The sequence below is a fragment of the Mangifera indica genome, chromosome 15 (assembly GCF_011075055.1).
Source record: "Mangifera indica cultivar Alphonso chromosome 15, CATAS_Mindica_2.1, whole genome shotgun sequence".
NCBI lineage: Eukaryota > Viridiplantae > Streptophyta > Magnoliopsida > Sapindales > Anacardiaceae > Mangifera > Mangifera indica.
The window spans coordinates 9,254,784-9,316,351 of NC_058151.1; the positions used below are offsets into that span (position 1 = coordinate 9,254,784).

A 61,568-nucleotide genomic window follows, 5' to 3' on the forward strand; every position below is an offset into this window, starting at 1 on the left:
ATTCTTTCTAATTCTATCTAGCTTGTTTTCTTTACTAAATCTCTTATCTTTTTCTATTTATTTCATTTCCTTTTTATTGTGCTTGAACTAGGGGGAAAATAGTTTTTTTACTGATTACACGGGTGTGTATATAAGGTGCACCCCTATATGCTTATTTTGAAGCTTGGTGTCCACTTTTAGGAAGTCGCACATAGATGTGTATCCCATACCATATGGTCTTACATGACTTTCCCTAAAACAAGTGCACGAAGGATGTGAAATTTCCTATTTTAAACTAAGTACACACAGACATGTATGAGGTCATACACTGTTGATTGAAACCCTACTTATTCTAAGCAATTTTGATCTTCTTCCTGCAACTTAGGCACATCACAATATTTATAGGATATTTCTAAGCATCCTGGGCAACCTTTCATCAACAAAATGTATAAAAATATAGTCTAATCATCATGAATCATAACTTATTTCTTCTCAACATCAATTAACACATAACCAAGCTAATCACCAAAACTACAACCTAATTCAACATAAGGAAAACTCATGCATTCAATCAATCATCATAATATCATCATAAAATCACCAACTTACTTGTTCTTCGAAAAACATGCTTGATTAACCAAGAGGGAGAGACCAACTTACTTGTTCTTCGAAGTACAAGCAATTCTTTGCATGGCTACAATGATTTTCCATGACCGGTGACTTTTTTTTTATGATTGAAATGCTCTCCTCTCACTGCTCCCTCATTTGAGGGTGGCTAGGTTAAAAAGAATGAATGAAATTAGGTTAAATGCATTTTCATTGAATTTAAATTAAGAGAAAAAACTAAAATGCCTTTAGACTTACCTATGGGTGTTACATGAAACATATTGAGCATGTTAAAAATTTAAAGTGGTATGTGAAGCACATTAAAAACATGTGATAGAATGTGGGAAAGCATAAGTAACTCATCTTAGCTCAAAAAAGCATATGAGTGACACATGATGCGTGTGAAAGTCTATGGTAAAACATGAAAGGTAAGTGACAACACATGGTGATTCATGGAGGGCTTGTGGTGGTATACAATGGCAGAACCAAGATTTTTATTAAGAAGGGCCTTCACATAGTGGTGGATACAAATTGAATTATGCTCGAACATCCTTTGGTTCGAGTTTGACTTAAATAAAAAATAGTTTGACTCAAGTTTATCATGCTGATTTTATTGTGGCTCTAGTTTGCTCCTATAAAAAATGGTTTAGCTCAATTCAACTCGAGTTTAACTCAAATTCATGGCTTAAATTGATAGTTTGAATTCATGACTCATTGGCAAAATAACATTGTTTTACCCAAATAAAAGACAAAACCATTGATTCAAACCATGGATTTGAGCCAAACTGACTCATGAATTCGAACTATTGACTTAAGTTATAAATTAAAACTAAACCAAGTTACAAATTTAAATCACTAATTCGAGCCATAAATTTGAATGGAACTCGAATTGAGTCAAGTTGAACTTTTCTTGCTTGAGTTTGGCTCGGTTTAAAAAACGAGCCAAACCTTTTGATTTGACTTTAAATTAAAAAAAAATAAAACCGAGTTGAGTTAGCTTTCAAGACAAAGCTGACTTGATTTAGATCCAACCCTACCTTCACGACTTTGCCATTGTTTTTCAATAATTATTGAAAACTTAAATAAAAACCACTAATCATTGAGTAAAGATAATAATATAAAAGAAAGAATACAATAGCACAAATAATTTTTGGGTGGAAAAGACTTTTCATTGCAATAAGAGTGAAAAAGACAATAGAGATATAAATGACCAACTGAAATCTAATATAATCATAAGTATTTATATCAGTTACAATTTGTGAAAAATATTCCACACAAACTAATAGTTCAATTATAATTCTAATACAAGTAAATACACAAATGTTTACAGGATTAATTAAATTGACTAAATAAGCATTCAATCTCTAGGGTTTATAATAATAAATCTAGTTGATAAATTAAAACTTAATTATCCAGAATTAAACACACTTCTTGTTGTGCACTGATAAAAAAAATTAAGTTAGAATAGTATATTTAAAAATTTGAAAATTTGAAAATCAATTATTTAATTTAACACTATTTTTTGAAAGGTTGAAACCTCGTCTTTTGAAACAAAATCATGAGGTATGTTGCCGAAATTAAGTAGAAGATCTAGAGGAAGGAATCCTATTTCTGAAATTGGCTTTCTTGATTTCAATTGATGTGGGCTTTAGTTTTTTATATAGATGAGGTGTTTGTGTGATGATTTACTTCAATTTTACATTAGGTTTAGAGTATTATTTTGCATCAATACAAGTACATCATTTAATTCTTATTTCAGACCCATTTGAGTGTGGGCCTAGTAACATATCTTTCAATTTTTTTTTCCCAATCTTGTTTACAATTAGCGGTGGGCTTAGGTAGTTATCTTTAATTTTTTCTAGGATGAGACCAAATAATTTCTCTTTAAGTTTTTCTAATTTGAGGGTGGGCTTAGGCCTACACTTGCATAGGCCCAAGTCTGTCCCTAATAGTATGTAAAGGCGTATGAGATGCTTGTGAGACTTCGTTTAGAGTCAAATTGAATTTTGGATGGAATATTGTGGTAAAGTACTATTCTTATAATGTAACTGATGAATATATACTATTATGATATCAAATATGTAATATATAACTTAGTTAGCATGTTAGGCTAAAATTATTGTTCACTGGTTAAGATACAATAATTTTTGAGTCAACATTGTTAGAGATAATGTAGTATCATATCTTCTGATATCTTGATTAAAAAATAATATTTAGTATCATTGAAACAATATTATGAGTCATCAGAATGTTTAATCTCCAAAGCGGTGTATTCATTTAAGCTCGTAAAGTTTTTCGTCTAACAATTATACATGCTTTAACTTTTGAAGCACAAGGTTAATTTTATGAAATTACACTAGTCGTGGATATATTCAATATACCTAAAGGTGATTGGGTTTATTCAATTGACTTGAGTTTTTTTATCTTATGAAGGATGAATAGTAATTTAAAGAGTTTATCTGTCTAAAAGTGATATTTCTTTTGAAAATCATATGTTTGAAGGTCTTAATTTTGTTTTTGATGATCTTTTGCTTGAGATCTTAATAGCATGTCATTTCTCTACCCAACTGAGAGTTAATGATAATGCACTAGCATTCCTTATAAGATGTAGCTTATAAGCTTCTAAAGCTACTTTAATTATTTACTGTTTAATAAAACTATTTTGTTATAATATTTAAGATTGTTAGAGGTAAATGTGTTGTATCTTATGAAGTCTTAATTTTGGCAATAACGTTTAGTCTCAAATAAAAATGATTGCAAGTTGTTAAATTGTTTAATCACCAAAATAATGCATTCATTTAAGCTCACAAAATTTTTATATAATGGTATAAACTTGCTATATTCAATGATAACTTATGCTAACAATCATTCCAACAATCACGTGCAAAATATCTCCAAGGGATATTACTCATGTTAACTTGATGTGTTAGCCTTAAATTATGCCACTCATAATTGTCATGTAGACTAGGAACTCATGTCAAAGTGTTGGATATTCAAAGAAGTAAACAGAGCTCCAATATATCTAGTCCACAACCCATAATAGCAATTAAGTTCCGCTAGTCGCTCCTATTTATTTAAACACATATAACTCTATAAGAACTTTGCCTAAAGTGAGAAAAATGCTAGCCTTGTCACTACCTATGTGACCACAAGCTTTTTAAAGCTTAGTTGTCACATTGGTGACTGCAAGGGTTTCTAAGCCTTATTGTTGCCCTAACGATCATAAGCATAGTGAAAGAACAAGAGAAAGCTTTTATCTTTAAGAAATTGAAAAAACTGTACACAATGTATTGCAATGAAATCATTAACTAACTAAAGGGCATCATAACGTCCTCGAACTCACTATATGAATTCAATCATCATAGACAATCAGGTCTTATGTTTTGAAAGTACTTGTTCTCTCTTCTCAATGTTTGCTAATAAAAAAATGTTGTATTTTACGATTCTTTTACAGGCTTGGAACCAATAAATGAATTTGCAATGAAAAATACTTATAATTAGGATGTTATCAATTGTATGAGTTTACAATTACAAGATGAAAGTATGAAAAGAGGAAATAGGCATGAAATCGAATCTAATGCAAGTTGGTATGTGATCAAAATATGTGAACATAATTCATAAAGAACTAAATCGATCTTGAATTTAAAAATCTTCTTTAACACAAAAATATTAAATAGACACAACAAAAGCAAATAAACAACTATCAAGAAAAGAGGATAGAAATTTTTTTACATGATTCAACTACAACTGTAGCTTATATTTGTGGGGCCTATTTTAGACATTTAAAATCCACTAAGCTTAAATAGACATCAATTATAAAAAATTAGCTTAAACAACCAAGCTCACAAGTTCAAGTATACTTTGGGGGCCTTATTATCCTTTCTATAGGTTTAGATTTGAATTTAGGTTGAATCAAGCCAAAATTGGGAATTGGATACCCAAATTGGCTTGACTTACGGTTGTGCTTATCTAAAGGTCAGATCCTTACATCTATAAGAAAGTGTACATTTGTACCTTATGAGAGGTATGATTGCCTGTATACGAATTTTAGGACTGTCGCATGTTGTAAGAGTTTTGAATAAAATAGGAAAGCCAATGTATTTATAAAAAGGGTTTTTCATTTAGATTCAAACCCTAATTTTGTTGTCTTCATATTAGAAAAAAAAAAAAGAAAGAGTAGAATCCAAAAGGAAAAGAAGCTTTTGACTATCTTAGAGGGATTTTTGGCTACCAAGAATGTTTAAAGAGGAGAAAGAAACTAATAGCTTGCTTGTATAAACTAGGTAAGTTTGATTGCCTATCCTTTTGGATGCTTGATGCGTTGATTTTTCATGATGAACTAATATAGATTAATGATTGATATTGTTATACTTGTTTGTTGATGAATTTAGAATAAAGAATTCTTACCCAACTTTAATAACGTGTTTAAGATTGAGAACTTAATATGTATGATCTTGCATGATACTAAGTGATTGCTAGGACTCTTAGAGCTTACTGTATGCGTGTTTTATGCATAAGACATAGAAAGATCACTATGAATTGATTGCATGATGAAAATTTGGCCAAAAATCTATTTCTAGGTCGTTATGTATAGTTATGCCTTGTAAGGTCACGTGCATACATAGGATAGAAATTGCAAGAAGAAACAAGGGTGTACACCTTTACATGAAATCATGCACGCTTATATGTCCCTTTGTGAATTTAGAATGAATTTTGAATAAGATGAAAAATAGAACATAGGTGACATACGCCTGTATATCAAATGAAGTACACTCGTACTCCTTCCATTAATTTGTACTTTGACTGATAGTTGTTTACTTTTGCACAAAAGAGACTATATGCAAGATTTTTTTTTTTTTGCTTGAACTACCAAAAGTTACCTCTGGTACAAAGCTTTGTTCAGTCTATTCATATTTTTGTTTATAAATACTATACATTTCAAGTAAAAAATCTCGAACATATTCAACAAAATTAACATTGCTATTAATTGAAAATTTTTTATTAATAACATTAAATAAACTTTTTAGTCTATTAGTTTTTGCCCTAAAATCTAAAATAATAACTGCAGAATAAAGTAAAAGAATTTTACTCAAATATTTTTTAAATTTTTATTCTATTTGCCTAGATATATTTCGGAAAGTATGATGAGAGCTATGAGACCCATGTTCTTTAAAAATATCACTTATTTCTACTATATTATATATTATTGAACAAATTGTTAGATAATACATATCTGAACAATGAACTATGACTATCTTCAATGGCTCTAATATGTTCATTAGAGTCATAGTTATCTCTCAATCTTTATCTGTAAAAAAAAAAAGGATTCGCCATATCTTTTGATAAAGTATTGAAGCATTGTATTATAAAAACTTCATATGCTTCACATGCTTACAACATGAGATATGTTGAATTTCATCTAGTTTTAGTATCTACTTTTAATTTTTTTCTCAACCCCATTGATTTACATAATTGATGATATGTTTGTATCCATGATGGGGATGATGAAATGTATGCAATGACATGTCTAATTACTTGTACATGTTTTTTAGCCAAGCTCAAGTTTTGTTGAACTATTAAATTAATAACATGACATGCACATCTAATATAAAATAGTTTTCCATTAAATGGAGGAGATGTTTTATTATACATATATTCAATAACTTTATTATTATTTTTGGCATTATCAAAAGAAATTGAAAAAAATAAAATTATTAATTTTATATTCATAAAAAATATTTGTTAATGCACAATAAATTGTAAGACCATTATGTATAACTGCCAATCAGAATTAATATAATAGATAGTTGCATAAAGATACGCTATATCTTGATTTGTAATAGTCCATAAATTAGAAGTTGTTAAAATAATACCATTAAAATTACTTAATTTTTCAATAAGTTTTAATTTCACTAATTAATAATTTCTCAGAATGTCTACTCTAAGAATTCTTCTAAATATTAGTTGAATACTACTTTGAATAATCTATTCTAAAATTTCATCTTTTCCATAACTAAAAAGTTTATAAAAAACAACTACATACCTAGCCACGTAGTCTCACATCTTCATTTGATCGTATGTGAAAGTTGACATTTCTCCTATATATTTGGAATTGCTTGACCTCTTATTAAACTAGCATCGGGACTAACGGAACCCGATCAGGTGAATGCAATTTTTTTTTTGTCCTTTGAGCTCACGTGAAATTGTTTTACAATAATTAGTAATGTGTCAATGAAGATGTCCTGTGTCACTCATACTTGCACATGTCAAACAAGAACTACAATGTTTAAATACTTCTCGACGAATTAATTTCTCTTCTATCATTTCCTCTATTCAATCAAAATGCTCTTACACCATTGATGTTTATTTTCATTTTTTCTCTATTGAATGTAAACCTGTATCTATACCACTTTCACCTATTAGTGTTTCACCTATTCCACCTTATACATTATCAATAATATCATTAGCGTCAATATGATAATATTCAAATGGATTGAATTAATTTGAAATTGGATCCATTTGTAATATTTTATAAAGATAAAATTAAAATAAAAAAAAATTATAAACACAAAGAATTATTATGTACAAATTCAAACAGTTTTTAAAAGAGAGTTGATGAGAGAAAATAAGATTGAGAATATAATGAAAGAATTGAGATTGAGAGATTAATAGATTTGTAAATAAAATTTCAAATGAAGAAGAGTTAGATTAGCTTATATAGAGAAAAAAATTTAAAAAAAAAAATTAAACAACGCTTACAGCCATTGAAGGGCTCTACCACAAGTAAAAGCAAATGTGAGCATCTTTTTCCTTTTTTTTTTTTAAACAGTGTTAGCCCAGGTCGCCCTATAGGCTTAATATTAAAGCCTATAGTCTAGCCTAGAAGGCCATAGGTCAGGCCCAACATACTATAATCTCAGGTCGTGCCAAAATTTTGTGATTTAGGTTAAGCCTTCATTTGGCCTGGCCTAATTCACGTGTCTAATATTGCCATTATAAAAAGTGCTCAAGATGATGTTCTGCAATTGAAAAAACACTTGTTTAGCCACTTTCAAACTAAAGATTTGGGATTGCTAACGTATTTCCTTAGTATAGAGGTTGCTCAATCCAACTCTGGTATTATTATCTCTCAAAGAAAGTATGGATATTTTGGAAGAAATAGAGATATTAGACTACAAACTGATAAACTCTCCTATGGATCCTAATTCCAAGTTCTTACTTAGACAATGGTGAATCTTACAGACTTTAGAAGATATTGAAGATTTGTTGATAAACTTAATTATCTTACCATTACACGACCTAATATCTCTTTCTTTATAAGTGTCATTAGTCAAATCGTACAGTCTCCAAGTAATAGCCATTGGGATGTAGTTGTTTGGATTTTGAGGTATGTCAAGGGTGCACCAAACAAAAGTTTATTATATGAAAATAGAGCCATAAACAAATTATCGAATATTCTGATGTTGATTAGGCAAACACTCTATTTGATAAACATTATACTGTAAGTTTTTGTGTTCTTGTGGGAGGAAACCTATTATCTTGGAAAAGCAAAAAGCAAGATGTTATTGCAACATCGAGTGTAGAGGCAAAATATCATGCAATGACTTTAGTAACTTATGAGCTTATTTGGTTGAAGCAATTGATCCAAGAGTTGAAATATGCAAAAATATCAGAGATGAAGTTATTTTGTGCTTCATAGAAATTGATTGTCATTTTATTCAAGAAAAAGTTTAGTCTAGTTGTATTACTATTAGACTTCAACTCAAATGACCAACTAACAGATATTCTCACTAAATCTCTTAAGGGTCTTCGTATTGATTTTATATGTAGCAAGTTTTGTGCATATGATTAGTACGCTCTAGTTTAAGGGGAGTGTCGAGTTGTATAAACATATTAGGATGAGAATCAACCTATATTAAGATTAGAATTCGTAAAATAGGAAATTAGGATATTGCATTTCTAATTATAGTTTATTATAACAACATATATAGATGTATTTTGGAGACTATCAATATATAAGAAATTTAATTCATTCATATTTTCACAAAGCATATTCTTGTTGAGCTTTGTAATCATTCAAACATAGACTAAGATTGACCTCTAGCAAAACATCACAGTCACCTAACTTACAGAGTGTTAACAATTGACCTTTTAACTTATCAGTGATACAATTATTCATACGATTTAATCCTTTCATCATATGATATCTCTTTGAGATTAAGGTATAGATTAAGTGTTCCCCTCAAGGAACTATCAACACATATGAATTGACTTTTGTTAATGACTATAGGATATTGGATTGAACACCAACTCAACTCCACTATGGTCATATGTTTAAGTGGTCATTGTCATCTATTAATCGGCTTAGATGAGATAATCTTTAGTGTTTGAAAGTGAAGAATATTTTGTTAATCTGTCATGTCCTTTGTACATATCTAAATATAGCCAATCACTACCTTTCTAGCAATCCTCTATAAGGATTATATTAGGCTAATGTCAAACCATATCAATCCTTATACAAGACTGTCTAGTGACTTCAAGTCTACAAATCATACATACTTCTGTTCACTAAAAGAATATATTTCATAAACACTGGGGCAACCATCCATAAACACATGAAATCTATCACCATCTTTTGATGAGGTTATTTAATACTATGATAATTTTATTATTAAGTTACAGACATTTTAATAACAGTCACCTAATGTGAACATAAGGATGTCTGATTAATTGTCATGCATTGAGTCCTTCATCAGGTTCAACTATTCTAATGATATTTATCTAATTGTATAAACAATTTATGATAAAGAATACAATGTTGAACATAGGAGGAAGTCTACAAGCCTAAGATTGAGAGCGGGTTAGGTCTTGTGCTAAGCAAAGAATGGAATAAGACAACCATGCCTAAACATGTTTAGGATTTAGTAAGTTATGACAACCCTTCACTTTTGGTTAAATAGGTCAAAGATTACAAACTTAAGGGCAAATTGTTTTGGATGTAAAGTCAAACAACTCTTGGTGGTGGTGGTGGAAAAAAATTATTGAAGATCAGAAAGGACATGAGAAATAAGATAAAATATAAAATTGGGGATAAGAGATAATTGGCACCTCTTAGGCCTTCTGGGTAGGAGATATGAAGATTGAGTTATCAATAAGTCGAGATTGAATAGGAATGTAAGAGTAAGTGATATAATTGACAATGGACAATAGATTTGGTCCCTTGCAAGCTCGTTTATCTTTATGGATATTGTGATGGTGCTTGATAACAACCGTAGATATGGTAGAGACAAGATTTTATGGGCTCCAAAAGCAAATGGGATGTTTTCCATTAGATTAGTTTAGAATGAATTTAGAGAAAGAAGAGAAGAGGTTATGTGGGCCCTACTAATTTGGCATAAAAATATCATCCCACGCCATGTTATCATCCTTTGGCTCGCCATAAAAAAAAAAAGGAAATTAAAATAATTACCCCTTTTTTTGGGGCAATATAAAATTTACCCCAAATTTTGGGGTTTAAGCAAAAATATCCTTATATTAAAGTATTTAAATGAAAATACCCCAAATATCCTCTTAAATACCAAAACTATCCTTCTTAATTAAATTATTATTTTTTTAAAGGTAATAAACAAATTTACCCCTAATGTTGGGGTTTAAACCAAAATACCCTTAATTTAAGGCATTTAAACAAAAATGCCTCAAAATAATACCAAAACTATCATTCCTTTATTTCTATATAAACCACATATCTTCCTTCATTTTTAACATATCTAAGAGAGATTTCTAAAAAGAGAAAAGAAGTTCGTGTTTAGGATTTTGGGCAAGAAGAGAAAAGTTCGTCATTTCGAGGTATTTATCCCTGCTATTATTTCAATCGTTATTATTTTATTAATAATGCAATTATATGTCATATTTTATATAATAAATTTTAGTTATGTGTAATAAGTAAAATAATAAAAATTAGATAGACTATATTGTAAATATTATAGTAGTATAGGATAAAATGATATTTGTTAATAAAGGGTGTTAGTGGATAGTTTTGAATAGATAATATTAGAAGCTAAAATGATATTTTACAATGAAAGGTGTTAGAGATATTTTAGATAATATTTAGGAAAATATGATATTATACAATGTAAAGGTAAAGTGATATTTCCACAAATTAGTATAACATTAATTAAAATATTTAAATAGTCACAATATATAATTGAATTTTGGAATAGGTATAATTGTGCAATAAACATTTATAAATAGTATTTTCAGTCATATTATTTATGTTGATTATATATTTTATTGTAAGATTAATCTAAATGGTTGGATATGCTTCAATTAGATATTGGGGGAAATAGATAGAAAAAGATAACAATATTATAAAATATGTTAGAAGTAATAGGAAATTGATTAAAATTCTAGAACACACATCATTCGAAAAATTAATCCAAATAGTGAGTGAAAAGTGTAATATAGATCGAAAGATATTTAACATTCAGTTAAGCATGAAACCAAAGCATCTCGACGACGACATTCCCGTAGAAATTTTGAATGATGAAGATGTTGAGGTTCTTAACGGTCTATCTAATCTCTTCAAAGAATGTGTTCCAGTTTTTGTTATAACTACAATTAACGATGATAATTATGAGGCTCAACAAGCAGATGAAGATTTACAAGGTGGTGAGCCAAGTAGTTATCCAGAAAATCAAACTATTAGTGTAGAAGAAATTCAAAATATCGAGATCAATTCGAAACAAGAATTTTTAGAGGAAGATTTTATGTATATAAATGAAGTTGATGTTGATGCATTGTATCGTGCAGAAGAATTTCTTAATGGTTACGAGGAAACTTTTCCAAAGTGGAATGAATTTGACAGAAAGGTTGTACATGATATTCCAATCGAGGAATCGGAGGTTGAAGAGAAGACCTACGTTAATAATGATAACAAAGGTACAAGTAGTTTTCTAGAAACAAATCAGATGTTACCATCTTTTCCTGATTAACCATCTACATCCAAAAGCTCAAAAGTATCGATCAATAGTGATTCTCCAAAAGTTGGTACATTATTTCTAAGTAAACAACATGTCATTGATGCTATATGTCAAGATGCGCTTTGAAAGGGATATCAATTTTTGGTGAACAAATCAGACCCGCTTAGATGGGTGGTTAAATATTGTAACAAATAATGTAAATGACGTGCACGGGTAGTTAGGGTAAGAGAAAGTGATAGTTTTGAATTATGTTGTTTGGATAGTCGTCACACATATTGCAAAGATCAAATATTATTTCATCATAGGCAAGCAGGTGCCCGAGCTTTAGGACAAATTTTGAGGACCAAATTCATATTAGTTGATTGTGTTTATCAACCAAAAGAGATCATTGTTGATATCGCTGACCGATATAAAATTGATATATCATACGCACAAGCATGGCGGACGAGAAATTGGGTGTTTCAATCGTTGAAGGGGACACTAGAAGAGTCGTTTATGTTGCTGCCAGAGTATTGCTTCAATTTAGTACGTTGTAATTCGGGAACTGTGACACATACACTAACGGATGAGCAGGATCGATTTAAATACTTTTACATGGCATTCGGTTGTAGTATCTGTGCATTCCAACAACATATTCGACCAGTTATTTGTATTGATGTTGCCTTCTTAAAAGGTAGATATCTAGGTCAACTATTTATTACTATTGCATTGGATGCGAATAATCAGATATATCCATTTACTTTTTGGATTGGTCCTAGGGAAGATCATGACACATGATATTGGTTTTTAACAAAAGTAAGGGATTGTGTTGGTGAGATACATCATTTATCCATCATTTCAGATCGACATGTCAATATATTTTTTGCAATGGTTGAAGTATTCCCTAGTGTGCACTACAGTAATTGTTGTCATCACCTCCATTGTAACATACGGTCCAAGTATAAAAAGAATGTCAAAGTTACATGGATGTATTGGAAAATAGCTAAGGCATACACAGAGTATGAATTCCAATAGGTAATGAAGTCATTGGCCTGTATACACCCTGATGTAGTTGCATACATGTGTGAGGTGGGTTTCGATCAATAGGTATGGGCATATTTTCTAGGGCATAGGTATAATATAATGACTATCAATATTGCTGAGTCATTTAATGCATTGGTCAGACACGCTCGAGGCTTACCTATTATGATGCTAATTGAGTTCATCAAAGGTACATTGTAGTAATGGTTTTATGAAAGAAGAAATCATGCCAGTAAGTTCATATTCAATGTTATAATATGTTATACATGTGTGTTAGTAAATTTATACTTGATTACTTATCAGATCTGTTTATATTTATATGATTTACAGATGCTTGTACCAACCTAGTCACACCTTGGGTTGAAGATAAGATCGCCAAACGTGTGCACAAGTCTTCAAACTTAGAGGTGCGTCCTATAACATCTGAACGATACCAGACCCTTGGTAATGGCCAATATGATGCCCTGGTCGACCTGACGGAACGAACATGTACCTATAGAAAATTTCAATTATCACAGATTCCCTACATGCATGTTATTATTGTAGCTAGATATATAAAGCTCACCACCTGTATTCAATGGGTGCATCCATACTACAGCACAACTTTTTATCATATAGTATACGTAGAGGCAGTCAATCTATTAGGAGATCAATCAGAGTGGATTCATCTAGAAGAGGCAAGTGTTATCCATCCACCGTTTGTATATCATCGTCATGCGGACCGTCCAGCAAATAAAAACAAATGTCCTTCGCAATGAGAGATTGTTGAACAACTTATCTATAACCGATGTCATAAACCTAGACATAAAAAACAGAATTGTAAGAGTCCTATTCCAATACCTAGTTCTGTACCATCAAGTTCAAGAAGAAAAAAGAAAGATGGAAAATAACTGCACTTGTTAATTATACTTGTTAATTTTAATATAGATATTGTCTTTGTACTTGTTTCTATAACTTTAATGTTTGTGATTGTAAATTTTAATATAGATGTTGTCTTTGTACTTATTTCTGTAACTCTAATGTTTGTGATTGTTATAGTGGACAGTTTCTAATTATAAAATGTTATTTTTTTATATCATTTTTTTTAATTATATTTGTCGCTTATGGTAACTATATAAAAGACAAATTCATATAAATGAATCAATATATGGATAAACATATATACATATGAATAAATAAACATATATACAAATACAAATAAGATATAATGTAATCGTCAATCAATATCCTGAAAAAATAGTTGCTTGTCTAAACGTGTACGCAGGTGTACTGAGTCCTCCCCCTTAAAAGATAACAATCGACGAAGTGCTAAATACTCGATGTATCGTAACATGAACACACCACAATCACCTGATAAGGGTATCTGTTGCGGTATATCTACCACCTTATGCAATGCAAATAGACCGTCCCGTGGACTCCGACCCGTGTGAGACCAAAATGATGTCGTAGCTAGCAAATATGGTATCATCGACATATATCTCAACATCTTTCACCTAAATAGCCTCGGGTCAGTAGTGAAACTCTGTAAGAAGTCATAAACTATAATCTTCCACTCTTTCAAATCCAACACCCTTGCTATCTAATGCGCATTATTGAAGTTTATTAGGATATAAACCTGCACATATTGATATATTACATATATTAGATCTTAATTCAGTATTCTTCGAAAGGTATTTGAGATTCGAATACTAACCTCATCGATCACACCCCAAGGTTGCAAATGCAACTCAAGTGGATAATCTGTATCCACCATACGTGTAAAGAGCGGAGGGAACTGGTAGTTATACTGATCTCTTATCCAGACGACATACTCACGAGGGATGTATCCAACAAAGTAACTCAAAACTATCATCCAGTTCTGTCGAACATTCGTAGTATCGGCATGCTGTCGTCGATGTAATAATCCCAAAAACGAATCTACATGTTGAAAAAACAGGAAATATAATGTTATAACACTGCGGAATGATTATCTAAGCAAAAAACGAAATTAATTTGTTAATGTAAACTCACCTTGTCAGATAACCATCTGGATATGTCCATGAGTGTATCCCAAAACACAATTTTTCTCCTTTCACCAATGTCATATACATGACGTTTCTCGAATAGGTTCGGCTCTGCATACCATTTCTTGAAAATTTCCTCACACTCAGTGCTCGATAATTGCACAAACAGTCTGGTCCGTTAGCTCTATGGTTTCAAAGAATTCGTGTATAGGTTACAAATTAGCGGTTCCTTCTTGACAATCTTATCATGAAACGTACAAAAATACTGCACCAAAATAAATAATACGTCAGTTAAAATGAATAATAAATTATTTCAATCGAACTTATTAAATTTTTGGAAAATTTAAACTTTTTAATAGCTTCTGTAATGCTAGAGTCATAGTCGGAGAATCCATAAGTGAAGTTATATCGACTATATTTTCTTTCGAGACCGGCTGTAGTCAAATACACAAATTTATTAAATGAATAATAAATTATTTCAATCGTACTTATTAAATTTCCTAAAAATTCAATTACTTGCTCCTGGTCCTCATATGGTTGGAGCTCAACAACATCATCGGTGGCCTCGTCATCCTGAGAGACAATATCGATCACTTGTTTTCCTTTGCTTGAAGTGTTGAGATAAACCAAACGGAGATCCTATTGTAACAATAGAGCAAGGGTAAATGAATGTTGATATTAACAAAAGTAACAATTAACGGTGGGTATTCTGACAGTTCACCTCAACCTCCTCCCAAAGCGATACTAGAACATCCTCATGTGGTGATCCATCGACGTTGCCAATATCCTATGACAACATTAACATTTCATATTAGTAAATCAAACTATTTAAGAAAAAATAACAAAATATACATTATACAATATACATACCTCTAATGTCGAAACAAACGTCATAGTGGGATTCGCTATCGGTGTAGCCGCAGAAACGTCAGGCCACCATCACAATATTGGTAGTAACAAGTTTAGAGAAAACTGAAAATCGAGTGTGTGAATGAGATATAATATTGTATATAAATGTTATACTTATCGGAATCATCACCGAAGGTGTCGATAGAGAAGTTGTGTAAGGTGATCCATCGTCGCTGACATCTTGTAACAGTATTAGCAATTAATATTGATTCATCAAGGAGTTATATTTATCAGGACTAATAGATGTACAATCGATGGTGTACATACATCTACTCAAGTCGTCAATGTCATCTCTAGATCTTCCATCGATAAAGCCTCAGAAACGTCAGACCTTTGTGATAATATCGATGAAAACTCATTAATAGGTATTCAATCAACAATTAATGAATTTGGATATAATATTTATAAAAGACATTATAATTACCTGAATTATCATAGAAGGTGTCATCGGAAAGACCTCATGGGATGATATGTCATCGCCGATATCAAAAGTCAATATAAGATCTTCTCGAGATGGTTTCTCATCAAACAACTGATGCTGAAATAATTTCAACATTCACAAGTTAACAGAGGAGTAAAATTTATTTCAAAAGTATTATTTTTAATATACTCGAAACAGTTAGCACTCACATCGACAATAGGTGAGGACAAGAATGTCATACCCCCTGCCGATAGTCTGTCACCATCGTCACGAGAAGATTGTAACAACATATACAATTATTATAAGGTTTATATGATTGCGTATATAAATAGTTAAAATATCTAGTAAATTATTAACTTTTTTACCTATCGGACAATATCTGTATAGTGATGAGATCGTCTATCCTTTATACGAGTTATCGTATCCACTATATGACTCCATCTATCCTCCATAAGAGTCATCCTACCCTAAATGCGACTAAACCTATCCTCCATTTTAGCCTCCAAACCAGTAAGTTAATCTAAGATAAGATTTTCCCATCGAGCCAATGCGGCATCGAAGTAATGAATGGAGAAATCTGGTCCAATAACAGGAGGATCATCTTATATGTGCTCAATGGTAGGGGGTATAGGCACCGGATCCAGTGATATGTGCTTCTTGATAGGGGTCATAACAGGGTTATTGATCGGACAAGACTCGATGGGAGAAGGTTAAACATGAGTGTCAATAAGAGGAGGAGCATCGATCAGAGAACTAACGTCACGAGGACTTGATGATGCATCCCCTGAAGATGCCAAGGGTGATGTCGACGAAGAAGATTGACTATCCGACACCCCTGTGTATTAGACGATATCCTCATACCAATCTGTATCTCTCTCAACTGGAGATAAAACTAGAGGAAAATTAACATCATCCTGCAAAATATTTATTTTCATGGCATTTTATTGTTATACCTTATACATATGTTAATGCTTAACAAATTAGTACTTATTGCATCTCCAGTGAAGATAATTGAGATAGAATCTCATCCCGAAATGTCTTTCGTGTGCCATCTCAACATTCGAGCGGCTCCTACAATCGGCAACATATCCACCCATCGATATAACGAGTCCAGCGTCTCATATATCTAAAACTGCAATATCAATATAAATCGGTTATTGTATATATTTACAATCTTATTAAACTAATTTTATTTTAAACACAAATTTTTTGTTTAAATTAATCAATACCATAACTACCTGAAACGCTAATGGAAATCCTATGATACCATACTGCTTAAGCTGGTTTTTCTTTTTCTTTTTTCCTTTTCGGGCCGAAATCTATAGAAATTCGAGAGATATTATCACATATAGAGCGATATGTCATCTGTCACACTCGTACTCCCCATGGGTATACATTAAACCCATCAAGATGGTCAGCTAATTGTAATATCTTCTGAGAAATTGTTTTTCTCAAATCACTCCCTAATAACCCCATGTGAAGATAAAACAACAAGACTAACTTCACTGCATCAGTGTCATTCTCCCCCCACGGTCTCTGTTGGAAAACATGGCTCAGATCAGCATATTTAACTGACTTACACCCATGAAAATATGTCTGGAGGATCCGATTTGTGGCCTTCAATGGAATATAAACATCAATATCTACCATATGATTGAATCGAAGGCTTGTCATAATAGTAAACTCATACGGACTGAATCTGACATCCACATCATTAACTCAAAACCATAACTCTTCTCACAAGGTCACCTTATTTATCGCTCGAAGGATGAAAGAATGCATTAGAACCACACTAAATTGACTATCCTTCAAGTCTAGGAAGTGTCTGAAACAGGTACGTCGAAAAATTTGTAATTGCCTCTCTGTTAATAATTTTTTTATCACAGCTCCCACATCTCTATATCCATGTGTAGTAACTTGAGCCTTGAACTATTTTTCGAGAGGAAATTGCATTTCATCCCTGCCTTCGTCCCTTTTCCTCTTTTGTCCAGCTCCCTATATGAAAATTAAATTACAATTATATTAAATTTATATCAATTTTATATTATAAATTATTCATTTCTATACATAGAGGCCTTATTCAAAAAAACAGATATCAAATTCGAATTTTACAAGTTAAAAAGCCTTAATATGGATAAATTATAATTTGCCCCTCATATGAAAAATATAAAAAAAAGCCCTAAAATTGTATATGATCGTATTCTGCCCCCATAGTTCTAACCACCCGAATTCGTATGGTGGATAACTCTGGAAAAGAGCATTTTTCCCCCACCACGCTAATTTGCATGTCAACCACACGAATTCGTGTGTCAACCGCACGAATTCGAGGGGTTAACCGTAATTTTATATGTCAACGAACTTTTCCAATTTATATTTTGTCCCACCACACGATGAAAACTTGCATTTTCACCTCCAACCACACGATATCATGTAGTCCACGAAGTTTGAAAAATGCAAAAAACCACCCTGTCTTCAACAAATCTCACCACACAAATTCGTGTGGTCACTGCGCCATTCGTGTGGCTACATTTCACCTCCCAAACTTTGTTTTTCAAACTTCATTTCAACAACAATCAACTCTACACCTAAGAAGATTTATCAAAATCACCAATAAGTCAAGCATTTTCATCAAAAATTTCAAATTGGAACCCTAATGCTAAACACCCAAATTTCGCATCAAATTGCTCAAATCGTGAACCGAAATGCATAAAGAGATAACAAAGGTTGTTTTACTAACCTTTTTGTCCATCTTCGTGGCCGGAAACGTCGCGAAAATCATCGGAGAAAATCGAAGTTGCCAAGTACGCGAAAACGTGTATTTGAAATTTCTGGTTTCATGTGTTTGGCAGAGATGCGCGTGGTTATCATCGATTTTGATATGAGGCGCATTTTCGTCTCTTCACAATTTTGGGGCATTTTCGTTTAACAGTAAAATACAGGGATAATTTCGTTTTGCCCCCTCATCTTTGGGGCAATTAAGCACTAAGGACAAACTCATTAAGTCGGGTCTAGTATCAAAAGCAAATTGTGTATTTTGTAATCATCACAAAGTAAAATACCAATCACCTCTTCTTCCAATGTAAGTTCAGTGGGTTTGTGTGGGACAGGTCCCTAAGTTTATTACGTTATAAACGCCATGACTGGGACAACTACATTGAACAGATATCCTCGGCATGAAAAGGGAACAATTTGCAATTCATTATGGGGAAATTTTGCCTGGGGGCTGTTGTGTATGCAATTTGGAGAGAAAGAAATAATAAAAATTTCACTGATAAAGCACAGCAAAAAGAAAGAATTGTCGAAAACATTAGGCAGCTAGTTAGGGTTAAGAGCTTAGGGCTTTCCAGAATCACTCTTTCATAGTCAAACTTAGCTTTAGTTGGGCCCTCCACTGTAGTATTTTTAGCAAATGAGTCCTATTAAGCAAAATTGGCTTTTTCTATAACAGTGTTTGTGTTGCTGGCTCTTTGGTTTTCTTCTTGAAGATTTTCTTGTTTAAGTCTCTTGCGGTTGGAGCTGTTTGTCGTTGTTCCTTCGGGAGCCCCAACCCGTGGTTGGCCTGGTTTTATCATTTTCTGACCGCCTGTGGATCTGCTGTGTATTATTGGAAATTCAACTGCTGCATGCCATACAAGTGATGTTTTGCTAGCTGGGCTTAGTTTGGTTCTCTGCAGTCGGTTTGGAGATACATTTTTTGGTTTGGCTATGCTTGTGGTTAGTTGTTTACAGTTGAGCTGCAGGTACTGGAAGCTTTGGTGTGGTCCGGCGCTGGGGTGCTTTTGCTGAAGGATTTTGTTCTGACCTTCTGGAGCTATATCCTCCATTCATGCCGCTTCTTCTCCAGTCTGGTCCTTCTTCGCTCCTCTGCCATCCCTTTTGCTTATTCTACCGCGATCCTCTTCCGTTCTGCCTTGTGTTGTGCAATGGTATGTTGGTTCCACAGCTGTGCTGCCTTAGGAAACTTATAAACATACAAAATATAAAAGTTACCAAATTTTTCACAACAAAAATGCATAAGGTTATATAATATAAAATAAATAATAAAAAAAAATGAAGTGGAACAATACCATAAAATGAAATTTTAAAATCTATTATAAATTGTTATTGTATATACATATATAGATATTTAAGAAGAAAACAATAATATACATCAATCTATATAACATATTAGAGAGGAGATGAGTAATACATCAAAGAGTGAAAAAAAAAAATGAATTCAATATGAGATTAACAGATATTTCAGGCTTAAAAATATAGAATACGTGTATTTAATTGATTTCACGATTTCTCCTTAAAAAAAACATATTTCAAAATTTTTCAAAAATTTTAAAATGCCCTCGAAACATTTCATATAGGTTTCAAAAATAGAAACATTTCGGAAATATGAAAATACACCCCATTGTGAGTTTCCATGCGTTCTAGTTTGGAGGTGCTGTTGATCTTTAGTTGTGCCTCCGATTTTTTTTTTTTCCTGGTTTTGGGTGCTATGTTTTGCTGCTCGGCTGCATTCATGGATGTTTGTCTCCGAGTCAGATCCAGCTTTTTCTCGGGAAATTACTGCCTGCTTCAATCAAAGTCTTCTGCAGTTTTTGCCAGTGGGAGTTGCTATGTAGTCTTAGGATGTTTTATGGGCTGCTTTGTAGAATGTAATTTGGTGAACTCTCTCTCCTTATTATTGTTAAATACCGTTCGTGGCTTGTGTTGTCGGCCATTTAGTCTATTACTGGAAATTATACTAGTTTGCTTTGCTATCCGTCTCCAGATCGTATGAGCGTAGGTGTTTTTGTCGTCCTTGGATGGCTCATTTTTTGTGTAACGTATATGTTTAATTACCCAGAAAAAAAGAATGCAATGCTGAGAGGTAAAACAAAATTATTACCCATTAAGGATTTTCATATTTTCAATGTATATATATCATAAGCAATTTTGATATGTCATTTATTCACCATTACAAATTTAAACAAAATACAATGCACAATGATGATGTCATAAATAGTAAACTATAAACCTTGAATGGTAAATCATAAATTGTAAATCCTAAACAACAAACCTATAATCATTCTCCTTAAATCATGATATATAAGCTCTAATTTGTAATTCTATCATATAACCACAATTTTTTTCGTCATAATTGAGATTTTTTAAATAAAATTTCAGATGAATTGTTTTCGTCTAAAATAAAAAAGATTACTTGTTAATTTAAAAAATTGAAAAATTAAATACATAAACTGATAAATCGACTCATGCAAGATATATGGAAATACAATCTAAAATCCCCAAATCATGGCTCAAGCCTCACTATGCACAGGACCACAAGACCCACAAGGGTTGTCATTTTCTTAGGCCAAAGGACTATTTCCACCCAAGAGCCCATTTTAAAAAATAAACCCAAATATTCATTTATAAATTAATTTTTATTATAATTTTTAGTTATAAATAAAAATAAAGTATTTATTTTACAAATAAATCCTAAACTCCTAAAAATTAATATCATTTTCTCTCTGAATTTTAAAAATTAGCATTTCATCTTCATTTTCAAAATTTGAAAAATTAACCTTTTACCTTGAGATTTTGTTTCCCTTCTCTAGCCATCATCATTCCGACTGATGGTTGGTGTTTTTCACTCATCTTCCAGATTTTGCTACGAATGATAATGTTCCTTATTCAGATTTGGATGATAATCATCTAGGTAAAAGAGATTGAGAGGAAGAGAGAATGCTAATAGTCGCAAAGGAGATGATCACAAAAAAAAGAGAGAAAAAAATCAAAGGAAAAATATTTATTTTTCAAATTTTAGATAACTAGAAATTATTAGAACTTTTAAACTAGAGAAAATTGTGGTTAATTTTTAATGTTTTTTAATATTTTAACTAATTAATATTTTATCTTTAATAATAATGAATCTTAATAGCAGAATGAATATTTGATTTTTTTAAAATTAATTAATGGGATTTCGGATTTCATCTAAACTTGGTAGAAATAAGTCTTTTGATTTTTTTTTTTCTAATGTATGTATAAATCATAAAGGAAGGTCACATTCCTAACAACTCCAAAAATGGCAGAAAGCAGCTCAGATCAAAATCAAACCTCGAGATCATCATCAAATCCACCACCAAAATCCGCCAAGAAACCCATTGAAGAAGAAGACTCGGAATCTGATTCTGATTTTGAAAAACCTCCCAGCACTAAAAGAAGAAGAAGCTGCGGCCCAACAAATCAACAGGAACTCCCAGAATTATTGTCCTCGAATCCCAGTCTATCATTCTCTTTTGATACCAAACTCTCGCCCTCAGTTTCAGAGTTCACCCCCAAGTTCGGATCTTTCGGTAATCATGCGGAATCAGCATCTTCAACTACATACAAGGAAGAGGATAAACAAGAAGCTCGACAAATTGAAGAAGGGAAAGAATCTAATGCTAGAAACCTCAGTGTTGTAATAGTTAGTGCATCATCGTTAGTGAAAGATTGACTGTAATTTGGCATTGGAAACTGTTATTATGATTTTATGAAATAAGAATTGTTATTATTTTAATTGATTGATCTTGCTCATCTTCATGGTTTTGTTGAACTGAGGGAGGTGTAAGCGAGGTGGGGCCTTTGCTTACTCAGTTGCACGTACGGCTCTGGACTTTAGTGTACGACTTTTCGTTACTTGGTTTATTTGTTTTTATTGAAATATAATTCTAGCAAGTTGGGAAAATTAATTAAAATACACATGAAATCAGTCACATAAATATTTTTTTGATAAAATTTTAGTAGTTTTATTTTCAGAATAATTTTTTTAAGAATACTTTTTATCTTATTTCTTTTTTTTTTTAGAATATATAGATAAATTTTTTTGTAATTATTAATATTTATAGATAAAAAAATATATTAATTTATGATATAATAGTTTATATTTATATATCTTTACAAAATGATGAACATAGCTATACAAAAAGAGTGTGGGTTGTGCACGAGTGCAAAATAATGCATGTTTTTTTTAAATGGTGTGAAAATATAAGAAAGGATGCACATTTTTCTAAAAAAAGTACAAAAATAAGTAAAAGGGTGCACGTTTTCTGAAAGAATGTGCGTTTTTTCTAAAAGGGTGCGACATGGGTTTCCTTGTATATTGTTAACATTGAATAGAGTTAGGGATATTTGAAATGGGTTTTAGGGTTTTAACAATTATATAAGAAATTAATCTTTTTTTATTTGTAAATCTTAACATTTACAAAAAAATTAATCTAAAATTAATCTTTATGCTCTCAAAAATAAGATTTTTTAGTAAAAATTACTCTAAATACGAAAAAATAGAATGAAAGGTATTTTTGGAATAAAAAGTACAATTTGTTTAAAAATGTAAAACTATATAAATTTTACCAAAAAAGATTTACGCGACTAATTTTGCACCTATTTTAATTAATTTTTAAGCAAATTGAGAGAATATCATTATATGATTAAATGGTTTTAAATTAAAAATAAAATAATATTTAATTATATTATAACAAATAAATGTAAGTTTCTTACAAACGAATAATTATTTTAACCATGTTATTCATTTTTTAGAAATCAACACTTTCACAATTTTTTATTAACCCTAGAATTTAGAATGATTGTATAATGGTGAATGAACATTCATATTTTTGTCAAAGTTTTCTTGTAAAAATGTCCAAGAGACTCACGGCCACTTGAACCACTATGATTTTTCTTGAGCGACTATCATTAGTACGCATGCACGAACGACGAATGGTAGTTCATCATTTGTTAACTTTCTTTATGTGTTGACATTTTTCAAAAGAAACGGGACATGTTGATTGGTCCATCCTTTTGTTAATAATCAAGATTTTGATGTGAATGGGCATACATCAATTATGAACCGTCATTCATGAAAATATCAAAATATGTCGAAAATGTCCAACCCTCAAATGGTCCAGGGTAATAAGTCATGCATGCCTTTGAAAGAATTTCATTTTGTCTATTCACGAGTGTTTGTTTATCTTAAACGGGTGTTTGTCCCCTTATTTTCTGCATTTTCCGGATTTAATCTCTTTTGATCATGACTAAGAGTAAATTTGAATTCGCTTGAACTTGAGTTCGTTGCAAATAAACTCAAGCTTGAACTTAGCTAAAGTTCGAATTTTAACTAACTCGTTATTAAAATAACATCATTTTAATATATATTGATCAAAACTCGTTTTAATACTAGTTTCATGATGTCTTGAAATTCATATAACTCATTATTAGAGTTAGAGTCAAACTGAACTCATCCATAGAATCTCATCCTACGTTTGTCAGCTTCCTTTCACCTACTTCTAGCATCTTTCTACCTACTTCATTTGTAGGTCTAGCTTTACATGATCCCTGTATGACCCATGTATAAAATTGATCAACTCAAGTGAAAAATTACATAGGTCAAGTATAGTCTTGGCTTCTACAAAATCATTATATCAGGGTTACAAAAAAAAAAAAAACCAAACCCTATGGTCATATGAAAAAATAATAGAAACCCTTTAGATCCTGTCAATTTTTATGCTATCTAAAGGGTTTCTTTTACTTCACATTCATGAATAATTAAACTAAACTCTAAACCTTAAAGAGATGTATTCAAATCACTATTTGAGAAGAAACTAGTATGATTTAATGTAAAAACTATAACAACTACTCTTCTTTCTTATTTTGTTGACTCAAAAACATTTGAAATGCATAAAATCAACATCGGAATGACAAAGAAGGGCGATGAGTAACATGAAAATAGATAACTCATAGCATAGAAACTTTTAAATATATAGTAAATATTTGCTTCTGAACATACAATCCTCAAACTATCTGAATTTTTGCTGAAAATTGAATAAGAAAACGAGGGATTGAATTTTGAAAAAATGAGAAGAATGAGAAAGAATTGAGTTTATATAAGAGTTAATTTTATCAAATTCAATTTGGATGTATAAAGGTAAAAAATGTATTAATTTTATAGACCCCATATTTTGGGTTATTTCATTAGTATCCCATAATTAATTATGAGAATTTGTTGGATTAAAAAAAAAAACAAATAAATGTATATAATAGAGTAAATAACATTATGCCACCCAAAGTTTGCACTAAAAACGCTTTTCTAACCTAGATGATATAAATAACACTTTTTCACCCAAATTAAACACTGTTTGAAAAACAATATCAGTATAAGAATAAAATAATAATTTTACTATCTATTAATTTTGAAAAAGAAAACTAAAAAATAACTCTTTCAATAGAATCCAAATGTTTAAACGTGAAAACTAAAACCTAAAAAGGATTGAAAACTCATAAATTAGTCCCTAAGATTTTTTAAAAACCCTAGAAGCGACATCCAATAGTTTGTAATATTCATCCCATATATTTTGAAAATATTATTATAACTTTAATAATTTGTAATATAACATTTACACTTCTTATTTATTGTGTTTTGTTCAATTTTTCTATTGTGTAACTATCAATTTTAAAGAAATGAAAGACATATTAGAATTTTAAAAATTTCAAAAATATATCCAACCTTTTTTTGAATTTCCAGAACCCCTTAAAATTTTCATTAACATCCTTGATAATTTTAAAAAGTATAGCATAACCACCCCCCTCTCCCCAAATATAAGATTATATATTAATACAATTACTATTTTCACTTGTCATTACATTTGGCCATAAACCAAGAAGAGAGGAAAATTGGGGTGAAAGAAAAGAGAAACAAGTGGATTTTTATGTGATTTGACTATTTAAAAGATTTATTTTTGTTAATATATGGTTATTTAATAATTCTAAAAAATAATATAGTGGAGATAAAATGATAATTTTATTTTTAATACTGTAACAAGTTTTTTTTTTTTTTTAAACTTGAGTTTGATTTTGACTTTAAAAAAAGAGTATTATTTGTACCAAATAGGAGTGAAAAAGTATTTTTAAACTATACTGTAATTAGAAAATATAATTTCCTACATATTATATAATAGAGCAAGTCTACAATTGGCTTTGGCAGCAGGAATATATTTCCACGACTTTAGACCAATGTATGATTATAGATCAATGTATTGGCTTTGGCTTTGGCTTTGGCTTTGAGATTACAAGTTAATAATATAATAAACTATGCGATTGATTCATGTAAAAAAAGCACTATTGTTTATGAAAAAATTGTTATCCTTCCAATAAAAGATCCTCACCAACTAGGTTGGAGGTGAAAAAATTGTGTATAATTTTTATGCACAAATAATAACATATTATTATCTAATTAAATAATTAAAAATTAAATAATATTAATTATATATTAATACGTCAATAAAAATAATATAAATAACTTTATTGTTTTATAGATAATTTATCCCAAAGAAAAGGACACCTCCACTCAGTCGTTAGTACAGTGGAGAAGAATGAGTGTGATTGCGCTCCCTGTCAGTTGGACGCCATTGCTGGCTTTTAGAAAATCCCAGATTCCACCTCTGTTGATCTTTGGCTGCAAACTAAGACACAAAATATAAAAAGGAAACATTTTAACTCCCCATGTAAATATCATTCGACATTATTGATTTCATCATCTCCATCTCAGGTTCAAGTACTTACCAAATATTAATCATTTGGTGACAGTTATCTCGCTTCTGCAGTCACAGCAGGTTTCAGATAATCATGACCAATGTAGAGAGTCACCTATTAACATTAAAAGATTAATTAGTTGATGAAGCATTTTATTTTTTCAAGTGAAAATGAAATTGCAAAAAATACAGTGCCTGCCCATGCAGCTTCTCACATTCACTGGGACAAAAAACCTCAAAACCAGATTAGAGAAGGAAGGAGTTTGCTAAACAAGATCTGTATAAACACCTAAGTTCTGCTGATATAATATGCAGTTGTCTCCGTTAAACAGTTCACTCCAACTCTCTAATGACATCAACCACAAATAAATTAAGGACCTTCATATTATAAATTATTTAAAAAATATATAACAACCTGCAAAAACAGTGAACAATACAATTTACTTGAAAGATTTCACTTATCTTTTCTCCAATTAAAGATCTTTCAAGGTAACGAGGATAACCTGGAGTGCCGAGTGCAGTGGGACCAACCCTCAAAGATGTTACCAACATTCTGATGACATGTCTCACCTGAATTGTAGGAGCATGCAGCAACACTGTTATGACATGACTTATGTATTTGCATCCTGTTTTCAGTAATTGTGTGTAATTTACATCCTGACCAACACAACAGCTTGCATGGATTGTGGAAATGCTCCACTTAAACTCCCTTTAAAAATAAAAATCTGCGCCTACCAGTAATCACCACAGGAGCATTCACCATCCCTGAAATGATGAAATCTTTTCCCATCTCTTACAACTATCTCTCTTGCGGCTACTTTTGATATGAACTTGAATGCATTGTGACAGTCCCCACAAATCCTAAGGTTCTTAAAAATCCTAATTATGGCTCCAAGAGGAAGTTTCATGAGTCCATATGCAACTGCAAGCTTCTCACTATGAGTAGACAAGGCATATTCCTTTTGATCAGATTCCATATCATGCAACACAAACTTTGTGTCAGGGATATAACCTAATTTTCTCATCTCCACCCCCAGTTGCTCGAGATATTTATAAACTGCTTCCACCTCAGGATGCACAGTGTCGTCAACCAAAAATACATGGACGTTATTTTCAACCTCAATCCAACTACAAGCAGGCTCCTTCTTTATTCCTCTGTCCCTCATTAATTTTCGCACTTTAGCAACATCATCCCATTTTTGCAATGTGGCATACATATTTGACAAAAGTACATATGTTCCATCATGTTGTGGCATCAGCTCAAAAAGCTGTTCTGCAGCTTGAATCCCCAAATTCATGTTTCCATGAATACGACAACCAGCAAGAAGAGCCTCCCAAATTGGTGCACCAGGTTTGAATGGCATTGTTTTGATCACACCTTTTGCTTCTGAGAAATTCCCAGCTCGACACAACAAATCAATATAACGGGCATAATGATCTTCCCCAGGAGTTATACTATAAAGGCTATACATTGAATTAAAAAAATGGCATCCTTCTTTGACTAAACCTGCATGGCTACAAGCAGAGAGAATAGTGAGGAAAGTTATCCGGTCTGGTAATATACCTTCTTTTAACATTTTTTCATAAAATTCAACTGCTTGAACACCATGTCCATGTTGCCCTAGAGCTGCAATCATAGCATTCCAAGATACAGAATCCACAAAAGGCATTGTTCTGAACACACAGTTGGCAGCTTCAACAAGGCCACACCTTGCATACATTGTTATCAGTGCATTTCCTGCCGAAAGGCTAGACTCATACCCAAACCGAACAAGTTGAGCATGGAGCTGCCGCCCATTCTCCAATGCTCCAAGTACAGCACTAGAAGTAATAGCTCCTGCAAATGCATAATCACATGGTTCATAGCCTTCTAATCTCATCTGGCTAAATAGCTTCAAACCGTCTTCCCCAAGCCCATTTTGTGCTAATCCTGAAATCATCACAGTCCATGACAGAAGATTCCTCTCCTTCATTTCCCCAAAAAATGATTTAGCTTTATCAATGTGACCAACACTCATATAAGCTGATAAAATTCCATTCCATGAAACTAGGTCCTTCACTGGCATCTGATTGAAAATATCTCTTGCCTTATCAACTTCACCACATTTCCAATACAATGTAACTAGCGCATTATTCACCGGCAATAAAAACTCTGGTGTAGGCTTCACCTCCATCTTCAATAAGTAAGCATGCACCTCCTTTCCAAACCGTAGCAATCTAGCATTAGCACAAGCACTAATAACACTCGTGTATGTAAACTCATCCAGCTGAATCCCCAGTGAAAGCATCTTCCTGAACATTTCTAACGCTTCTTGATAATATTCCTGATGTACATAACCAGATATCATTGCATTCCAAGCGATGCCTACTTTTTCACTCATCCCATCAAGAAACTCACGAGCTGCATCGAGCTTGTCATTCTTCACATACCCGGTAATCATTGTGGTCCACGACAACTCATCTCTCTCAGGCATCTCGTCAAATACTTTCCTAGCCATACTCATCAATGCAACTGATGACACAAAAGGTGAAGACGCACATTTAACATAGACAGACACAAGTGCATTCAATACAGAAGTAAAAAGGCCAGTTCCTGACTTCACAACGGCAGAGTGCATTTGCATGCACTCATATTCCTCGTCCGCAATAAGCGCCAAGGCACTAAGAATACTCGTAAATGTAAAATTATCCGGCCGGAAATCATCACGCATCATATCACGAAACAGTTTAATGGCCGCAGGACCATCATTATTATGAGAATATGCCGTGATCATCGCATTATAAAAAACGGTGTCGCGCAGGTTTAATGGGGTTTTGCTAAATATTTCACCACACATGTTTAGATTGCCTGAAGAAGAATATGCAGAGATTAACGTCGTTCTAGAGACAATGTCTTGTTGGGGAATTTCGTCGAACAGTTGACGAGCGTCGCTAAGTTTTGATGATTTACAATAAATGTCGATCAGACGGTTGAGTATATGCCCACGTGGCTTGAAGCCATAACATATCATGTGGGCATGGACACAACGAGCAAGGGAAAAGGACACGGGGTTTCGAGAGTGACAGAGTTGCAATTGGGCAGCATAGCGATTTGCGATTGTTCGAATGGAATCTACATTTTTCATGGTTATCAAGTCTCTGTCTTTAACACACAGAAAGACGTTGTAGATAAACCTGAAGCTTAAAAAAACCTTCAGGAGACTAACAATACGTTAAGGAAGCGCGCCAATTGTCTACACCTATTGAATTGGACAAAACAATTGTACTATTGCAACTTGAGGAGATGAATGGTGGGGATTATTTGTACAAAATAAGGAATGACTGATATATAGAGCACCTAAGGCAAAATGTCAATTAGATAATGGTGTGAATTCCTCATTTTTGTTTAGCTAAAGTATGGTGTTGTCTCTAGTTAAAGTTTCAACTCCTCCAATATGGAACGACTTGGTTAAACCCTTAAGAAAATAGATTTTTTCTTGAAGGTTTTCTCTAGTCCTGCATCAACTAAAATGGCTTTTTCCCCTTTTGTTGCACCACCCTACTTGCATTTTGTCTCTTTATTATTTATTCTAATAAACTGTTTGCATGTCACATAATCCACTACACTTTTTCTGATAAACAACCAGAAATTGAATTATACCAATTTGGTGCGATTCCATTTTGGTTTCATTTAGTTTCTTAGAAAATTAAGGAATCCAATAGAAAATGTTTATGTGAATGTTGTGTTTGGATTTGTGAGAAGTATAATAATTATTTAAGCCAAACATGAATTTACCTTTTTTGCTTGAGTATTTATAAAAGTAATTTCTTGATTGCATAGATTTAATGTCTGAGACGAAAACATTTTGCTTTTATCAGAAATAAAGACAACCAAGGGAGGGCAATAGAGAGACCGGGAGGGAGAGATAAGCTAACTAGGAGGAAGAACACCAACAATTAGAAAGGGGATGATCGTTGGAAAGGAGGAGATTGAACCTCTAAGGGGGGGATTTTTTACTTTTCAAACCTTGGGTGAGGGTTGGGGTGGGCGCAAATTGTTAGATTTTTAAATCTAGGGAGGAATGTGATAAATTTTTAGTTGTTTTAAATATTTTGTTAAACAACAATTTTGCCTTGACAATAATTATAAAATAGGTGTTTAAGTTTTTTAAAGTTAATGGGTAAAAATTTGGAAAAACACTAATCTTTGGGTGAGAATAAGTCCTTTGGCCTATACACACACATACACATGCTTACACTGACCAACATATGTTAGTACATAAAATCAATCTAAAATGTAAAACATCTTTTTAAATTGGCATAACAACATTACAAAACTCGTCATGTACAAAAATCAAGCAACAATTTAACTAAATGCGTTCTTTTGCTTACTTGATCTTCACTCGAAAGATTTGTTGTCATAAAAGAGTCTTGTCATTGTTGGATTTCTCTTTCAACTAGAAAGCTATTATCAAATTATTGAAAATATATGATAAGTTACAAAAAAATGGAATCACGCATTTACATGTTATATATATATATATATATATATATATATATATATATATATATATATATATATATATATATATATATATATAAAATTTATTTATTTATTTATTTAATTTCTTATTATAACTACTTAAATGGGTGTTCACCTGAGTGAATAGTCATTCATCTATTTAAAATTATTCTGCATGATATGTTATTAATTCACGTGACATAATGTGAACAGATATGCACTTTTTGTACATAGTTGTTTAACAACTTAAAGTTTCCTTTGTTAAATATTTTTTCATTTTCTTCATACTCAAGAATCAATAGTAACCCAAATTAATATGAAAAAATAGAATTAACTGTTTGTATCTATCAATAGATATTACAATCCATTTGGTTGAATCTAGTGTTAGGGGTGAATAAAACCGGTTAACCGGTTTTGTAAACCAAACCAAATTTTCAGTTTTATAAAAATTACGAATTAAAGCTGAACCGTTTTACATATTAGCTTATTTATAACCGAACCAAAATTACAAGATTTTGAACCAAAGTTTCAATTAAGTTTCTAATATGAATTGTTTTTTTTTTTTTAATATTTGTAGAAGATATGTTAGCAGTAAAATTTCTTCACTAATTAGTTAAATCACATCAAAAATTTGAGAAAGAATATTACTTGATTTGAGAAAGAAATTGTCATTGATGTCATCAGAAAAAGAAGAGATAAATATCGTCAAAAAATAGCAAGAGTCTAGTTGGCTATTGAGGTGAGCCGATGAGTGTTTAAATGAAAATAAACAAAAATAGAAAATGAAACTTGTTGCATTACAATGAATATTGTTGCAAGAATTGAGAAAAGAACATGAAAAACAAGAGAAGAAGATGAGAGACCATGTGTTGAGCCCTGGTTGTTTGCTTATTACTTCAAGTCTGCAACAACTCTACATTGTTTCATTCTACACACTAACTAGCTGGAGACATCTAAGGAAAGGAAAAGAGAAGTCCAAGGAAAGCAAAAGATAAAAATCATGTTTTCTTTAAATAAACATTTGACTTTAATGTTAATAGTAAAAGACAAGTTTAACTTTTTTTATTATTTTTTAAATTTGAAAACTAAACCGGTTACTGGGTAACTGATTTCCCAATTTTAGCAAACCAAAAATCGAACCAAATTTTTAGTTTTTTTTAATATTCTGACTTAGTAACCAAACCAGTTTTATAGGTACCATTTTTTTGATTTGGATACCGATTTGGATACTGATTTGGTTGGGTTATCGAAAATTTTTTAACACCCCTATCTAGTATATTAGCTAGATTTAACAATTCTTCAATTGATATATACAATATGAATGTTGGTTGAATGGGTTGTATAAGCCAACATCTATTAATGAAAAATGATGGTTCTTTATCATCGTTGATTTCAATGGGCTCATCATATCAATAAGTAATACTTCATGATCAACTTCAATGCATTTTGACTGTTATTGATTTGCAATTCTTCTTTGAACAACTTTAATAACTATTGATAGTTCAATTATGTAGGTATTCATAATGCTTTTATTTTTTATGGTTGATACTTATATGAACCATATTTTTTTAGACTCATCATCCTTTTATAACAAAAATTTTGCATGAAAAATATGATTGCCCTAAGATCAAGGGCATATTATGCATGTAATGGAAAAGGTTAGAACTGTTATGCTTGTGTTTGATGACTCCTTCACTTTGAATTCATCTCGAATTCATCTTTGGTATGAAAAATGCTTCATTCATTAGATCAAAGAGGCCCTACTTATTCACACAGGAGTTCTATGACATCAAAAAGTCATACAAGTGCTAGCTTATGTATAGAAGGGTGAGTATGTGAAATGAGAATGGAATGGAGAGAAAATTGAGAGAATGAATTTTTTTCTCTTCTTTGATATAAACTGACTAGAATGACTTAGGGTAGCTAAGGTTAAGAAAAATGTGAATTTATACCATAACCCTAACAGTCTCCTTATATATCCTTTAAATTATATTAATCAAACCCATAAATGTCCTTAGTGTTTATTTCTAAAATTAGGACATATTATTAAATATCTAAATTCACTTCAGGATAACTTGAGGTGATTCACTCTTTGCATATTATACTCTAATATTTTGATCTTAACAAACAACTCCTTATGTGTGTGATTTATAGATTCTCTAATATGTAGACAATGAATAAAATTATGATTAATCTACACTTAATTATCTTCTTATTCATATGTCATGAGTGACCTCTAACAAGATATCATGATCACCCAACATATAAATAATTAGTGTTAACTAATATAACCTTTCAATTGTACAATTATTGTGCGATCAAATCCCTTCATTATTCTAATATATTTTCAAGGTTGTGGCACAAAAAAAGTGTCTACCTTAGTTTCCTTACTTCTTGACTAAGTAGCATTGGATTTGAGCATCAACCCTAATCCCCACTATAGCCACGTATTTCATTGGTGGTAGTCATTCATTAAATAGCATCATGAGATATATTTTCCTTATATCTAAGAGTGATGAATCATTTGTTGTTCTACCATAGCATAACTATATTTCTCAAAATAGCCAATCACTATCATATGGATAGCCTTCTGAAAAAGGCTTTGTTATTTTAATATTGAACTAGGTGGATTGTCTCCAATGACATTTTAAAATTAAATTCTTGACTTACTTAGTATTGTGGAATTGGTTATTATACTCAAGGTTTTACATGCTCAGTGTGATTGGTTTAGTTATGAAGGGATGGTTTGACTTAATACAAAAAAAAATGAGTGGATTGATTTATGAAATTGCTCAATAATCTCAAGTCTAAAAATCACATGCACCACTATCCATTAGAATTTATATTCTACAGACACTAAGGTTAAAATCTATGTAGAATTCTCTTGGTGAGTTTGGTGGACATAAAATCAACATACACTCATATGTTGCACCAAGTTAACACGAATAACCTTGACACTTGAAATTTATTGTTATCTTTTAGTATAATTGTTTAGTATTACAATAATCTTACCATATTATCTGTGCCCTTGGTCAAAATAGTATTGAGGTTATGGACGTTTCTTAATCAACCATTATACATGTTCATTGGATTCTCATGATTAAATTATATATTGATCTCTTTATCACAGTTTTATCAATTTAAGTATTTTTATCAAACATACATGCATATATACATATGAATAATAGATGCATAATTGTCAATTTTATAATGATAAAATACAATACAACTTTATATGAAATTACATAAATATTCTCAAGTGTTTGACTCTAGAGCACCTATTCTAACACTTTTATGCTTTACAAGAATTAGATTTGGGGATCTCATTTCCCTTGAAAAATGTCAAAATTAAGAAATTAGATAAGACTAACTATAATTTGGCCATGTTTCATCTCAATTGATTGAAACAAGTTTCAATCAAATGACCAAATTCGATAGGATTTGATCATTTGGAATGAACCAAACTTTGGCTAAATTTAATTAAATTTGAGTGACATGAAGGACTCAACAAAATTTGATGTGGTTTGCATTTTATGATTTGTTTTGGTAAGTCTTTGAATGATTAAGTTATTCGCAATTATGTCATTATTAAGTTTTTAATAGAAGTAACTATATATGGCAAATTCATTTAAAGATGACATTTGCATATGAAACAATATATATTGTCTAACTATATGAATAAATTCTTATTGAACAATTAATTAAATAAACTAATGACTTGAATAAAATGTTTTCGAATTATTATGAAGAATTAGCGATATATATGATACAACAATTTAGTACCACATGAGCTTAATTAGAATAGAAAATCATAACAGCAAATATCTCAAGCGATAAATCATGAGATAAAAGACAAAGTAACAACAATTGGGTGACTTCTTCATTCTAAACAATGCAATTAAATGTCATGTGAATGTAAGATTACTTATCTATATTGGTTTTGCAAGAGAGTTAGAGGTTACATACAATCTTATGGTAGACTCTAGTGTAAGTACTTTTGGATTTCAAGTCATTAACTAAGAGTATATGAGAGAATGGGTAATAAAATACCTACATTGGATGAGAATTTTTGGTACTTAGTGCTTTGAATTAAGTAGTTTTGGATTTGAAGTCATTAATTAAAACCACGTAAAAGAACCTTCTTTGGAACAAGAAGTTGAATATGTTGTTTACCAACTTATATAAATACAACTAGTCGATTATATTATCTGTCAACTTATTTAAATATAATTGGTCAAAACTATATGTTTAATCCTAGTGCAATTATATAAATGCTACATAAAATTTTCAAATGTTGATTATAAAAGGTATTAACTAAAGTCAATAGGTTTTGACGAACAATGTATTCTACCAATTTGGCCAAATCTATCCAAAGCCTAGTGATTGGGCTTGGACCACCTTTTGGCCAAGTTTTTTCCTACTTTTTTTTCTCTATGTTTTCTAGTCGAAAGTGGAATCTAGATAAATTCATGGGTTTCAGCCAAAAAATGCGGGCTTAGTACATAAACTATAGATTTGAATATAATCTAAAAACTATATATACATAAGCTCATCATCCCTACAAATGCTTAATAAAAATTAACAAATACAACAACAATACATTTTTATATAAAATTAAACTTATTTTATATAAAATTATCATTAATTGAAAAAAATGATAATCTAAAAACTAGCTAAAAGAACTTTTCCACTCTTAAATGATATAAATAACACTTTTTCATATAAAATTAAACTTCGTTAATTGAAAAAAAAAGGGGTTAAGAAATAAAATTATCGTTTTATCACTATTATTTCATTTTTCAAAATTATCATAAAACCTCAAATTAACGAAAATTAAAAATAAACTCTTTATATATTCAAATTACATGGTACTTCCTTTCTTTCTAGTTTCAGGCCATAAATGATGACAAGTAATCGGATGTTTAGGGTTTAATTGTACTTTTTGACAAGGTTAGAAGAGATGATGAAATTTTTTAGGGTTTTTTGGAAATTCAGTAAAAAAGTTTGTAGGTTTTTTTTATAATTTTTAAAATTTTAAAATTCTTCTCAGTAATTCTGAAAATAACAAATATACCTCTACAAAGTTAAGTAAATATAACAAATTAATAGTGTAGATGTTATAATAATATATTCAAAAGATATGGGGTTGAATATAATAATTTTAGAGGGTTTTTTGGAAATTTGATAAAAGTTTAGGAGTGTTTATAATTTTTTAAAATATAATGTTTCCCTCAATAGTTTCAAAAATTACAATTATACCCTAAGAATTAGACAAAACGTAACAATTAGGAATATAAATATCATATTATAAATTGTTGAGGTTATAATAGTATTTTCAAAATATATAGAACGAATATGATAATTTTTAGAGTTTCCAAAATATTTTAAGAGTTAATTTATAAGTTTTCAAACATTTTAAGAGTTAAATTATCATATTTAAAACTTTTAGGTTCGATATGCAGAGAAATTATATTTTCAAATTTAATATATAACAAAATTACTATATTTCACTTACACTGTTAATTTTTTCTTTAAACATAGTTCGATTTTAAGTGAAAAATTATTATTTATGTTATTTAAGGATAAAAAATATTTTTAGGTCAAACCTTGGTAAAAGTCGTAATTCACTTTAATAATAACTCAATTTTATGATAAAGATTTAGTCCAAAAAAACAAATTATACCATAAATATCTTATATCAAAATAATTATTTGTAGCATCTTCTTTTACCCTATTTTGAAAATAAAAAGCCTATTTAAAAAAAAAAAAAAAAAGGAAATGTATACACAAAATTTACAGCAAATTTGAAAATATAGGGATATATATTTTTTTTCACCCTAATTTATAAGATGATTTATTACTCTCAAGGTGAACATGTAGAATTAATTTTCGATCAATGAATTTATTTTTCAAATACACATATTTTTTAAAATTTATTAATTATGTCAATGGTTAGAATTAAGGAAATTGAGGAGAGGCAACGATTGTTTCATAACATGTGTAACAACAGAAATAAAATTAACTACTTGTAGAAAACTCTCCATACATACTTACATATACGTATATATATTATATTTCTCATAAATAAAATAATAACACTATTAATTGTTAAACATATTTTATTTTGTGAATATGTTTTATATGTCATATTTTTATAATTTTTTTTTTTTTTTTTTTTTTTTGTAATCCATGGACCACAATCAATACAAATTTGAATCACTTTAATTGAATTTTAACCTTTAAAAATACTTCTAAAACTCTCAACTGTCTTGACTCTTGACACTCTTCATTTCTTTCACTCTCTTTACTGTCATCATACATGAAATAGAAAATCATTTATTATGTGTATATATATATATATATATATATATATATATATATATATATATATATATATATATAAACACACACACGCACACACGCACGCACAACTTAGACAACAGAAAACATTCATCATCTAATCAAACAACATAGCCGAGCCCATGTAATTATAATATTTCAAATCACAGATGGAGCGATAAATTGAGCTCTCCAGAGGCATCAACTTTGCTACTTCCAGCTTCTGAATTTCCAATTAAAGATCTTCCAAACATCCCATTCCCATATGAAGAGCTTTCAGACATCCCAAATGGATTCTTATTCTGAATTTGAAATCCTCTCCCACCTGGAGGAACCAGATAATAACCACCTCTTTGCATGATGGCAAATTCAGGCCGAAACCATCGAGATTGAGATAATGCATGAAATGGTTTATGAATAAAAGAGTTCATGTGAACACCAAGAGGTCTCTCAAATGAGCAATATCGATTAGACAAACCTGCTGCAACAGCCAAGGGTGAATATGGGTTAAAATGAGTAGCTGCAGGCTGATCAAAAGGGACCAAATTGTCGAATAGTTTCTCTCTTTTCAGGGCTGCCCGTTCTTTTTTATGGGCATTCTGGTGGCCCCCTAATGCCTGAGAGCTCGAGAACTTCCTTTTGCAGTAATTGCAAATGAAGAATCTCATTTCCTCTATCTCATTCTTATCATCAGAAGACCCCACCACCTCCAAACCACCTGCATCTAGGCGATCAAGTAAGTTAAGTTCTCTCTTCAATGCAGGACAATCAAACTGATTGTTGTTGAAAAGGCTTAAATCTAGAGATCGATCAACTGACTCAACTTCTTGATCAACTTTCTCTTTCGTTTTGTCGTTACATGACCATCTTTCCGACATTACCGCAAATCTTAACTCTAAACAACTGTTGGAACTTAAAAGAGTTGTCAATGAACTGATGATATTAGCCAATGAAACATGTGGTAGAATTTATAGAGATGCCAGTGATTTTCTCATCTTCAATATATGGAAAGATATCTGACTAAAACTTATTGAAAATCTAGAGAGCTTGAAATGGTAAGGTACTAAATGAAACACCAAGTTTGATAAGGTTTTGTGAGACCCAAGAGGATATTTGAATGGCAGTGCTTCAAATACATCATCTAAACTTGATTATGACTTGATAACTGTCCATAGATTTTTAGATTTAGATGGTTTATTTCATTTACCTTCTACTACAACACTTACTATGAACCCATCAACACTATATATCACCCTACATAAGTATTAAAAAGCCAATAAATGCATAATCAAAATAATTTTGGTATAATTGTTGTCCATACAAGAACATTTAGGAACCAAAAAAAAAAAATCCTACCAAGAAAGTCAAAGTCAACAAGTTCAGTTAAAATTCATGCATGATGAACAAGTCTACGATAACATAAATGGCAAATCACAAATTTGATGAACCCATACTTAAACATGCATTAGAAACTAGGAATTTACAAGCCTATAAATTGTAGAGTTCAAGAAGTATACAAGCTTAGCAACAAGAAATCTATTAACTTAACCCTGGAGTGCTAGTCATACTAGAACTAGACCATGTAAGGCAAACCAAAACATCTAGTAAACACTGAAGCTGAAGCAGTGGTAATAGTAGAAATTAGCATGCCATCTCATAGTACTCAACTTCCAACCAAAAGAAAAATAAGAAACCAAGTTTAAACATAAATTTAGTAGAAAATGGGAGAGAAAAAACACCTGACTTATAAACAAAGAGAAATTCAATATTAAAAATCACGAGTAAAACAAGTTTTAAAGTGGGAGATCTAAGGTCTTTCAAAGTAGAAAAGAAAGCGGAATAGGTATACTTGAACCTGATTAGGAGGATCCATATATAGTAATCAAAGTAGTCCAACAAAAAACATATCAAAAAGAGAATTTAAATGGGGTGATGCTTCCTCATCCCTGGAAAGTATATGAGGATATATTATTAGTAGACTTATATTTTTTCATTTGTTTTCCTTTTGATACAGCATTTTGGAGTATCTCATTTTTAGGAATTTCTTATCTATAGGAATTCTTCATCAAATCAATCAAATGACTTTCAAATTAATAAACTTGTTCTTAGATTATTCAATCATATCTTGTGATTAATTATTTTTGATAAATTTGAGATGGATAAGAAGTACCCAAAGTTTAAATGCTTTTGAAATTATTATAAATCATAAAAACCTAATCCAAACAAGAAATACAATCATATCATCTAATTTAAGAAATAGAAATCAAATCAAGAATTAGTAGTGTTAGATATGAAAAATTGAAGAAGCTCTTATTGTTCTTATTAGTAGTTAACATCTTACAATTGAATAATCTGGAGTAATGTTATATTAATTAAGAATGGGCATAAGTTATTTCATGTTAAGACATGGAAATTAATAAGACTACAAGTTCAAATCTTCCCAAATGGCAAGAATTCACACATAAACAATATACTGATCACTGAAAAAGCACAGAAAAAAAATATATACATACCCTTGACATTTAAGTCCCTCGTTCCCATCGAGTACACAGACAACTTGCATTGACAGGTGAAAACAACAAAACTCTGTCTTAGTATACTCTCTCAGCTGTAGATACTGGCTTCAGGAAGATAACAATGACTGTGATGTTGTCTTTGCTGCCACGTTCTGCAGCTTCTGTTGCCAATCGCTTGGAGCACATTCCTGGCTCTTTAACTGTGTCCCTGATTATGCTCACAACCTCTGCATTGCTCACAACATCCCAGAGCCCATCGCTAGCCATTACCTAACAAACAACCTCAACCTATTACTTCTTAGAAAAAAAAATCTTATATAACTTCTATTTTTAATCAATGCAAGAATTGGCAATCCATCTATTTTAAATAAAGAAAAATATAATAATTATAAGCTTAACCTGCAAGAAATATCTTAGCTCTCTATGTTACAGTTAATGTCTTTTTATATCAACTTTGTAAATTGCATCCCAAGTTTAACTCCTTACCAGAAATTCGTCTTCAGGTGAAAGTATAGTTTCAGTTATCTCAGGTTCAGCAGTCACAGCAGGTTTCAGATCATCATCACCAATTGAGCGAGTGACCTGTTGAAAGAAAAGGATTCAACAATATAGCACTCGAACTCTTTAAGTAAAAATGAAAAAAATCACAATTAGTGCTGCCAAAACAGGTTCTCCTATTCATGAAGACAAGAAACTGCAAAACCATGTTAGAAAAGGACAGTATTTTTCTAAGAAAGATCCGCATATAGACCTAGGTTCTATGCCAATAAAACATGCACCTGTCTCCATTACAACAGTTCAATCCAACTCTCTAATAACAACACACTACAAATATATTATATGGAAAAATTATAAAGATTATTTAGCTAAATGAAAACAATTTGCAGAAACAGTATGATAATATATTTACTTAAATAATGACATTTGTCATCATTCCAATCAAAGATCATTGAAGTAAAGAAAATAACCTGGAGTGCAGCAGGACCAACTCTCCAAGTATCAACTTGCCATTTAACTTGTCCACCTGCACTAACAACACGCTCCCTCTCCTCAAGACAGCTTGCAACATGATCCTGGCATGTCAAAGCAATCAGTTTTAGGGTAGAAACTCCCTATAGTAAGACACAAAGTAAACTTAATTTAATTAAGCAAGCCTTGGCTCACCCTACTTAAAGCAAAAGCTTGGCCACCTTGACATAATATTGCTCTGCAGTCACCAGCATTAGCAATAAAAAGCCTGTTTCTCACTATGAGAGCAGCAACTGCAGTACAACCAGGATGCCACTCTTTCTGAACCACTCTCTTGGATTTACGATAAGAATCGAGTTCTTTTCTAAACACAACATCTGTTCTAACAAATGCTTCCACCAGGGCTTCAGCAGGGCTGCATGGTTAATAGAAATGCATTATTTATAGAAATTTATATGATGAGCACAAAGATTGAAAGGGGAAAACACAGAGCAGAGGAAACCTGCTTGTGGAACCTAAATTTTGCAAAAATCCTGGTAAAGCTCGAGCTGAAAACTCAGCAGCTGCTGAGCCTACATGTTAAAGCCATTCCATTATATTGAAAACAGAAACTAGAATTAGGTTATTAGGAAATATACATTGAATGAAAAAATAAGAATATTGGTAGTCTGAAATCACTTATATCAAAATAATATTTTGAAACTAAAAAAAGATGCTTTTCTGAAAGGCAAGTTGAGACCTTCATCTCTCCAGAAAAAGTTTCCAAACAGACTAAAATAAATCAGTTTCATGTCATCGCATTAAATGACTGTTAATGATGATCAGAATAAAATCGTAAGAGCTTGGTCCCAGCTCACTTTCAGTACTAAAAGTCAATATTAAAAATACCTCTATGACCATCAAAGATGCCAAAAAAATGGATGTCCTTTTCATTGGACATTCGGGGGATGAGAAAGTGTGTATCCTCCATAGTTTCCCTTCTACCACAAGTAGCAAAAGACCCCCAAGAAAGTACAGGATAGTAAGTCACAGCATCATTTGTAGATTCAAGCCAAATTCTCATATCAGAATTAGCTACATGAGAATCCCCCTTGGAGGAATATTCTCCTTGAGCTGACCAGTTAATACTCTCCTGATAAGTTGGCACACTATTGATACTTTTCATGAGCTTATCATGATGAAAAATGGACGAGTTGCCAGTGAACAGATCTTCTTGCCTCAGACTTTTTCTATGTTCCAAAACTAGATCGAGTTCCTTAACTATATCAGAAAAATAAGGTCTGTTTTGAGGGTTTGAATCCCAACAACTTTGTATCAATGACAGTAAACTTGCAGGCACATCTGACTCAAGACCAGCAAGGACAGGTCGCAGTCCCTCAGAAACCACAGCAGCAGTAAGTTGCTGCTCCGTATAGTTCATCTCCAGAACAGTGTGGGCCTAGCAGCAAGCAGTATACATATAATGCATCAACATGTAATCACCAATATTTTAAAATCATATTAATGTCAGATGATAAAATTGAAATATGTCAGATGCAGAGACTGAAAACTTTTCACATCTAGAAATAGAATTATATTCCAAAATATTTTGAAGCCAGAATAAGGCTAATCTCACAAAAAGGATGATTTTAGTGTACATATTTTGTTTGTTGTGAATATGTACAATTAACAGTTTAACATGTAAAGCATGAGACAGTAAGGTCTTAGCAAGAATCACATTGGTATTAACGAAATTTATTTGACTACAAACTGGGGCAAATTATCAGCCATGACTCAAGGATGAATACTGGAAAGTCAGATGAGAAAACCTGGCCAATAATTTTCAATGGACAGAATGAATGATCAATCTTAAAACCATCACTAATTAACTACTTGACAATAAAAAACAGGAAAGGGTCAGAAAGAAAAAGGAAAGAAAAATTTTTTGATCACACTCTACTTGATGAAGGCTCCTGTGCATATTGTCGTGCACAAAAATCTTGTAAATCCATTATCCCTCAGACCTTCCCATTAGACCCTAATCAACATATGGGAGAGGGGCAGGAGAAAATTAAGTTGAAATTCTTAAAGCTTGCCACTAGTAAAACCATTTTCTTACATTTGATCAAACCTTAAGTTGGTCTTTATACAAATTTGGTTTCTTCAAAATTTTAAAGCGAGTTGATGTCTGTTCCCACATTATTATTTTTTAATACTAGCTAGTGTTTCCAAAATTAGAAACAAAATCTTCTCTATTCCCTTGAAAATGTAGAAAGCCAAAACTACTTTCTGAAACGTGAAGTTGAAAAATAACATGGTTGAGTCACATCACATTTCCCATGATCATTGCACTCCTAGAATTATGATTATTATCAAATATGCAAAGGGCCCAAAGCTATCAAGAATAAGTATAGTTCTATCAAACACAACAATTCAGCTCTTTCCGGTTGGGCCTAGAGTTGTGTAAATTTTAGAATACCAATAATGCAAACACAATCTTAGCATTATCAATAATGCAAACACAATCTTAGCATTATCTCAGTTCGATTAACATTACCTACAAAATGGAACAACTGACCAACTAGATTGACAATTTAACAAATTAGATTGGACTATATATACAAGTATGGTGATTACAAAGAAATCATTCCAATTATTCATTATAAATACTAAACTGCCTAACTAATTCAACAAAACATTTGAAATATGATTAAAAAATACTGACCTGAGCTTCTGCACGAAGATCGGTATATGGGACAACACCAGTAAGAAGCTCACTGCAAAAAAAGGGAGGAATCAAATTATATGGTTAGAGGAGAAAATTAAACTGAATTCAATTGATTCATTGCTTCTGGAGAGGATTTTTATTGTGACTGAATTCATAGTTTCATAAAAATACAAAAATTGGTTTAGACTTACCAGTATTTTACAATTTCAAATATTAGAAAGAAAGACTAAAAGCATTCTTGTAGTTTAACCCTATGACCAATATTTTATTTTGAGCATGCCACTCATTTTAATATATGACCAGCAAGATATATGATAAAGCAGTCAAAAATGACTATTGCCAAATGACAACAATACATAAATTTGTAAAACAAATGTTAATTATCAGGCTTAGAAGGCAAAAATATATTCAATACCAACAATCAATATCTGAAAAAGCAGCATGCACCACAATTTGAGATCTATAGCTGGTGACTTAGATTGACGCACTAAATCCTGAATCGATCAATCTCTAGTTGATCTATATGAACAGAGAATTAACCATAAAGCTTAGATGTATTTGTATATTTACATCTGTTTCTTGACTAGCTTAGTGGTGCTAAGATATCCCATAACAACACTATAATTTTCTCTTCTCTGCATGGTATCCAAAGACATTACTATATGATAACTATAGGCATAAAGGTTTAACCAACTCAAACTTGGACAGAGATGGCTCTGACAAAATAAGTATTCTTATTTGCACATCATTTTTTAGGGTCACATTAGCATCTAACCATCCAACAGATTTCAGGACGATCAACCTGTTTACAGATGTCAGCCTACTTTAAACATGTAAAAAAAGGTAAAGTTAAATGATTACCAACCCCAATTAAATGCATACATCTTTCAACAGATCAGAGATGTCCACCAAAATTTATCCACTAAAATAAGGATTTCATTAGAGAAGAAAGTTCCAATGAACTTTTTTATTCCAGGAAACAAACAGCAATTTAAGAAATACAAAACTACTGACTTTTCTGTCCTGTCCAATTGACAGATGGCCCTAGTTAGAATGAGCACAAACCAAAAACCGATCTCAAATTCTTACTTGATCAAAATTCCAAAGCTGTAGGCATCTGACTTTTCAGTGTGCACCTCATTCTTCAATATCTCGGGTGCCATATAAATGAGTGTGCCAACCATATTTTTTTTATGGAAGCCACCAGTTGGCTTGCCAGATGATCTCCAATTCTCAACAGATACTCCTTTAATATTTCTCTTGTACTCTGCTAAACCAAAGTCTGCCAGGTGTGGACAAAGGTTTCTGTCAAGCTGCATCACTTTTATCATAACTACATATCTTGAAGCTTATGATCCACTTAATATAATTTATCCACGTTTAGTAATAACAAAGCAAAAAGTATGGATCAAATTAGGAAATCAAGAGCTTTTGGAGAAACATTACAAGAACATTTGCTGGTTTCACATCCCTATGTAGAATCCCGAGATTATGCAGATACTGCAAAGCCTTTGCTGTAAGAGGAAAAGGGTGGACAGGGCAAACAATGTAATGTCATCCCACATAGACATGAAAACCTTTATTTAAAGGAAAGAGAATAAGCTATAATGAAAATGTACTGCTATCTGAGTTACAACAAACTATCATTTCTATTGAGCATATAGCCAGCGACCCTACTAGATGTTCTTCCTAATTTCATAAGTACAAAGACACCTTGCCAACTCCAAGTTGAATTTTCAGCAATTGAGAAGCAAATTACCACATCCCATGATATGCTAGCATACTTAAGCGTAACTTTCAGTTTGGTCATTTCAATTTTTTCCAGATTCATTGTCTTTCTTACCAGCTTATTTTCAAATGATAAAGAATTTCTATTTGTTCTTCTAATCAATGTGAAATCCAAAAACATATAAGGTTAACATGTTAAAGGCATTTAATGGCCTCAATTATAGTAAAAAAACAATGACCGATGGTGTTTCTTATACTAATTCCACACCCTCCAAGTTTTCTTCGTTTTCACTCCCCTTTTTGCCTAAATTAAACAGTAATTTGTATGAATGCTGAAAACTTTTTTACTAAATTATTTTGTTCTAATAGATTGAGTGAGGGATCAGTTAGAACCAAATCAAATAAGTTTTTTTTCTTTAAATCAATTTTCTCTAGTTTTTGTTTTGTAAATAAAAAAATGCGCTTTTCTTTTTCTGTTGAAAATGATTTTCTACTCAAACCGTAATCGCATCTATTTTTAGCAAACCATAATCAATTCACATACATTGTGAATTATCTTGATTTAAAGAAAATTTTCATCACCTATGCAAAGTCATTACTTAGATTATCTTTCATGCACTATCTAAGCAACATCTTAACAAATATAATGAATTTGAAAAAGAATTAAAAGATAGTGAGAATTATACCTAACTGAACTGCAATCATGAGCACCTGATCAACACTCGGACTCCACTCCTCCACATGCAATTTCTCCGAAAGATTGTGAGAATCGTAAAACTCAAAGAAGAACATATAATTGGGAGGCTTAGCATGCGCTGCCACCATTTTGGCCAATCCCGGATGATCCAATTTACTAATTAAAAGCAACAAACAAACATTTAACCCATGTAAAAGATTTATAAAAAAAATAAAAGAAAAAATGTAAATAAAAAAGGCAGAGAAAGAAAGAGAACCATAAGAGTTGCAACTCCTTATGGAACTTGTCCAAGTCTTCAGACGTAGACAAGACCGGTTTCTTGACAGCAACTTTTCTTCCATCCAAAATAGCTTCGTACACAACACTCTCCGCTCCTGTACACACAATTCATTCAACTCAAAAGCAATGAGAAAACAAACAAGACGATAATTGGATGATTACAGTTCAGGCTAAGGTTAAAATTACCTCTGGCAATTGGGGAGAGGAGAGTGTAAGAAGCAGGAGGAAGATGAAGAGGGATTGAATTGCTGCTACAGCATCCTCTTATGCAAGTGTTTGGCTCCGAGATCTGCAGCCCCATTTCCTTCTATTTGAACTTGAAAATAAGTGTAAATCGTTGATAAATAGAGAGTTAAGAACAGACAAGTGAGACTAAGTGACACAAATGAGACAAATGAGAGTGTACGAAAGAGAAGAAGCTTCCTATGCCTTTCGTTTTGCTTGAAGTTGTACGGTATCCGTTTGATGCGGAAACGAAACTGATGAGGATGAGCCAACTGAATTTAGGCATTTATGCATGTATGTATTAGGGTTAAGAGTTTAAGCAGACGACAGGCCCGCCCGCAGTCACCGGTAAGTTAAACACTCCATTTATATCTACCAGTGCATTTTGGTGCTACTCGTTTGGTAAGGACAGGTATATCGAGGGTAGTGTGCCTCAAACTATGTACATAAAAGCATATTATAGCACAATTTCCCGGAAGATTAGTTTTTATGCATGCTTTCCAAACTTAGGGTGTAGCCATGTCTTGATACTTGTTTGTAGGAAACATGGGTAACTAACTATTCCCATAGCTAAGTATCCGCATAGAGCATGTGTGGGACTTGATCTTATTGAGCACTTGAGGACTTAGTATATCTACATGTATGTGTGGGATAAATTACAGAATTCACGTTTTTATGGGTATTCTAAAAACTGAAACTCTCGTTTTTATGGGTGTTCTAAATATAGTTTTTAGAACACCCATAAAAACATAGATTCTTGTGATAATTTTTAAATATATTATCTTAAGGGTCGGTACGAGAAGATATTTGTGAAATTTTTTTTACACGCTAACAATAGGACATAGGCATAGTGTGTCAAAAAAACGATTGTACACTATACAACTCACGTGACCAAAATGTTAAATCTTTGTCTAAATCTAAACCAATCAGCACAGAGGAAAATATTTTTAGAAAATATTTTCAAAGAAAAGCTTTTTAAAAAAATGAAATGATTTCATCATCATAATTTTACATAAAGAAAGTTGTCATAACATATGATTAAGAGGTATAAATTAGATGACCAAGTTAAAGTCATCAAGATTATGAATTGAAGGTGTTCTCGAGATGATTGAATAGAATCAAAAGTGTTTTTAAAGTAACTGAGTTAAGACATGTGAGTTTCATGTTATCTAAGTTCAAAGTTTGAAGGTGTACGTACTCCCATGAGTGCATGTCTAAATATGAAAACACACTAAATGACTTAAACAATAATATAAAGGTGAATAGGATTTATGAAGATTTAAAACAATTTAAAACTTTCACACAAGTACAAGTAATCAAATTTCATCCACACAAGGAACAAACACTAAGAGAGAATGATATAAATATTTAGGAATTTAGAGCTGTTTTTGGAGCTTTTCAACTCAAGTCTTCTACGTCCAATTCTTCTATCAAGCCTTCTAAGAATTCTAGAATGTTAAAGATGCAAAATCTCACTAAAGTTTTAGGATAAGGGAAACAACATGTAACTATTCAAGGCTTTTTATAGCAAAGTCAAGATTGAGTGGGAAATGATTCTAGCCGCTAAAGTTAATTTGGTGACACATTAACTCAATCTATTATGACACACAAACCATATCTAATGAGAATTTGTCACTAATTGAGCTGCCACGATAGACATAAATGTGTGCATGTAAGGATTTAATGCATGATGCGAACATTATCATCACAATATGATGCAAAACAAGAGACCTTGAGAGTCTGTGTCATTTATCATACAAAATGGTAAAAAGTTTCTAAAGTCGTACTTATATTTTAGAAACTAAAGTGCAGTTGTTGTGTAATTAAAATATCTTATTGGTCAAACTTTTGGAATTAACTTTGAAGAGGTGATTAGTCATGCAAACAACATGTAGCGGCTAGTTATGACATCTACCCACTAATTAAGTTAAGGTGAAAATAAAAGCTTCTTTACCAAAAAAACAAGAGAAAAGACGAATTTTAGCAATTTTCTTATGTACTTAATCACATTGCATCCTTATATCCAACATATATAGTATATCAATCATGACATTATTATCTCTTATTTCATCTAGATAATGTGATCAATAAATTCTTTTTCAGATAACTAGATTTGATGTACTAGGATCTAAGATGTATCTCTTATATAAGCTCTTTAATTAATCCAAGCTCTTTCCTATAAATAAGGGATTGGACACAAGTTCTAGTGACTTTTGGAAAGAATCTTATAACTCTTTCAAAGCTCATTTGTAACATTTTACAATTATTCTATTGAACTCAAGCCTAAATACATATACGTGGACATATACTCTCAAATCAAACCATTTAAAAATGTCTCTGTTCTTACTATTTCATTATTTTTATCCTCCTTATTGGTTAAACAATATTATTCAACCAGTCTCATTCATTTTTCACTCCTTGTGTGACATCACATCATTGGTTTTACATAATTTATGTTGGTATGTATTTTCATATTAGCAACACCAAATGTACCACCAACTCATATAAGAAAGTTAATATGGCATGAAGAATAAGTTAATCTTGATAAACCCAGAGAACGTGAGGTAGATTGGCTATGGATGATTTGACCAAATGTTGTTTCACATGGGAGGCATGGGGTGGTGCCATTAAGTATCCTAAAAGATCATGCCCAAGTATCAATGTGACAAATTAAGCTCCTTGTAAGGTCTAATGGGATGGGTAAGTTTTAAAGAGAGTTGGGCAACAACATTAGTGGAAATCTGTTTGGTAGTAGGGTTACAATGATGTCATTAGTAGAAGATGAAAAAGATCCCTTTAAATCTAATTTTAAATAAAAAAAAATCTTACATCTAGTCCACCCTCGAATAATTGTTACAAGCTTGTTAAATCCACCCTTGTTATAAGCTTGAACAATTGTTTCAAACTAATTGTGTCTACCCTTATAATAGACTTGAATAATTATTAAGGTTAAACTACTTTTCATTTAAACTATTTAAAGAAAATTAAAAAAAAAAAAGTTTCTTTTAGCTTTTTGATATGAAATTTGTTTATTCAATTTTCAAACTTTAATACATATTGATTTAGTGCATTTGAGAGAAATTTGTTCATCTTAATTTTGGGTTAAGGTATATAAATTAGTTTATTTTTTTATCTATTCAGTTTGTAAGATAGAAATTAAAAATAATGAAACCTTCAAGAATTAATGCATATGTGTACATTTATTATTAGATGTCAATAATATGCTTAATAAAATGTCTATATATAATTCATTTCTTCATTCTAATAGACTAACTCAAAATTGGAAACAAAATATATTATTATTTGATTTCAGTGTTAAACTTACAACAAAACAAAATAATAAGTTTTTTTTTATGATAAATGTAAAAGTTCCATTATTTGAATTTAATATATATTTTAAGAAAGAGAGGTAGAAGATTATAATCTAAAAATAAAATGATTAAAACAATTCAAATAAATAACATTTCATTATCACGAAAAAAGATAATGTTTAAAATTAATTTATTTTTAAATAGAAATTAATATTTTATATCAATTTCAAGTATTCTAAAATAGTTCCAATTAGTACCTTTAAAAGTTCATATGTATATTATCATCTTCTATGTAATGTAATGTAATGTGTAATGCTACAAAGTTAATAATAAAATTTATTATTCACCAGTTTTGAGTATAAAAAATGTATGCTTAATTTTGTCGATGAAGTATGTCTTAGATATATTTTAATATTTGGGCTTTTAAGATTTGAATCTTGACACTAAAAAAACAAAAGCTTTTAACGAGGGGAAAATAGCGGGGAATGAATATTCAATAATTATAAGTATTATTTTCGTGATTTTAGTAATTAATTATTTATATTTTCGTTAAAACAAAATAAAATTATATTTTTAATGATGAATTTTTAAATTTTTCACTAAAAAACTTGTAAGCCCATCGTTATTAGTGCGGTTAGACTCAAACTGAATTGGCTCAGTCTCATAAGTCAATTCAGTTTAATTTGATCGGTTCGAATTTGTTTAACTCAATTTTGAGTCGAGCTCAAACTCTTAACTTATTTCTAAAAATCAAATCGAACTTAAATTAGAGAAAGGTTGACTCAGTTCAACTCATGAGTCAAAAATGATTTGATTCAGTCTCATAAAAATCAACTCATTTCTAAAAATCAGTGACCGGCAACGACTGAGATGACTAAGCGAGTGGCGACCGACTGAGAGGAGCACATGAGACTATGCGACGACAACTGAAAGGACGAATGGTTGACGGACGATAAGGAGAGATGAAATCTGACCAACGGAGCCCAAGAGACGAATCGAGAGGACGAACGGCCGACCTACTATGATTAGAGACAATATCTGACTGAGAATCGAGCAGATGCTGGTAGATTTCTTAATCTTGTCTCCATCATTCGATTCTTTTCCAGTGGATTTTTTTGGATTTTGTGTTTTTTTTTTTTTTAGAAATTTCAGCTTGTTACATGTTTGTGAAGTTCAAACGAAACCCTAACACATTGCTGCCGATCTTGTAAATAAGAAGTTGAAAATCTTTTCATAGTGTTTGCTTGCAAATTTGATGCCCTGTTGAAACCCCAAGACATTACCGGTTGTTTTTCCTTATTTATCATTACAAATATATATATGGAGCACTTTATTGTTTCATCTGCTTGGGATATGATAAGAGGATTGAAGAACTTAACCACAAGGTATATCTGTCATTTGACATCAATGATCATATTGTGTACGCATACTTGGGCTTTCAGCTTAAAATTTTTAATCCTTGAATATCCTTTCTGATCCAGATATAGATTATAAATGAGTTGTTATGTCTGATGGAAAGTTATTGTCTGCCTTCTCATGTCTTTTCATTTTTAACAAGGTAAACTTATCTAAGTTTATTCTTATGGCTACATTGTAGTTGTTGGAAACGATCTTAAAGAATTGTGGGGACATTGTCCATATGCATGTGGCAGAGAGAGATGTTCTTCATGAGATGGTTAAAATAGTAAAGAAAAAGGTGAGAATGTTTCTTGAGTAGTTTTTGCTGTCTTTCTGTGGTTTACTTATTTCCTTTTGCCAAAGCTTGTTCATAGTTCTCATGATTCTGTATTGTAGCCTGACTTTCATGTTAAAGGGGAAGATACTGATTCTAACAGATACTTGGCAAGAAGCTTTTGGAGGACCAAGGGCAAGATATCCACAATATTTTGCAGCATACCAGGAGTTGTTGGTATGTTTTTGGTGGATGGTTCTTTAAGTAATTAATTAGTGGAGAAAAAACCTATGTGATGAGACATGGCACTGCCATTTATTCATCTTTTCATGCATTTTCTACTTAGATTGATTTCATTGTACATTTCAATACTGATTCTAAGAATATTTGAAATGGTGGTAATCACCAAGAGGTAGCTGAGTCTTCTGCAGATTCTGAGTTCCTAACTTTGAGATACTTCTCTTAGCTGGTTTTTAATGGAAGCTAATTTAGTGGTACTTAATGCTATGAGCATAGCCATTTATTTGATAATTGTGCTGTTTGTTTAACCTGCTTGTGAGAATATGACATTAAAATTTGTTATGCACACACACTTAATTGGTGCAGTGTTTCATTGTTATTGTGATTTCATTTCAGTGGTTAACCCTCTCTGTTTATGGCTCTATTATTTTTTTATTTTTTGTCATGTCTTTCTTCTGAGTACTGGAGCACTAACTTCACTTGATGATTTGGGTATTGCAAAAATAAGAATGAGTATTGGCTGTTTGCTTTTATTTTAATTTTAATGTTTGCGTTGCATTTACTACTTCCTTTACTATTTTCTGTGGTAAAATGTTAGAACTCATATTTACATTTCCCGCAGGAAAAGAGGAAGCAAGAAAGAGAAGTCCTTTGGCTCTAGGAGAAAAGATCAGGAGACCACTATTTTATTACAAAATCAGCCACAGAAAATAGAGTGACGTGGTGAAGGAAAGGAAAAAGGCCAAGAAGTGACGGCTGGAAAAAGTTTAAAAAGAAGGAGGCGCTTCAGAGGAAGGGGGCAGCAACATTTTGGGAAAAGTAGAGAGAGAGTACTTCTCTTGGAAGCAGGGCTTAGGCAGTGGGGACTCTGTTGAGTATTTTGTGAATCTCTTTGTGAAACTGATTTCGGTTTGAAACTGTAATTTTGATTAGCAGTTCATGCACAACTGATTTGTGGAATTAGTCATTGTATTGAAGAATTTATTTTTGTAATATTTACAATCAATATTCAATACAATACATATTTTCATCACTTGCTGAAATAGATTTACATTTCTATTCTTCTCTGTTCTATTACGTGTGTATCCTTACTGTTGTTGTGAAAGCTCTGCTGGAACTGAGGTGAGAGCAAAGGAGTTGCCCAGAACAGGTGCTGCAGTCAGCTCTTGGCCCAGGTATCTATCACTTGGTATCAGAGCATGATGAGAATGAAGTCCAGGGTAGAAGAGGTGGAAAGGGAATTATCGACTGTGAAGGAGCGAATAGGGATAATGGGTTCGCAGGTTGGGGAAATAAATCAGAGAATGGAAGGGTTGGAGGCAAGTGTCGAAACCATTAAGAGCTACCTGAGAGACCTCCGGGAGTCCACAGTTGGGAGAGAAACAGGAGATAGGAGCAAGACCCCCGTTGGACAAGAGCCCTCCCCCTCATATTCACCGCCTGAGAGGGATGCTACGACCCCACGAACGAGGAGAAACGAGGGTGGTAACGCCGGAGAGGAAGCCACGTGCGTCGAGAGCAAGGAAGAAGAGCCGTTGGCTGGAAACAGAAGGGATATACCGTTTCAACGTTTGGACCTCCCAGTATTCGACGGGGAGGATGCTATTAATTGGATATTCAAGGCAGAGAGGTATTTCGACGTCAACCAACTAACAGAAAGAGAAAAGCTGGTGGCCGTCGGAGTATGTATGGAAGGTGAGGCCTTAGGCTGGTTCAAATGGAGGGTAAAAAGGCGGGAATTCTTAGGATGGCAAGAATTTCGGAATGAGTTACTGAGACGTTTTCCGACCAATCAGGATCGGACGTCTTACGAAGAGCTGTTGTCACTCCGTCAGACAGACACCATGTGCGAGTTTCGAAAATGATTTGAGCTTCTGTCGGCTGCCGTAGAGGGCGTGACAGAAGAAACGCTGATAACACTCTTCATGAACGGGCTTGCTGACGATATTCGGACGGAGGTGAAAATGTTTTCGCCGGAGAATCTGGAGGCGATGATGGAGAGAGCGAAACAAGTGGAAGACAAAAATTGGGTTATAGACATCAAGATGGGGCTCCGACTCGGGACCCGTGTAACCCGCCCAAACCCGAAAGCCCATTCGCCCAACCCAAATTTTCCTTATTTTCCCAGCTTCAGCCCAAACCCACCAGCCCACTCTAATAACCCAGCCACCAACCCTAAATTTCAGCCAGCCTAATCCGTAACCCAACCCAACAACTTCACCCAACCCATGACCCATTCAAACCCAACCCGCCAAACACAAAATATTTTCGCCCAATCTTTCGTTCCCAGACAGCCCATTTCAACGCACCAAACGGAGCATCGTTCTAACAAGGGAGCGACAAGTTCAGTCGCTTCAACCAGTCAACCACCGCGAGAAAGGACTTACCGTCGTCTGTCAGACGACGAATTCTGAACGAAGATGGAGAAGGGGTTATGCTTTCAGTGTGATGACATATATTATCCGGGACACAAGTACAAAAATCGACAGTTTAGGGTGATGATTGCGTCGGAGGATAAGATGGAGGATGACAGCAAAGTCGTCGGAAATGAGGGAGAGTTAATAATGGCCGAGAAAGAGATGGAATTGGCACTTAATTCGAGCTCAATGGAAGGCATTGGTAGCCCGAAGACCATGAAATTCACAGGGAAAATTAAGAATAGGATGGTGGTGATTTAGCTAGATAGTGGGGCTACCCACAGTTTCATTTCCGAACAGGTAGTGAGGGAGTTGAATCTGCCAGTTTCGGCTGCCAATTTTGCCGTGACGTTGGGTGATGAGAGGAAAGTCAAAGGAGCCGGGAAATGCCAGCAAGTGGAGTTATGAGTTCAGGGGATGTCTGTGGTCCAAGACTTCTTTCTTTTTGATTTGGGTAGTGTTGATGTCATTTTAGGGATGGATTGACTTTACCAATTAGGGGATACCAAAATAAACTGGAAGAGACAGACTATGAGATTTAATTGAGAAGGATGTCGCATGGAGCTGAGGGGTGATTTATCTCTGAGTAGGATCGAATCCACTCTCAAAGCTTTAATGAACTCACTAGCTAATGGAGGGGAAGAATATTTAGTGGAATTGGGCAGTAGGCTGGGCAAGGAGGAACTGGAAGAACCAATCGTGGAATTAAGGTTGAATGAACTAATGAAAGAGTTTGAGTGCCTTTTCAGAGAGCCGAAAGGATTACCACCTCTAAGAGACCAAGAACATGCTATCAGACTTATCTCTAATGCCCAACCTCCGAATATACGACCATATCGGTACCCTCATTTTTCGAAGAATGAAATAGAAAAGATAGTGAAAGAAATGTTGGCAACTGGGGTCATACGGCCAAGTGTGAGCCCCTTTTCCACCCCGGTGCTTCTGGTGAAAAAGAAAGACGGAGGGTGGTGATTTTGCGTGGACTACCATGCCCTAAATAAAATCACTATCCCAGATAAATTTCCTATACCCGTCATCGACGGACTGCTCGATGAACTAGCCGGTGCCACTATATTCAGTAAGTTGGATCTAAAATCGGGTTACCACCAAATCCAAGTGCGAGAAGAAGATGTGGAGAAGACTGCTTTTAGAACTCACAATGGGCATTACGAGTTCTTAGTAATGCCCTTCGGACTTTCAAATGCGTCGACAACGTTTCAAGCGGTGATGAACCAATTATTTCGGCCTTACCTGCGATGCTTTGTTTTGGTTTTTTTTGACGATATTCTGGTATACAGCAGACAGCTTGAAGATCACGAAGCGCAGCTAAGGCTGGTGCTCGGGCTGCTGAGGGACCATCAGTTCGTTGTAAATAGGAAAAAGTGTGCTTTTGGCTAACGCAAGATAGACTACTTGGGCCACATAGTTTCAGCCGCTGGAGTGTAGGCGGATCCGCGCAAGGTGCAGGCAATGAGGGAGTGGCCAAGACCCAGGGATTTGCGTGATTTGAGAGGATTCTTAGGACTCACGGGATATCACCAGAGGTTTGTCCAGGGGTACGAAAAAATTGCTGAACCATTAACGAGACTTTTAAAAAAGGACTCGTTCAATTGGACAGCGGAATCCACGGAAGCCTTTTAGAAATTAAAGGAAGCCATGGCAATGGTACCAGTTTTGGCACTGCCCGATTTCACTAAAGAGTTCGTTGTCGAGACCGATGCTTCGGGATTGGGATTAGGAGCAGTGTTGATACAAGAGGGCAGACCGGTCGCCTTTATCAGCAAAACATTGTCGATTCAGAATCGAAGCAAATCGGTATATGAACGGGAGCTAAGGGCTATCGTTATGGCCTTCCAGAAATGGCGACATTATTTGCTTGGTCGACATGTCAAGGTTAGGACGGATCAACGAAGCTTGAGATTCCTTATCGACCAACGTGTTTTGGGAAATGAGCAACAGAAATAGGTGATGAAAATGCTTGGATTTGATTTCAAATTTCAGTATAGACCCGGCTGTGAAAATAAAGCTGCTGATGCATTATCAAGGAATCCAAGTTTTGAAGGCATGCTGCAAGCCGTGACTGTGGCGCAGATTGAAGGTCTGGAAGGAGTTGAACAAGAAGTGGCCAAGGATGAGAAGCTCCAGAGCATAATGCACGACCTGCTAAACAAACCAGAGGCGCATGAAGGCTACCACCTAAGGAATGGCATGCTCCTTTACCACGGCAGGTTAGTATTGCCCAGAAACTCCTCCTTCATTTTCAAATTTCTCCATGAATTCCATTCATCACCTTACGGTGGGCACTCGGGATTCTTCAGAACCTACAAAAGGACAACCACTGTATTGTTTTGGGAAGGAATGAAGGCCGACATAAAGAGATATGTGGTGGAGTGTGATACGTGCCAACGCACCAAATATGAATCAATTTCACCTGCGGGTTTACTGCAGCCGCTGCCTGTACCAGCGAAAGTATGAGAGGATATTTCGATGGATTTTATTGAGGGGCTTCTGAAAGCAACCAACGTTGACGCGATTTTAGTAGTGGTGGATCGGCTAACTAAATACGGTCACTTCCTTATGCTGAGACACCCTTTCACAGCAGCGGAGGTAGCACAAAAATTTATTCGAGAGGTTGTTAAGCTACATGAGTTTCCCCGTTCCATAGTATCTGATAGAGATAAGGTGTTCATGAGCCAGTTCTGGACTGAAATGTTCAAGGCAGCGGGTACAACCCTCAAATTCAGCTCTTCGTATCACTCGCAAACCGATGGTCAAACGAAGCTAGTAAATCGAAGCCTGAAAAATTATTTGAGGTGTTTTTGTTTTAGACAGCCTCGGTAGTGGCCTAAATGGATTCCCTAGGCAGAGTATTGGTTCAATATGACTTATAACAGCTTTACAGGAATGACCCCTTTCTGGGCGGTTTACGGTTGTGACCCGCCTGCATTACTACGTTGGGTGGAGGAGCCTTCGAAAGTGGAGGAAGTTAATAGGATGATCAGCGAGCGAAATATAATTTTGGACGAATTAAAAGAGAACTTAACCAAAGCTCAGAAAAGAATGAAAAAATATGTAGATAAAAAAAGGAGGGAGCTGCAGTTTGAGGTAGGAGATCAAGTTTTTCTGAAAATGCAATCGTACAAATTCAGTTCCCTAGCTTCGAGACCAAATCAAAAACTTAGCGCCCGCTTTTACGGCCCTTACGAAATATTAGAGAAAATTAGCACGGTAGCCTATCGTATATCGCTGCCTCCAACAGCGAAGATCTATTCAATCTTTCATGTTTCGCAGCTCAAAAGGCAGGTAGGTCCAACCGCCAACATACGGGAGCTCTCTGATTGCATGACAAATGATGGTGAACTGGAGCTGCAGCCCCTGGAAATCCTTCAGCATAGGTACTCAGATAGAGGCGAATTAGAGGTCTTGGTCAGGTGGAAAAATCTTCCTGATTGTGAGAACTCGTGGGAGTTGTTCGGCTCTTTTCGTCATTCATTTCCTCATTTTCACCTTAAGGACAAGGTGCCTCTTGATGGGAGGGGAAATGTTAGAACTCATATTTACATTTCCCGCAGGAAAAGAGGAAGCAAGAAAGAGAAGTCCTTTGGCTCTAGGAGAAAAGATCAGGAGACTACTACTTTATTACAAAATAAGCCACAGAAAATAGAGTGACGTGGTGAAGGAAAGGAAAAAGGCCAAGAAGTGACAGCTGGAAAAAGTTTAAAAAGAAGGAGGCGTTTCAGAGGAAGGGGGCAGCAACATTTTGGGAAAAGTAGAGAGACAGTACTTCTCTTAGAAGCAGGGCTTAGGCAGTAGGGACTCTGTTGAGTATTTTGTGAATCTCTTTGTGAAACTGATTTCGGTTTGAAACTGTAATTTTGATTAACAGTTCATGCACAACTGATTTGTGGAATTAGTCATTGTATTGAAGAATTTACTTCTGTAATATTTACAATCAATATTCAATACAATACATATTTTCATCACTTGCTGAAATAGATTTACATTTCTATTCTTCTCTGTTCTATTGCGTGTGTATCCTTGCTGTTATTGTGAAAGCTCTGCTGGAACTGAGGTGAGAGCAGAGGAGTTGCCCAGAACAGGTGCTGCAGTCAGCTCTTGGCCCAGGTATCTATCATAAAATTAGTAATCATGTTTCATAATTTGGCTAGAATTTGACTAGCTTGACAGAAATTCAGAATGCATATGGCATTATGGATGTCCTTTCCAAAATGCTGAATGCATTAGATCCAAGCAACAAAGAGGTACTATTCAAACACTATTTGAATTGACACTCTGCTACTAAATCTTGGTTCAAGTTGGATAATTAATTGATATGTAATGCTCGAACTTATGAAATTTAGATAAGTTTTAAGATCTTACATGTAAGTTTTTAAATGTTTATGATAAAAATTATAAACCTCTAATCCTTTCAGTTAATTTCTCTCTTACTTTAGATTACAGTTTAATGTTCATTTTCTAGTTTTATTATGTGTTAACTTTAACTTGCAGGGGCTTAAGCAGGAGGTGATTGTTGACTTGGTGGAATAGTGTTAGAGCGAAAGTGTACATACGGAGGAAGACAGAAAAAGAAAAAAGAGAAAGTCCACTTGGCAGCACTAATCCACCTAGCAGTAACAATCCGTATGACAACAATGCATGAGACATGAATGCTACTCAATTAATTAAGGAAACTGTAGCAAATTGTGGAACAAATGTGAACTCACCAACTAAGGAAACCATTACAGACCAAGATCGACAGGAAGCAAAAAAGATAAACAGGCAGCAGACATTGGGAACCATCAAGTCAAGGGACGCTGATGTGGCGCCAGAAGAATGGAGGAACAATGAGAAAAGAGGGAAAAAAAAAATTACAAAAGCCTGGAGAACGGAGGGAGAGGCAGAGAACATTGAAGAAGAAGAAGTAGAGTGAGGGAGAGACCAGCCTCTCGAATGCTGGATTAGTCGGATATATTTTGGCTTGCTACTCTTTTGTTACTGGCTTGTTAATCCTTGTATTTTGGTTATTAATCAGTTCAGTGTATGAAACAAGAGTGATTGGAGATTGAACTTGGTATTCATTTTCCAGTATAATATACAATACACACTACAGTTATTACATTTCTGTCTCTTATATTTATCCATATACAACATCAAAATATTTAAGCTGTTAGCAAGGTTGTGATCGGATATCCGTCGGAGCTTCTTTTGTCGGGAAGAGTTTCTTGATTTCCTTTTGATACAACAACTTTAGTGACTCCTGACACCTATCAATTGGTATCAAAGCATGATTAGAATGGAAGTGAGGGTAGAGAACTTGGAGTCGGAGATAACGACCATCAAGGGCTGGAAGAGGTGAAAGCGAATGGGAGGAAAATCAATGATCAAATAGGAAAAATGGAATCTGACATGGAAACCATCAAGAAGTTCCTTAGGGAACTAAGGGAATCAACAGTGGCAAAGGAAGGGAATGATAAGGGAAAAGCACCAATGAGGACCCACCCATCACCGTTCTGTTCACCACCTCAGAGAGAACCTATAATCTCACCCTTGGAGCAGACTGAGGAGGTAGATTTGGAGGAAAGAGGGGCTAACAAGGGTGACCGAGAAGAGGTAGAAGTCATCACTGGAGGTCGGAGAGACTTGCAGTACCGTCGTTTGGAACTACCCCTTTTTGGTAGTGAAGACGCTTTAGATTGGGTATCAAAGGTTGAACGTTACTTTCAAGTGAATCGATTGACAGAGAGAGATGAGTTGACGACAGCCGAAGTTTGCATAGAAGGGGATGCCCTCTATTGGCTGCAATGGCAAGAAAAACACCAACCCTTCTTGGGATGGGAAGCATTTAAAGAGGAGGTGCTGAAGTGCTTTCCGTCGTTGGATGAACAAACAACAGAGGAAGAACTGTTCGCCCTATGACAGAATGGTACGGTGCAGGAATACCGCAGCCGTTTTGAACTTCTCTCGGCAGTAGTTAACAGGTTATCAGAAGACAAAATGAAAGTTATTTTCATGAACAGCTTGGTGGAAGAAATCCGATCAGAGGTGAAGATGTTTCACCTTCGAATGTTGACGGAGATGATGACACAAGCGCGTCAAGTAGAGAAGAAAAATAAAATTATTGACAAAAAGTACATCCTGAAACCAGGTAAGCCCTTCCTTAAGGTTTATACTCCAACAACCCGCTCCCTCCATCATTCACACTCCAGCCCAATTCTTCTCACTCCCCGCCTAAGCTCCAATGGATATAATAGCCTATCCAGTAATTCATTTCATAACAGCCCAACCATAACACATTCCCATTACCCAAATCGCAACTCACCCAACCCAAGGCCCAAATCACTTTCAACCTGAGACATGCCCCTTTTTTTCCCATCGCAATGACGGACTTTCAACTCAGGTTACCCAAACTTCTAATGTAAAACCCACAGCGAGCTCTGAAGCTTCTTCTTCATTTCCATGACGAGATGGGAATTATTAACGACTCTTAGATGAGGAATTTTGAGCCAAGATGGAGAAGGGACTATATTTTCGTTGCAATGAAAAATTTATCCCAGGGTATCATTGTCGATTGCGTCAACTAAGGATACTGCTAGTCGATGAAGAGGAGTTAAAGGAAGGAAGAGAGAATCTAGAAGAAGAGGAAATTGTGACAGAAAGCAAGGAGATGGAGGTTAACTTGAAAAGTAGCTCTGTTATAAGGTTCGATTCACCCAAGACCATGAAATTGTTGGGAGAAATAATGGGAAGGAAGGTGGTAGTGTTAATTGACACCGGTGCCACCCATAATTTTCTTTACGAAGGATTGGTGACGGAGTTGGGAATTCCAATACAAGCAACCAATTATTCAGTTATATTGGGTGATAATCGTAAAATCAAGGGTATAGAAAGGTGTGAAAGAGTCAAACTAACATTGCAAGGACTTCCTTTGAGACTAAATTTTCTTCCATTTTGATTAAGAGTAAATGTAATACTTGGAGTAGAATGGTTGAAGACTCTAGGAGAGGTAAAAATTAATTAGCAAACGCAGTCTATACGGTTTGGATGGGAAGGAAGGAAAGTGGAGTTGACTGGAAACTTATCATTAATTCGTCTAGAATCTTCACTGAAGATTCTCTGCAAACTTGTGGTAAAGAGAGAAGATGGTTTTTGGATAGAGTTAAGGGCGATAAATAAGTGCAGTGACAAGGAAGTGGCAACAATACATCCAACAATTCAGGAGTAATTGTAGGAATTTAAAATATTGTTCAAGGAAGCTTGTGAGCTCCCACCCAAGAGGCACAACGATCATGCCATACGGCTAGTTCCAAGAGCCTAACCACCCAATTTGCGACCATACCGTTACCCTTACTATCATAAAACGAAATTGCAAAGATTGTTCGTGAGATGTTGGCAGTAGGTATGGTGAGGCCTAATGTAAGCCCCTTTTCAAGCCCAGTAATATTGGTTCGAAAGAAAGACAGGGGATGGCTATTTTGTGTAGACTATAGGGCATTGAATAGTATCACTATACCC

General features: G+C 33.2%; 4 protein-coding genes across 10 annotated transcripts; 1 reads left to right on the forward strand and 3 right to left on the reverse strand.

Annotated features, from left to right (window-relative positions):
- Positions 1-26,149: 26,149 nt before the first annotated feature.
- On the reverse strand, positions 26,150-29,908 carry LOC123197465 (pentatricopeptide repeat-containing protein At1g25360). 4 transcript variants are annotated; one of them, XM_044611781.1, is made up of 3 exons: positions 26,959-29,908; positions 26,487-26,801; positions 26,150-26,386 (listed from the first exon to the last, which is right to left on the reverse strand). In XM_044611781.1, exon 1 carries the CDS (start codon positions 29,578-29,580, stop codon positions 27,187-27,189), a length of 2,394 nt encoding a protein of 797 aa, XP_044467716.1. In that variant the 5' UTR covers positions 29,581-29,908; the 3' UTR covers positions 26,150-26,386; positions 26,487-26,801; positions 26,959-27,186. The 4 variants fall into 4 exon arrangements, with proteins under 4 accessions (XP_044467716.1, XP_044467718.1, XP_044467715.1 ...); XM_044611783.1 differs by having other exon boundaries at positions 26,487-26,570; positions 26,671-29,908; XM_044611782.1 differs by having other exon boundaries at positions 26,151-26,386; positions 26,487-26,570.
- A 7,457-nt stretch (positions 29,909-37,365) lies between these two features.
- LOC123198061 (zinc finger protein 1-like) lies at positions 37,366-39,544 on the reverse strand. Its single transcript, XM_044612635.1, has one exon. The coding sequence runs from the start codon at positions 38,171-38,173 to the stop codon at positions 37,460-37,462; it is 714 nt and encodes a 237-aa protein (XP_044468570.1). The 5' UTR covers positions 38,174-39,544; the 3' UTR covers positions 37,366-37,459.
- Positions 39,545-39,643: 99 nt separating this feature from the next.
- Positions 39,644-46,891, reverse strand: LOC123198059 (protein kinase and PP2C-like domain-containing protein). 2 transcript variants are annotated; one of them, XM_044612633.1, is made up of 13 exons: positions 46,621-46,891; positions 46,378-46,498; positions 46,169-46,286; positions 45,902-46,068; positions 44,934-45,001; positions 44,577-44,800; positions 43,485-43,536; positions 41,669-42,218; positions 41,283-41,352; positions 40,976-41,195; positions 40,780-40,884; positions 40,298-40,393; positions 39,644-40,081 (listed from the first exon to the last, which is right to left on the reverse strand). In XM_044612633.1, exons 1-13 carry the CDS (start codon positions 46,708-46,710, stop codon positions 39,887-39,889), a joined length of 2,076 nt encoding a protein of 691 aa, XP_044468568.1. In that variant the 5' UTR covers positions 46,711-46,891; the 3' UTR covers positions 39,644-39,886. The 2 variants fall into 2 exon arrangements, with proteins under 2 accessions (XP_044468568.1, XP_044468569.1); XM_044612634.1 differs by having other exon boundaries at positions 46,378-46,507.
- Positions 46,892-50,531: 3,640 nt separating this feature from the next.
- On the forward strand, positions 50,532-59,174 carry LOC123197566 (TOM1-like protein 9). Of its 3 annotated transcripts, XR_006497883.1 has the most exons (5): positions 50,541-50,790; positions 51,325-51,423; positions 51,522-51,636; positions 58,226-58,318; positions 58,566-59,174. XR_006497883.1 is itself a non-coding variant. In XM_044611885.1 (4 exons), the coding sequence occupies exons 2-4, from the start codon at positions 51,505-51,507 to the stop codon at positions 58,602-58,604; spliced, it is 264 nt and encodes an 87-aa protein (XP_044467820.1). In that variant the 5' UTR covers positions 50,532-50,790; positions 51,325-51,504; the 3' UTR covers positions 58,605-59,174. The 3 variants fall into 3 exon arrangements, 2 of the variants coding, with proteins under 2 accessions (XP_044467820.1, XP_044467819.1); XM_044611885.1 differs by having other exon boundaries at positions 50,532-50,790; positions 51,325-51,636; XM_044611884.1 differs by lacking the exons at positions 58,226-58,318; positions 58,566-59,174 and adding an exon at positions 52,262-52,404 and having other exon boundaries at positions 50,545-50,790.
- The last annotated feature ends 2,394 nt before the right edge of the window (positions 59,175-61,568 follow it).

Bases quoted from the DNA above. Each gene is read 5' to 3' on its own strand.
- LOC123198061 (XM_044612635.1), bottom strand. From the start codon at position 38,173: ATGTCGGAAAGATGGTCATGTAACGACAAAACGAAAGAGAAAGTTGAT.
- LOC123197566 (XM_044611884.1), top strand. The intron at 51,424-51,521 runs GTGAGAATGTTT...TCTGTATTGTAG, and splicing joins TTAAAATAGTAAAGAAAAAG to CCTGACTTTCATGTTAAAGG. The intron at 51,637-52,261 runs GTATGTTTTTGG...CATTTCCCGCAG, and splicing joins CAGCATACCAGGAGTTGTTG to GAAAAGAGGAAGCAAGAAAG.
- LOC123198059 (XM_044612633.1), bottom strand. From the start codon at position 46,710: ATGCATAAATGCCTAAATTCAGTTGGCTCATCCTCATCAGTTTCGTTT. The intron at 41,196-41,282 runs GTTTCCTCTGCT...TTAACCATGCAG, and splicing joins AATTTAGGTTCCACAAGCAG to CCCTGCTGAAGCCCTGGTGG. The intron at 40,082-40,297 runs GTAAGGAGTTAA...GTTGTTTGTTAG, and splicing joins CACCTGAAGACGAATTTCTG to GTAATGGCTAGCGATGGGCT.
- LOC123197465 (XM_044611781.1), bottom strand. From the start codon at position 29,580: ATGAAAAATGTAGATTCCATTCGAACAATCGCAAATCGCTATGCTGCC.